A 72,089-nucleotide genomic window follows, 5' to 3' on the forward strand; every position below is an offset into this window, starting at 1 on the left:
GAACTGGTGATATTGATGTTAGCAGTCCAACACATAAACAGCACACCAACAAAAAATCCCCACAAAAATCACTGCTATGGAGTTGATGCTGATTCTTATTGAACCGATAGGGGTTGTAGAACTGCTTCTATGGGTTTTGAGACTGTAACTTCTTATGGGAATAGAAAGCCCATCTTTCTCCCACAGAGAGGCTGGTGGTTTGGAACTACTGAACTTGTAGTTGAGGGACCAATCCATAACCACTATGCCACCAGGGATTCTTTTAATGGTGTGGTGAGGTACAATTTCTTAATATGACTCTTCTCTCCATATCTCTGTAATTCTCACCAAATGATTGAGTAGGACCATGCAAGTAGGGTGCATGAAATACTAATAGAAAGGTATGTGAAATACTAATAAAAAGAATTAGTCTATAGAGTGTGTGAAATACTAATAGAAAGGACTAGTCTATAAGGAGTGTGAAATACCAATGGAAAGAATTAGTCTATTTGAGTTGCCACTCCCCTAGGTGGGAAGAGAAACATCTCAAAGGCAGGAACAGGCAGAACTCCAGGGACGACCAAGGAAGAAGGACCAGCAGTGAGCATGTTTGAAATCCCTGCCCGAGGTGGTGGAGCCGCAGAGGTGATGCCAGGCTGAGACCAGAGGCTGAAGCCGCCAGACCAGGAGCCAGAGCAGAGGAACAGGGTGAGGCGATGAGACTGTGAGGCCCGGAAAAGGAGGGATTCCTGGTTCATGGAGGCGGAAGAGCAGGGACCGTATGGGCAACAAGCTGAGGTTGAGAGAGAAATAGAGAAAGCCAGGGCTTCCAGGGAGGGGAGCTTGGTTGCTGGCTGAGGAAAGATGTAGCTGTCGATCAATGACTAGATCCTTCATCTTGGGTGATCCTGACTTGTGGCGACCTGTTAACTTCCCTAAAGAACCCCCAGAACGGCTGGGAGTTCTGTGCGCCCTTTGCAAGGAATGCTGAAACCCAGCAGCCAGGGGAGTGTGGTGGGGGGAATGGGGGCAGTCAGAACAGGGCATGGGAAGGCTGGGCGGATCCCTGCCTTGTGACAATGGGCCCAGAGGTGTGGAGTTGCCCTTGGGTTCATTGTGTAGCCTCACGAGGTCAAGTGGGTCCTCCACACTGTTTTTGCAAATGGAGAAAAACCTTTTTGAAAGAAAGGATGAGACCTTATTTCCCAAACAGTCCTTATTAAAACTGCCAAACACAGGGCAACCGAAGAGTACTTCCAAGTGCCTTCCGCCCCCCCCCCACACCCACCCAGGAAAAGAACCCCAAAGTGATGTTTTCCACACACCGTCCTACCTCCTGCCCCACACCCCTCAGGAGCATGAAAGAGAAACTGATTCAGAAAGTCCTAGTCAGTGACACCGGAAATGTGCCCCGATTGCATCTGGCAGCCTCCTGCCCTGGAGGTGGGGAGCAGCCCACGTGCCACCCAGAGCTTCTGACGGAAACCAGAGGGGGGAGGGGACATGCGTCCTCAGCCTGAGGCCTGAGTGACAGTCTGTCCCAGACAGAGGGTCTCCTCGCTTTTGCCTGGAGCACACACCGTGTATCTAGACCAAGAAAGCCCAAGTCCATAGCTGGGCTGCAGATGAAAAGGTTGGAGGACTGAGTCCAGACGAAGATTTCTCGAAATAAGGACTGGCCACCTCATCCTGCCCACGCGGGCCCCTGGGATCCCTGTGCAGAGAGCAAGGCGTGTGTGGTCGCCAGCCCCTGGTACATGTGGGGTCTCCCGAGACGAAGCCAACTCCATGACGACAGATTGGCTCGAAAGGCAGAACCAGCTCTTCCCTTTTGCCCTCGAAAGACGAGGGGCCAGTGCTGAGCTCGTGTTCTCGGATGGGGTTACACTTCCCGGCTGGCCCCTTGCCAGGCCAGCCAGTTGTCCAGCCTTATTTTAGAGGCTCCGCTCTGACAGAGTCCTTGGCCCTGTTTGGAAATCTCTTTTCCCTTACGCTCCCAAACCGAATTCATTTGAAACGGGTTAATCGGACATTTTTCTTCCGCAGAGCATGAGTTCATAGGCGACTGGATTCCCTGTCCCTCCTCAGCCGGAGAGGCTGAAGCCCATTCAGAGCCCTGGCCAGATGGGAGGGGTGTGGGTCACTTTTCTGGGGAATGGTTCAAGGACCTTGGCCTGCTTCTTTTGGAGAAAGATTCCAAAGAGTCATCTCAATGAGGTGTTAACACGGGAAAAGTTGCTTTTCTAACGCGTCATAGAAAACTTAAGACAACGTGAAGAGATTTAAGGAGGCATTCTGCCGAACTGCCAAAAGAAATGTTAATGACGAGAATTTTCCCACAGGCTCGATAGCACATGGTGTGAGCTCTAGTCCCGCTAGTCTGTATAAGAAGTCTGTGTCTGCTGGCATCATCAGCTTGAGAGTGCAAAAAAAAATGCTGTTCGACAATGATATAGTGCCTACTGTGTGCACTGGTGGTGCTGTTGGCTAGGTGTTGGGCTGCTAACTGTCAGGTCGGTGGTTCCAAGCCACCAGTCCCTCTTCAGGATACAAATGAGGCTATGGGTTCTAGTGAAGATTTGCAGCCCCAGAAAATCTATATAGATTGACCTTCTCAAGGATTTGGTGACTTGCTTGGATCCATAATCAATGCTCATAAAAGCAGCAATTAAGAGATCAAATTATGCATTGCATTGGGTAAATCTATTGCACAAGACTTCTTCCAAAAGTTGAAAAATGAGATTACTTTGAGGACTGAGGTACACAACAGCCTTCTGAAATAAGCCAGGATGCTTTCAATTGTGTCGTGTGCATGAGAACGTTGGACATTGACTAAAGAAGACCAAAGAATCAGTGCATTTGAGTTATGGTGTGCTGATGGAGAATATTGAGAATACCATAGACTGCCCAAAGAGCAAACCAATCTGTTTTGGAAGACGGGCAACTAGAATGTCCCTTAGAGGCAAGGATGGTGAGACTTGATCTCACGTACTTTGGACATGTTGTCAGTAGAGACTAGTCCCTGGAGAAAGACATCGTGTTTGGTAAAGCGGAGGGGCAGCAGGAAAAGGAGAGGATCTTCAATGAGATAAAATGACACAGGGACTGCAGCAATGGGTAGAACATAACGGTTGTGAGGACAGGGCAGGACCAGGAGGTGCTTTGTTCTGTTGTGCACAGGGCCTCCATGAGGAAGAACCGATCGGAGGGTCCCGAACAACCGCATCAGCTGGAATCGAATCGATGGCAGTGGGTCAATCTGGAATTCTGACTATGTGCAAGACACTATTCTAATTACTTTACCTCCCAAAACCCAAGCCGAGCTCACTGCCAGTGAGTTGATGCTGGCTCATAACAACCCAAGAGGATAGGGTAGAACTGCGCCTGCGAGTTTCTGTACCTCTTCACGGGAGTAGAAAGCCATGGAGTGACTATTGGCTTCAAACTGGTGACCTTGTGGTTAGCAGCCCAACCTGGAACACTATGCTAACAGGCCTCCTAGCACTTTACATATGCTGGATGAATCCCCTGAATATTCACAACAACCTTCTTAAATAAGTACATTATTGCCTTCAACTTATACACAAGCAAACTGAGGCTCTGAGAGGCTTAGTAACTTTCCAAGGGTCACGCATCAAACACAGACAATCTGGGTGCGAAGTCTGTGCTCTTAACTCCTCTACAGAGGCCGCACATACCTTAACATGCTTAGATACAACTGCAAGCCCCTATTTGTCAAACTAGAGACTTTTCTAGCCTCACTCAGACATACCACAGCCTTTCCAGGAGTGTCCATCTATGCTTACAACCTTCTTTGTAGGCTCCAGATACCTACGTGACGTGGCTTCTCCCTCAGCGATGTCCTTGCTCACAGGGATGTCCTGCTCAAACAGCTGTGTTGCTGCCTCACCAGTTATGCCAGTTGTGAAACACCAGTGCCTGTGCCGCAGGGGCTTCCTGCCAATGCGAACCTCGTCGTCAGGTGCCCATGTGTTGCTGGACAATGCTGTGGACAATGGTCCGACTTCTGTGCTACAACTTGTCATTTGCGCACCAAACATCTATACTTTGGAGCAGAGTCCTTCCCACTACTGGCTCTCATTTCCCTGGTTAGAGAGTTTCAAAGACAGTCCAGTGTTGGAATTGACTCATATGGCATGCTATCTCTCTGTCACCCTTACCTGTCTCCCAACCCCTTAGACTACCAAAATAACTGAAAAGCCAAACCCACCTCTTTTCTCTCAATCTCTGTACAGAGTCCTCACGCACCAGGGGGAGAGACACTCAGAAGAGATGACTGATCCCCAGGCCCCTGTTCCCGGCTTGAGGAGAAGCCAGCCACCTTGTGAAAGGCGCTCAAGCTGTGAGGCTGTTGTGGAAAAACTAAGGTCCCCTGCCAATTCCTGGAACTTGCTTGCCACTCAGATGAGTCACCTACCTTCAAAGAAGCGTCTCTAATCCCAGTCCAGCCTCGATAACCGCAGCTCTGGCCAACAGCTGGATTGCGACCTCAGAAGAGCTCCAGAACTGTCCAGTCAAGCTCTTCTTTTTCAAATAAAAAAATACATATACTTTATATACTCGAGAGTAAGCCAACCCAAATAACAGCCGAGGCACCTAATTTTACCACAAAACTGCATTAAAAATGTGCTGAAACTCAGCTTATTTATGAGTATTTATGGTGTGTGTGTGTGTATATATATATAGTGGTAAAATATATACCCCATGGTAGTGACCGTTATAACCATTTTACATGTAAAATTCAGTGGCACAAATTACTTCGATCATGTTGTGCAACCAACACCACTATTTATTTTTAAATGTTTCCATAGCTCTAAGAAATAACGCTCCAGTTTTTCCTCCCCCTAATCCCTGGAAACTCTGGCAATAAACCTGTGTCTCCATGCATTTACCTGCTCTAGATGTGTTATTTAAGTGGAATCATACAATCTTGGTCCTTTTGTCTCTGCCATATTTCTCCCAGCATAACGATTTCAAGGCTCACCCATGTCATCGCATGTATTAGGCCTCCATTTCTCATTATGGCTAATATTCCATTGCATGGATGTGCCACCTTTTGTTTCTTCAGTCATCTGTAGATGGACACTTGAGTTGTTTCTACCTCCTGGCTACGGTGACTTGTGCTGGGATGAATAATATGTGTCTGTTTGTGTCCTTGATTTCAAGCCTCATGGGCACAGGCCTAAGAGTGAAATCACGGAGTCCTATGGTAATTGATGTGTAACATTGTGAGGCCTTGGCAAACTCCTTTCCACAGAGACTGTCCCATTTTGCAAGCTCCCCATCGGCGGATGTTGTTGCTAATTGCCATGGAGTTGGCTCCAGTCCCTGGCAGCCGCATGCATAATGGAACGAAGTATTTCCTGGTCCTGCACCATCTTCATCACTGCTGGAAGGTCTGCGCTCATTTCCCACTGCCAGATTGTACCGTTCTCTGTTGCGATCTGTATGGTTAAGCTCTCTTGCCCACCAGAATGGGATAGATGTTATAGTTTAAGCACATATGATTTGTATCACAGAGATTGATAACTCATGCAAAGGACAGGTGTGATGATGTGAGGAGCAGCCCACAATAAGCTCTGTGGATTGGAACCCTCAGGGACGATTTTCTCGGGAGGTGTTCTTGATTTATAACAAGACCCCCAGGCTAACTCTGCCTACATCCATTGGTTTGCCTGTGGCCTCTGGCCCTTGCCTGCTGCAACGAAGGCCTGGAGCAGTGTGGCAGAGCACAGATGGCTCACACAGCCAAACAGATTAGCAAGCTAGCCCTTGACAAAGAAAGCTTGCTGACCTCACCCTGTAGGAACTTACAGACCTGCAGGGAAGTATCTCTCTCACGCATAGAGATACACTCTCCTCCCAGGAAGACCTGAAGCTCCCACATGCTGTTTCGAGGGCCTGGAGAGTTCTCTCGACCTGCTTCATTCGACTAAACGCTACAAATCTTTCAAAACTCCCTTCAGATGTCATCTCTTTCCGTTCCACCTTCTTCATCTGACAAAACCTCTTCCCTCTTTTAAGACTGGGTCACAGATCACTTCATTCCGTTATTCCTAACAGTTACTGTTTTTAAATACCTCGTTTCATTCTAATCACACTTGATGGGGTTTTGTTTTATTATCCTCTCCCACTGGCACCTGGGCTCTCCAAGCACAATGACGGATTGTGTGTTATTCATTTTATAGCCCTGGATCAGTATACATTATAAACACTTATTGAGTGTCTATCATTGGGCAAGTAGTTTGTTGACACTGGGGTACACCGAGCAAAAGGTTGCCCCGCAGTTGTTCTAGTATAAAAATTAACCTTACTGCTGGCCAGTCATTTCAGACTCAGAGGGTCCCGATAGGACAGAGTAGAGCTGCCAGCCCCAAGCCCCATGCCCGGGGCTTTCAGAAGGCTGTGCTGTGCTCGGTACAAGAGAAGATAACTTCATTTTTTGTGTGTGTGGGAGCTAGTGGGCTTGAATCACTGATTTTTTACTTAACAGCCTAATGTGTAACCCATTATGCCACCAGGAATCCTTTGCTCTTGGACGGAAGCAGGAAAACAAACTGAGAGTAGGAGGACATGTGGTGAAAATGTGTGCAAGATGCAATCCGAACACATTTGCTGTAACTATCTAACATCTGCAACACAAAAAAATCATAGCTTTCCAAAAGTTTTCCTAGCATTTACTACCCATCAGCCATTCGACTAAGTATTTTTGTATTGAAGCCTCACTAAGCTTTACCTGAGCAGCCCTGGTGGAGTAGTGGCTACCCATTGGGATGCTCACGGCAAGGTCAGCAGTTGGACACCACCAGTTGCTCTGCAGAGAAAGACTAAGAATTTCCCCTCCCCTTAGAGTTAGTCATGGAAAGCCACAAGGGCAATTCGACCCCGTCCTATCTGCTCCCTCTGAGTTGGGATCAACCCGTTGGCAGTGAATTTGAATTTGAACTTTTACACAGTCCTTTGAGGTAAGTTGCTAGAAAAGAACATCGGTTTTAGTAAAGAGAGGGGGGAAACCCTCACTGAAATGAAATGACAATAGGAGATTCGATAATGGGTTTCAAATATACCGGAGATCTTATAGAGGACACAGGTGTCAGGGGAAGCCAGCCCCTACCACATCATTACAGGTCCAGTAGGTGCAATTGTACAGTGATAATAAGTAAAGATCATAGTAAAGTTATAGAGAGCATGAGAGATAGAAGAGAAATATTGAAATAAATGGAGTCAGACACAATTCATGGTAGCATGCTCATCTGAGCCCCGCTTGGTGGTCCACGTGGAAGGAGAGAGAGAATCTTTAATGCTAGTTCAGGATTTTATATTCTCTGGGGACATGCAAGCCCCCTAATTACAGGTGAGGACATACGTCGCAGGAAGGGGCTGTGCTATAGCTAATACAGTAATGAGAGGGGTGGTCTAGGGAAATACACGCAATAGGAAGAGGAGGGATTGGGGGTATACATGTGACAAGATGGGCGGATCCTAGATTTAGGATGGCAGCCTAACCTTGGTCATCCTTGGACGGGTTTGACCTCTCTGGTGTCTCCTACAAGGAAACAGACAACTACTCTCCTTATCAGAAGGGAGTGGACCCTACTTGTTGTGGATAAGCAGTGGTGTCTGCTTGGTCTAGATGGCTGATAGCTCTTAGAGAGAATGACCCCTGATCTACTCCTGATGACCTCCAAGTGTATAGTCATTCCCAAGCAGCTAAATTCGGCATATATTTGGGGGAGACAGCTTGGGAGAAATCCTTCTGTTTGCCACGCATAGGAGTGGGCAATGTTTTATTTTCCTACATGTATTACAATGAATTCCATTCTTTGGAGGGTTCTGGAGACCCAGAGAGGCCCGAATAAGTTCTGTAGGATCACAGAGACAATAAATGTCAACTGAGCTTCGGAGCAACTATCTGTTTGACTGATTAATTCCAACTTTCACAAACAATAGAAGTCCAAAGAGTTGGGATAATGTTCTCTTTTCTCTTTAAACATGAAGGGAATGGTTTCTGTCAAGCTGGACACTCCTGCTCCAGAGGCTTTCCGATGCCTTGTGCTGTGCTTGGCATTTTAGTTCTAGGAATCGCCTTCTGGGAGAGTCTGCTGTTTTAAAGATCCCGCAAGCCTTCCCTCCTCATTAAACTACACAGTTTGCCACTTTGAAGTCATTTTGAATCACCAAGCCTCCTCTCTCAGAGTTCTACAGTGGGGAAGACATTCAGTATCAAAGTTGCTTCCCAAACCCACTGTGTGTTGATTTTTCTCTCCCTGACCAGGGTCAGGGAACTATGGATTCTCTAGAACAGGGGTGGTGGATTGGGCCCTGGTCTCTTTCTTCTGCCATCACTCGTGTCCAGCTATGACTCGGTCATGGGGCATCATTCTAACCGTGGTGTTATTCGATTTTAAGGAGATTGTGTGTACAGTGGTTAATAATGCTGGTGTCAAAGGAAAAACAACAAAGTCTTCGCCCTATAGCAGAACTAATTTCATTTCCTTCTGTTTTCCTTTTTGGGACCGAGGACTCTGAAACTCCAAATGTGATTTCTATGAAAAACACAGAACTGGGCAACCAGAACTCCTCATCTGCTCTGCTCAGGACTAGGTTCTGTTTTGTCTCCCAAAGGACTTTGTGCTTTGTGGTGAAGGATGGTGGGGTGGGGCGGGGGTGGGGAGAGAAGTCCCCTGCGGAGGACAGTAATGGTGTTCAAAGTCGGAATGTCCCTGGTTGGAGAGCTCGAGGTTCCTTCCGAAGAGAAGGGGGTAGGATGAAGTGGCGAGGGCTGGAGCCCATGTGCGCTGGGAGAGAAGAAGGTCAGTATACAGGGAGATCTCAAGATTCATGCAAAAATGGAATGGAAAGTTTTCATGATTTTTTTGGGAGGCACTTTTCACTCTTATTCATGCTTTACAGCATATTCATCCTTGCATTTAAGTGGTGTTGGTTGGACCCAGAGGAGCCCTAGTGGCATATTGGTTATATGTTGGCCTGATTCCTGTAAGGTCAGCATTACGAAACCACCAGCTGCTCCTTTGGAGAAAGATGAGGCTTTCTACTCCCATAAAGAGTTAGTCTTAGACATTCACAGGGGCAATTCTACCCTGCACGATAGCATCCCTATGAGTCAGCGTTGACTCAATGGCAGAGACTTTGGTTTGGTTTTTGGATTGCACCCACATAAAGTGCCAGGTCTTGTTGACAAGGAGATTCTGGATTTACAGTGGTGAATAAGACAGACGTGGTTTCTGGAACATCGAGAAGATCAGAAAACAGCCAGCAGGTAATTACAAATCATGGTAAGTGCTGGTAGACAATAAAGAATGGCCTATTAGAATCATGGAGAATTGGGGCTGGGACAGGACATTCATTTTGAATGGCATAATTAATGAGAGCCGCTGAAGAAGTAAAGGATGGAAGTTGGCAGATAAGGAAGCCAAGGGAGAATTCCAGGCCGTGGCATGGCAGGTGGGAAAGCTCTGAGGGCGGCCAGCCACAAATCAAACCACGCCTTTGCCTTCAGGGTGGTTCTGACTCATGGTGACGCCCGAGCTGCAGAGCATCACAGAGTTGCACACACCTTTCTCACCTGTAGTCTTCATGGAAGCAGAGAGCAGTCCTTTCTTCCCTGGTGTGGTTGGGTGGGTTTGGACCATCAATCTTTAGATGAGCAGTCCAGCACAAAGCATTTGGACCACCCGGGGACCTAGAGGTTAGAGTAGGCAAAGGGAAGTAAACTAACCTGCCCTTGGGTGCATGGTGGGGGGGGGGGGCAGGATATGGATTGTTTTCCCAAGATGCATCCCTCTGCTCTAGCTGCCATGGCTTCCATTGCTTCCCTTTATGTCACTCAAGTATGCTCCTCGTGAGAGCATGCGCATGAACATGGAAACCAACTCAGGGGCCACCTTGGGCCCCTAGGCTGGAAGGCGGTACACAATAGCTGGGCTAGTGCATACCAGTACTCAGGAAGACAGCACAAGGCTGGATAATGTGGCCTTCTGCTATATAAGGTCATCACAGTGGGAGCCAAGTTGATGACAACCGAAAACAAAACAACAACAAAACTAATCTGACGTCTCAGGCTCACCTACAGCTCTGAGGAAGAGGAGGAAACCCTCGTCGACAAGGGGGAATATTTTGGGACCCGGGGAGTGTGGTGATGTGAAATTTCCTAATATGGCTCTTCTATTCATGTCTCTAACTCCCAGCAAATGATTAGGTGGAAACATGCAGAAAGTGTGTGTGAAGCATTCGTACAGGGGATGGGTCAGTTTAGTCGCCACTCTCCTGGCTATCCAAAGGAGCCATCCCAGGAGCAGGAACAAAGAGAATCGTGGGGCTATAAGGGAAGAAGAGGCACCAGCCGATCACAGTCATGATCTCTGCTTAAAGTGGCAGAAGCTGAGGCCAGAGGCAGAGCAGAGGAACAGCACAGAGCCCGCGAGACTGTGAGGGAGAGAAGCAGGAGGGCGTCCTGACCCATGGAGGCCAAAGCCAAGGGACCACCTAGCTGAGAGGCTGAGGACTGGAGGGAGTCTTGGCTGCTGGCCCAGGAGGACTTGCTGTGGACCAATGACCATGCTCTTAGTGCTTTCTGGTTCTGGCTTCTGGTTCTAACCTGTTAACTTCTCTGTGGTCCTATGTGGCCACTGCAATGCATTATGGAACCCAGCAGAAAGGCAGAATGCTGTGGGAGGAATGGCTAGTATCAGAATTGGGTTAGGAAGGATGGAGGACAGAGGCACGTCTGGTCTGTGTTGTGGCCCTCAACCTAGGGCTAGTGGGCAGATGTGTTCTCCTTATGTCGTCTTCGGAGCTCAGATAGGGCTGCCTTGCCGTTTTCTCAGGGAGAGTGCCTCTTCTCTTATTTTAGGATCAGCAAGACCTGATAAAGCCTACTGTTTAACATGACACAGATTCTTAAGACACAGCCAATTTACCTGACTTTCAATTCTGGCTTTGTCTCAATTTTATAATTTCTAAAAAGGTTTTTTTAATTAAAGGCATTATTTAATCATTTTGTTATAAGGACTCAATTACTAATATTGGTGGGTGCTTAGAGCAGTGCAGGGCACCGAAACCTTCAACAATGGCTGCTTGTCAGACGTAGGCACACTCATGGCACCTTCATGACAGCAAGAAGATGGAAGCCTCTGAAAGCCCAGCAGTGGAAGAATGGATAAATAAACTGTGGTCCATACACACAAAGGACCACTATACACCGTTAAAGAGTCATGAGGAAACTTGAACCGTGCGTGACATGGCTGGGCGTAGAGGGCATTATGCTGAGCGAAGCTAGTCAAACACGAAGTGATGACTGCTCTATGGAAGCACTGTTTAAAATAATAATCAGGAAAAGGTCTCAAACCAGAAGAAACAGACTTTGATGGTTACCAGGGTGGGAGGGTAAGGAAAGGAAGGGGAAGAAAGAGGCTACAGGGAGACAGGTACTAACTTTGGTCAAGGGGGAAATAGCACATCACAAGCGCTCACTGCCATTGAGCTGTTTCCGACACCTAGCAACACTGTAGGGGCTGTAGGGACAGACCAGAAGCACCTTTGTGGGTGCTTTGTGGGCTTCCAAGACAGTAACTCTTTTATTTTTTTTAACAGTTTTATCAGTACTTCGCATGTCCTACAATTCAATAATTCAATTGATTCTATAACTCTTTATGGAACTAGACAGCCTCATCTTTCTCCCATGGAGCAGCCACTTGTTTCAAACTGCTTACCTTGCAGTTAGCAGCCCCAGCACATAACCCACAACATCACCAGGGCTTCCTTATTTTATAAGAGGGAGAAAAAAAGGGGTGGAGTGGGGGTGGGGGACAGAAAAAGCCACTGTCAGGTTTGGTTAGGTTGTTTAAGGTGTTGAAAACATTGATCTTCTACGTAACCACCCACCTAAGTCACAATGCATTTTTTTTTTTATCAAAAAGAAAAACAATGGGCTCTCTAAACTTTCACCCAAATCACAATAAAATGTTAAAGAAAATAACCGCTGTGACCCCATTGGGTTACGAAAGCGACGTCACTCCTAAGCTGTCCTAGTGCGCTGGTGCCTTCCAGAGTGGTGGGGCGGGATTATCTTCAAGCCTTTAAGACCCCAGTCACTATCTCTTTTGATAGCCGGGCACCATCAGCTTTCTTCACCACATTTACTTGTTCACCCACTTTGGCTCCAGCAGTTGTGTTGGGAGAGTGAGCATCATAGAGTTCCAATTTAATAAAAGAAAGTATTCATGCATTGAGGGAGGGTTTGAGTAGAGGCCCAAGGTCCTTCCGCCACCTTAATACTAAACCTATAAATATAGACACATAGATCTATTTCCCAATCCTCCTATATATATTTGCATGTACATGTCTTTGTCTAGACCTCCATAAATGCCCCTTGACTCTCAGCTCCTTCCTCCATCTCCCTTGACTTTCCTCCTGCCCTGCTACCACGCTTCGTCGCCACCTGGGCTAGAGTATACCTCTTCTCTATGCATCCTTACCATTGATCATTCCCCACCAGGCCTGCCACTCCCTCCTCACTACCATTTTGGATCCCATGTTGTTCCCTTGTCCCTGGGTTTGTTAACACCACTTCCTTACCCCCTCCCCCTCCCCCACCCCAAGTCCCCCTGGAACTGTCGGTCCCGTTGTTTTTCCTCCAGATAGTTCATCCAGCCTGTCCTATTTAGACAGACCTGTGGAGACACTAACATGCACGAAAACAAGACAGAGGAAAACAAAGCAACAGTATATAACCAGACAACAAAACAACAAAAACAAACCACTGACAAAGAACAGAACAAAACAGTTCACAAGAGAAAAGCTTATAGTTCATTCAAGGATCATTTGCTGGCCCTTAGGAGCGTTTTCCAGTCCAGTCTGTTGGGGCACCACGCCCTGGCCCCAAAGTCCACTTTCAGCATTCTCTGGGGACCTTGCCACTCCATTCCCTTGCTGTTCCTCTGCACTCCCCCAGTGATTTGCCTCGGTATGGTGGGATCAGGTTAGGTGTAATTCCCACACTGTGTCTCCGGTGCTGTCCCCTGTATCGCCCTTAGTCACTGAAGGGCATCATTTCTCATAGTGGGGCCAGCCATGTTGTTCTCTCTGTGGACTGGCTGCTCTACTCAGGAACATCATCCTCACGGGCTGGTGGGCCAGGCTGTGTTCCACTCTCTCCTCCTGCCCCTTCATCTGCTCCCGTGTGCTCTGATCAGATATGTCCATCTCCCGGAGCTGCAGAATCAATGTCGTCCTTTGAAACAAATTCTTTTGGGGGAAGGGGCAGGAATCCACTTAATTTTTGGTACTGGGGCCAGCCTCCCACACCTCTCCACTGGTTCCCTACTCCACGCCGGGATATTGCATTCACACCTTGCGGCACTGGGTTGAAGTCTGGTCCCACTTTCACTGTGGAGATATAAATGGATATCAACATGCAGAAAAATGAAGCAAGACCCTCATCTCACTCCATGGACAAGAATAAACTCAAGGTGGATCACAGACCTTGAAGTTAAACCCCAAACTATTAGGGCCATCAATGAGGGAATTGGGACCAACTTGAGAACTTTGGCGCAGGGAATACACAGGCTATCAGAAATAGGGAAGGACACAAACACAGAGGAGGCACAAATTGACAAATGGGATATACTGAAGATAAAACATTTGTGTACATCTAAAGAATTCACCAAGAGAGTAATAAGAGAGTCCACAGACTGAGAAAACATCTTTAGCAATGACACATCAGACAAAGGCCTTATTACTAAAATCTACAATACTCTGCTAGCTTCCAAAAAGAAAAAAAACCAATAGCCCACTTGAAAGGTGGGCAAAGGACTTGAACAGAAATTTCACAGGGACAGAAATCCGAATGGCCAACAAACATATGAAAAATGTTCCCGATCTTTAGCCATAAGAGAAATGCAAATTAAAACAACAATGACACCTGACACCTGACACCCTCAAAGGTAGCCCAATTCAAAAAATCAGAAAGCAACAAGTGTTGGAGGGGCTGTGGGGAGACAGGAACTCTCATCCACTGCTGGTGGGCCTGTAAGTATGTACAGCCACTATGGAAATCAATCTGGCGATACCTAAAACAGATGGAAATAGAGTTACCATATGACCCAGCAATCCCCCTACTAGGCATATACCCAGAAGAGGCAAGGAACAAACCAAGACCAGACATCTGTGCTCCAATGTTCATTGCGGCACAGTTCACAATTGCAAGGAGCTGGAAGCAACCCAAATTTCCATCAACTGACGATTGGATTAAAAAATTATGGTATATACATACAATGGAGTACTACGCATCACTAAAAAGCAGTGATGAACGTATGAGGCACATAGCGGCATGGGAAGAACTGGAGGAAATCATGCTAAGCGAAGTAAGTCAGGCACAAAAGGACAAGTACAACATGAGCCCGCAGAGGTAAGTATTAAAAAAAAATTTTTAATGCAAAAGTGGCATAGGGGAAAAAGCTACTGTATACAAATATTTTGGGGGTGAAGACTGTGTAGTATGGCAGAGACCAGACCAAAACCAGGGATGTACATGGTAGACAATGGTGGAGGAGGAGGGGAAAGGAAAACAAGAGGATGAATATAAGGAAGAAAAGGGGAGTGGGGGCATGGGGCACTAAACCACCCAAGGGGAGGGTATTGTTTATATCTGACTGTACTTCTTCCAAGACAGACATACTCATTCGTCTGGCCGTCTAGAGTCTATTCAGTAGTCTTCGACAACACCTCTTTGCTTTTCCTTCTTTATTGTCTATCTTTTGCATCCACGTGAGGAGACTGGGAACACCAAGCTCTGAGACAGGTGCACTTTAGTCCTTAAAGTGACATCTTTGCGTTTTAACACTTTAAAGAAGTCTGTCCCAACAAATTTACCCGTTCCATGATGTCATTTGGCTTCCTGACTACTGCTTCCACGAGCATTGGTTGAGGGCGGGGGGATCCAGTAAACTCTTGTAGACATCAATATTTTCTCCCTTGATCATGATGTTCCTTCCTGGTCCAATTGTGAGAAGTTTTGTCTTCTTTACGCTGCACCGGAATGCAGAATGAGGACTGTGGTGTTTGACATTCATCTGTCAAGGGCTTCAGGTCCTCCTCACTTTTCTCCATCAGGATGTGCAACCTCCATTTTGCAGGCAATTGATGAGGCTTCCTTCAGTCCTGATGCCACGTTTTTCCTTGTACAGCCCAGTTTCGCAGATGACTTCCTCATCAGAGAGATTGGAGAGCTGTTACAAAAGGACAGAACCCCAAGGCATACCTTTTTTGACGTTAGACCACACACTATGCCCTTGGTCTAAATGCTGGTTCTGAACGAGCCCAGTTAAAGGTCCTGAAGCTCCTCTCCTTCACGTTTCCCCTGGTCTGTTCTCTCCAAAGTCATGGTCCGCAGCACGGTCAATAAAGCACACGGTTCTTGCTCACAGTGACCCTATGGACACAGAATGAAAGGCCTGCTGGTCCTGAGCCATCTTTCCAATTGTCTGCGTATTTAAGCCCATTGTGACAGCCACTGTGTCCACTTACTCTGTGGAGGGCCTTCCTCTTAGTCATTGCCCCTCGCCTTTTCCCAGAATTATGTCATTCCCCAGGGACTGGCCTCTCCTCGTAACTTGTCCAAAGCACGCGAGATAAATCTCATCTTCCTTGGTTCTAAGGACCATTCGGGCTGTACTTCGTCCAAGACAGATGTGTTGGTTCTTTTGGCAGTCCGGGTACTTTTAATATTCTTCATCAATGCCATAGTTCAAATGAATTTGTTCTTTCCTGGTCTTCCTTATTCAATGTCCAACTTTCACATGCATATGAAGCGATTGAGAATGGACCAGAGACTACACAGCACTATGGGGGACAGCACTGGAGACACAGTGTGGGAATTGGACCTGGTCTGAAGCCCCACACAAGGGGAAAACACAAAGAGAAAACATCAGAGTAGCAAGAGGAACAAAGCACTGAAGTCCTCGAGGAATCCCAAAAATAGACATCTGACTCGTGGGACAGGGCTTGGCACCTCATCAGACCCAATCAGAAAACATTCATAAAGCAGACAGACCTGGAATTATTATTAAAGGTTTTTTCCCTTTTTCTTTATGTCTATCTACATAAGCAATTCTGAGGAGAAAACAGTGGGGCCAACGGTCCAGGAGGAACATGGGAGAGGAGGATGCAGGTAAAAGGGAGGGGGGAGACAACAAACTCAGGGACAAGGAAACAACAAGGGATCTAAAATCAATGGGGAGGAGGGCATAGAATGCCTGGTAGGCATAGAATGCCTGGGACTGATTAAGTACAAGGTGGCTGAGAGGAATTAATGAGAGCCAAATGAAGGTCAAATATGATAGTGGGACAGGAGGAAAGTAAATGGCAATAGAAAAAAAGAACTAGGAGGCAAACGACATTTATAGAGGTAAAAATATAGGCTTGTGTATATGTGTGTGTATATATATACATTAATATATAATGATAGGGATAAGTCCATGTACATATATTTATATGTTAAGTATTAAGGTAGCAAACAGACATTGGGCCTCTACTCAAGTTCTCCCTCAATACAAGAACACTTTGTTCTAATAACCCAGTGTTCTGTGGCGCTCACCTTCCCGACAAGATCAGATCACTAAGACAAAATGGGTGCATAAGCAAATGTGGTGAAGAAAGCTGACGGTACCTGGGTATTAGAAGATATAGTGTCTGGGGTCTTAAAGACTTGAAGTTAAGCAAGCAGCCATCTAGCAGGGAAGCAACAGAGCCAACATGGAAGAAGCACACCAGCCTGTATGATCATGAAGTGTTGACAGATTAGGTATCAGGTATCAGAAAACCCCAAACAAACAATCATATCAATGCAAATGAGGTGGGTTGAAGTGGAGATGCAAAGCCCATCTGTAGACAATTGGACATCCCTCACAGAGAGGTCACAAGGAAAGGACAAGTCAGCCAGGCTGCAGGATAGCACCAAAGAAACACACAACAATCCTCTTTTTAATGCTCTGCCCCCATCCCTATCATGACTCCAGGTCTACCGTACAAATCCAGCTAAACCCGAGCATGTACAATGGTAGAGATAAGAGCTCTCAACACACTGAATTCAGGACAGATTACATGTCGCCCTCACCCCACCCCACCCCCACCCCATGCTGCCGAACAATAATGGGAGTAGCAATACCCTGAGGGCAGGTGAAAGGGGGGGAGGGGGGAGAAGGGGAAACTGTTTGCAATGATTAACATATTAACACTATCACCCTCCCCACACCAAGGAGGACGAGCAAAAGAAACGTGGGAGAAGGGAGACAGTGTAAGATGAAAATAATAATCTATAATTTATCAAGGGTTCATGAGGAGAGGGTGAGGGAGGGAGGGAACAAAGAAGGGCTGATACTAAAAGCTCAAGTAGGAAGAACATTTTTGGAAGACAATGATTGCAATATATGTACAAATGTGCTTGATACAATTGATGTATGGATTGTTATAAGAGCCCCCAATAAAATGATTTGTTTAACAAACAAATCAATTAATCAATCAAATAAAATGGATCAGAGAACCTTAGTTCTCAAAGTAACATCCTTGCTTTTCAACACACTAAAGGAGTGTTGTTAGTAGATTTACTCAATGCAAGGTGTTCTTTGATCTTTTGACTGCTGCTTCCATGAGCATTGATTGTGGATGCAAGCAAGATGAAATCCTTGACAACTTCAACTTTTTCTTCATTTATCATGATGTTACCTACTGGTTGGGAGGATTTGGGTTTCCTTACATTGAGTTGCAATCCATTCTGAAGGTTACAATCCTTGATCTTCATCAACAAGTTCCTCAAGTCCTACTAATTTTTAGCAAACAAGGTTGTGTTATCTGCATATGGTCTTCCTTCAAACTGGATGCTGCATTTTTCCCCCTATAATTTTGCTTCTCTGGTTGTTTGCTCAACATTCAGATAAATAAATATGACGGGGGATCCAACCCTGATGCACACCTTTCCTGGTTTCAAACCATGCAGTATTTCCTTGTTCTCTTTGTTCACCTGCTCTTGACCCACATACAAGTTCGGCACGGACACAATAGTTTTCTGGAACTCCCATTGTTCTCCAGGCATCCATAGTTTGGTATAACGCACACAGTTGAGTGCTTTTGGTCAATAAAGCACAAGTAAATATCTTTCTGTATTCTGTTTTCAGTCAAGATCTATCTGATATCAACAACGATAGCTCTTGTTCCATAACCTCTTCTGAATCTGGCCTGAATCTCTGGCAGCTTTCTGGTCCCGTGTCACCTTACAATTGCTTATACATTAAAGCCCATTGTTACAGCCACTATGCCAATTCACCTGTTGAGGGCCGTCCTCTTATTCATTGCTTTTCCAAGAATTATGTCATTTTTCAGGGACTGGAGCTGCACCCACTGTTGGGTGATTTTCAACAAAATTTCACTTGTATGTGATATCAATAAAACCTAGGTAAGCATATTTCTGCTATTCTCTGCTTATAGTTCAAATCCACCTGATATCAGCAACAATATCCCTTGTTTCATGTCTTCTGCTTGAATTTCTATCAGTTCTCTGTCAGTGTACAGCTGTAGCCATTTGTGAACTATCTTCAGCAAAATTTTACTTTTGTAGGATATTAAAAATATTGCTATATAATTTCTGTACTCTGTTGGATCACCTTTTTTTGGGATGGTAAGCTATATGTTTCTCTTGCAGTCAATTGACTAGTAGGTGGCTTACAAATTCCTTTGCATAGGTGAGTGAGCACTTCTAGCATTGCATATGTTTGTGGAAACATCTCATTTGGTATTCCATCAAATTTGGGAAACTTGCTTTTTCCCAATGCTCTCAGAACAGCTTGAGCTTCTTCCTTCAATACCACTGTTTCTTAATCATATGCTATCTCCTGAAATGGTTAAATGTTTGAGAAATTATTTTTTTCTATGTGAAACCTGCAATATTTTATTTTAAAAAATGAAATTTCAGAAAAGATCTAAATCTAACTTTTCCAAAAAACATCCAAGAGTGCAGTGTAAAGCACCTCCTCATTAAATACAAACTTTTGTTTTCTGATGCACTGCATCAACATTTTGCATACACCTTAATTCAGAGGGATTTTTAAATTGGATCCTATTTAAAGCAAAACAAATGAAAAACAAATACAAAACGTTAAGAACTGAAATTGCTACAATTCCAACAATGGAAAAATTTCCTCCAACAAAACAGACTTTGAGAAATATTTTTTAGCCCCCAATAACTGTAGCCCATATGGTCATCTGTGCATTCTTTGCATTGCATCGTTCAATATTTTGCTCGTAGAATCCTTCAGTATTACAACTCGAGGCCTGAAGTTTTTCTTCAGTTCTTTCAGCATGAGAAATGATGAATGTGCTCTTCCCTTTTTGTTTGCAAACTCTATGGCTTGGCACTTTTTATTAGAGTACCTCATTTTCTTTAGTTGACCTTTTATTCAGCTTTTCCATGTCACCATTTTTTCCATTTGCTTAGCTACTCTACATTCAAATTTCAGAATATCTTTAGATATTTACCTGGTCTCTTCTTCCTCTTTGGTCTGTCTCTCTCTTTCTTCATAGATGATGCCCTTGGTGTCATCATAGAACATGTCTGGTTGTGGTTATTTGTATTCAGTGCTTCAAATCTCTTCTTGAGTAGGACTTTAACTTCAGATGATATATACTCAAGGGTTTACTTTGGCTCTCAAACACTTGTTTTAATTTTCTTTAGCTTCCACTAAAATTTATATATGAGCAATTGAGGGTTCATTCTGTAGTCAGTGCCCGGTCTTCTTGTAACTGATGCTACTGAGCGTCCCCATCATCTCTTCCCACGGATGTAATCAAAATGATTCCTGTGTATTCCATCTGGTGAGATTCTCCTGTATATTCAAAGTTTACATGGTTGAAAAACAGTATTTCTAATGAACAGGTCATGCAAAATTCTATGGTCCAATCGCTGGCACTATTTCTATTACTGAGGACATATTTTCCAACTACTCATTCTCTTTATTCCAACTTTCACATTCTAATGGCTAGTAGTTATGAATACACCTTGATTGCATATTTTATCAATTCCAGACTGCAGAAATTGGTTAAAATCTCCAATTTATTCATCCTTGGCATTAGTGTCAGGTGTGTAAATTTGAATAATAGATTTATTGTTCTTTCTTGAAGCTGTGTGGATATCATCCTGTCACCGACAGTGTTGTATTTCAGCCTGAATCTTGAAATGGCCTTTTAGCCAGTGACAGCTACACTGAGCCTCTTCAACTTGTCATCCTCATGCAGTAAGCCACGTGCTCTTCTCATTTGAAAGGACCAGTGCGTCCACTTCCGCTCACTAATCCCTAGAGTATAAATTTTCAAGCATTCCATTTCATTTTTGACAACTTCCAATTTTCCTATTCATACTTTGCACATTCTAATTATTAATAGATCTTTTCAGCTGTTTGTTCTCATTTTGAGTCATGCCACATCAGCAAAGGTCCTGAAAGCTTTACTCCATCCCCATCGAGGTTGATTCTATTTTGAGTGTCATACCTTCCAACATGGGAAACTTATCTTTTAGCACTGTATAAGAAATGTTCCACTGCTACTCATAAGAATTTGACTGGCTAATTGAAAATGTTAAAGTTGTCAAGGATTTTTATCTTGCTTGGATCCACAGTCAATGTTCCTGGAAGCAGCCATGAACATCAAAAGATCAAAGGATGCATTGTCCTGGATAAATCTGCTGCAAAAGACCTCTTCAAGTGTTGAAAAGAAGCAGTTTGCTTTGAGGACTAAAAGAGTGCCTGACCCAAGCCATGCTATATCCAGTGGCCTCATAGGCATGTGAAAGTAGGCATTGAAAAAGGAAGACGATAGAAGGGTCGCTACATTTTAATTTAGGGTGCTGGCAAAGAATATAGAAAGTACCATGGACTGCCAAAAGAACAAACGAATCTGCCTTGGAAGAGGTATAGCCAGATGCTTCTCAGGATGATGAGATCTCACGTACCTTGAACCTTTTGTCAGGAGATTCTAGTCCCTAGGGAATGATATTCTGTTGAGGGGCAGGGAAAAAGAGGAAGGCCTTCAATAAATTAGCAGATGCAGTGACTACAACAATGGGCTCAAGCACAGGACCAGTTGTGAGGATGATGCAGGACCAGAGAGCGTTTCATTCTCTCGTGTACAAGGATGCTAGGTCAGGAGCAACTTGATGACACCCAAGAACAACCATTTTTTTTAAGCAATTGATAGCAAGGTTCTTCTTCATAGTCTGTCAACTCAGCTGAAATCTGGGCCATCCTGCTAGTTTATCCTGCTGGTATTTGAAATAACAATGGCATAGTATTTAGCATCACAACAATACACGAGTCAGCACAGTACAGCAAACTTACTGGTGTGTGGTAGTCATTCAACAACAGCATTTTCATACCAGGTACTTCTCTTAATACAAGCTTCATTTCCTTTGCTCCTTACAGCAACTGCAAGAAGTAGTAATACCCTAATTGTGCAGATGCATAAATTGAGATTTACTTTGACTAACTGTGGTCCGGGTAGACTAGAGAAACAAATCCACAGAAACTCATATGTGTATAAGAAATAGTTTCATATAAAGGGTAAGTGTGTATTGATAAAGCATTCCAATCCAGGCCAGTCCAAGCCCATAAGTCAGACATTAACCCATATGTCTGACACTGATCTACAAAGTCCTCCTCAAATTCACAAACCACATGCAATGAAGCCGAATGCAAGACAATCACAGTCCAGTGGGTGGAAAGTCTTTGAATCCAGTGGCGTTGTAAGCATCTCAGCAGTGGCAGGGGTCTCCACGGGGCTTCTCCAGCACCCAGGGCTGCATCAGGGTACGTCCAGTCCATGTGGCTTCTCCTCAGGGCTGTCTCGCAGGAAGTGAGCCTGAGGCAGAGAACTAGCCAAGGCAGCTGTACGCCGGTCCAACCATCAGAGAGCAAGAGACCAGAGAACCAGAAACAGGCTTTCTGTCAGGCATTTTGACCTTCTGTCAGCCATTTTCCTTAAGCAACATGGTTTCTGAGAAATGCAAATGAGGATTTCTATCCCATATTTTTGTGTAAATAGAATAATTTAGATAAGGATTTAGACAAGCTAGATTAGGATTGAACTTGACCTCTTTTTAACTTGACTGTTTTAAGACTTTAGTATCTGATTCTATTTTTGTTTATACAGATTTCTTCTGCTTATTAAGGATATAGTGATTTATAGAAATGTTTATTTGGGAAGTAGAAAATAGAAAGCTTGTAAACCTACTTGCTGTCAGTCATTAAATTTTGATCTTTCCATGGGTTTAGGACACACCTGCAAAGAAGGCTCCAAAGAGATTAGCCCCACCCAGTGCTCTGGAGTGCTCAGGACATTAGAAGGTGAAGAGTCATGCCTAGGGGCTGTTGACAGAGTGACAAAAGGGGAACTTTTGGATTTAAAGTTTGAACTGTAGTGGTCTTTGTCCGAATTTGGTGGCACTATGTCCGCCCATCTCTGCCTTCTGCACGGTCTTTGGTGGTTTCCACCAAGACGCCTTCCACTCATGGACTCGGTCACCTTGAGAGGGGGCAGAGACGGAGTTGGGGGACAGTGTACATACATCCTGGCGACCTGAGAATCGAAGATGCCGGGCATCAGGGACTGGTTTAGGAGCATCCGGGCTGTCATGTGCCATTGGGTAGCCGCCAGGGTCTCGGTGCCCTTGGTGGGTAAGTGCGGTCTCAGCAGCCGGGTCTATTTGTTCCTCTGGTCTGAAGCTTTCCCTACTGCTTTCAGGTCTGGACCCCAATCACGGCCACCTTTGACTTCCCTGTGGGTCCAGGAATGGGATTTCTTTATTTGGTCAATTTAAATTTCTTATATCAATATTCTACACGACCGGAAATAGGAGCCTTTGATGGGAGGCCAGCCGTCTACTTCTTCCTGCTCCTCTTTAATGGACCTGCATCGCGCTCACCAGCTCAGCAACAATGCAGCTGGTGATGATGCGTCTGATCACGCCAGTGCTGTGTGTCTGGCCAGCTGAACAGAGACACGACCGTGTCCTTTCGGGTTGGCACTCGCTTTCAGGCCTGCTATCTGCCCCGGGTCATCCTGGGTGTCAATGACAGCATTGGAGGCTCGGGGATCAATGAGCTCATGGGAAATCTCGCTGGACATCTGTACTTCTTAATGTTCAGATACCCAATGGATTCGGAGCAAGGAATTTTCTCTCCACACCTCAGTGTTTGTGCCGCTGGCTGCCCAGCAGGAGAGGAGGGTCTCAGGATTTGCAGCTGACCTGGACCGTGGTGGCAGCAGACACAAATGGACCAGGGCTTCTGGCTTGGGGGCCTCCGCCTGTCCACCAGCTGCTTCCCTCCACTGTGGATGCCCTCACCCCACTGAGTTCGGCCTAATGCTGTTGGGCCGGACCCACACTAAATGTAGTCTTTCAATTCAAGACACAAATTTTAAAATCCTGAAGGGAAAAAAATATAAGTGTTCCTCAAAAAACAAAACGATCTCACTGACTGACTGATTTAACACCAGGAAGCTAGTAAAATCTCTCTGCCAACTTCTGAGAGTCTGAGTTCCGAGGCCAAGAATCTGTACTACAATCGGGACCCCTAAACCCGCCTTTCCAATTCTGCTGAAGGTGACTTCTTCACTGCTCCTCAGGCAGCCCTGGCCCGCGGAGTCTCCAAGCCTCTCTTTGGCTTCAAGTCCGGGAATATGAGAATGCCCGTTTGGGAATTTATGCATCTACACTACTACACAGCTCAGCAGTGTACAGTGTCCTGAGGAAAGCACGTTGTTGTTTCAACTACCTTTGGTTGCTGCTGCTGTTTGGGTAAGTAAACAGCTCGGTTCCTGGTGGTTTTCTGACCCACTCATTCTCTAGCAAGCACCCTGGGGCTGAATATATCCTTCAGATGTTTTAAATTACAGAATAATTTTTTAAAATCTACAATATCAAAGCAAAACATATTTATTAAATGCTCTGAGCACCCAAAATCTTTTCTCAAACCTGGCACAAATCGTTTGGCAGTGAAATCTAACCTAATCGATGCGAAGTTATTTATAGATGTTATTTAAGCCATCTTTGTAAACGTCTATACATATTATTAGTGACTAAAATCTGAGCATTAGGCTATCATTAACCATTCATAAATCCATTATGAATTTAGTTTCCACATAAATTCAGCATCCATTGAATTCTTTCTGACCATTGACTAAAACCCCAAACTATACTCACCGCCATCCATTTGATGGTGCCGCAGAGTGACCTGTAGGACAGGGTAGAACTGTCCCGGTGAGTTTCAGAGACTATAACTCTTTACAGGAGTAGAAAGCCTCTTCTTTCTCCAGTAGAGCAACAGCTGGCTTTGAACTGCTGACCTTGCAGTTAGCAGGCCAACATGTAACTATTAGGTCACCAAGTCTCCTCATTTGAGACCTAGAAAGAGAAAATTTACTAAAAACATGCATCCAATGTTTTAAGCACTGGGTTTAATACTTTATATGCTATTAAATGCTCCCAGAAAACCCATTCCTATATTTGGTTTACCGATGAGGACAGAATCAGAGGAGAAGAAATGTGCATCAGATAACAGAGCTTGTTTATTGTGGAGATAAGGCTCGAACCTTGATTTCCTAAGTGCCATCCAGAGCCCTCTCCATCTATCATCCCCAACAGTGATGTTCTGGGACATGAGGGTAGAGCTAGGTAGGTACCAAGGTCTAGGTACCATATCATTGATGGATCAAGCCAGGGTCCTCACTAGGCTCTGCACATTTTACCTGCCTCCTGCTTCCCCAGGCAGAGTTCAACCTTAGACTCTTCTCTGGTAACCAGAAAAGGACTCCAATCGTCACAGAAGACAGTGTGTCCCACTGATTAGTGCCTCACCATCAACCTGGGGTTAAGAACATCAAGCTCTGCAGTGCTGCTAAGTTGCGACAGGTGGACTCCTTTGGAATGCCTTCATAGGGGGCATGCTATTTCTACCGTCTCTCCTAAGAGGCATTCCAGAACAGGACTTCATCCTCAGGCTAGAGATAGCCTTCCCAAGGCTCTGGTGACTTTAAATACCACTAAGCCAAAGCATCCTTTGAGATCTCAGTTAACAAGTCATAGTAGGAATAGCATCTAGTACTCCTTGGATAACACATGTCAGAGACCCCTCTCAGAATGACTTAGTAGGAAGGGGACTTAACTGGAAAGCCAGTCCAGGTGCCGAGGTGACGGCAGGCATCCCATGACGCAGAAAGTCAAATATACCAGGACTTAGCTTCTCTTTCATACCTCAATGCTGTTTACTCTGTGCTGAGTTCACTCTCAGTCTGACTTGAATCAATCATGATCACCAGAGGAAGGCATAGTCACATGAAACTCCTTTTTTTTTTTGCATGGGGGTGGGGGGAGAAGAGAAGTTATAGACCACTACGTGAGAACTGGGGGCTGTCAGTGAAGTAGAATGAGGGGATGCTGTCAGCAAACCTCAGCAACAAACCATTGACCTCTTGTTGTGTGCCAGGCTCTGTACTCAGCCCTCTACATGCATGATCTTATTTAATCTCCATAAACAACACTAAGAAACATGCATGATGATTGTTACTATTGTTCACATCTTTTTTAAAAGATTGAAGAGACTGAAGCCCAGAGAGGCAAAGTCCCACAGCTAGCAAGGGATAAAGCCAGTGTTTGAACCCGCATCCTCCTGAAGTCAGAGCCGTCTTGTTCTGTTTTGTGAGGCTGCCATCCTCTGAATCACTTAGGCAGGAACCAGCAGTCTTTCTCAACATCTCTTCTTTTATAATCAATATTCAACTAGTCATCGAATTCCGCTGACCCTACTTTCACAGTGTCTAACCTATCCTTTCCCATCATTTGTTCCCATGGTCACAGCCCTCGGTGAAGCCTTGATCATGTCTCCCTGGACCACTGCAATGGCTTATTCTTAGCTCCGAAACCACACACTGGTAGCTTGATGGCCATTTTAACCCCAAGCATTAATATTCAAAGTCCATTACTGTTGTCAGTTGCCATAGAGTGAGCTGTAACTAATGGCGACCTATGTCTAACAGAACGGGACACTGCCCAGTCCTGCACCGTGCTCACAATCTGTAGGACGCTTGAGCCCACTGTTGTCGCCCCTGTGTCAGTCCATGTCATGGAGGAGTTGCCCCTTGTTTTCTCAGACCCTCTACTCACCAAACATTTAATCACATGAAATAGCTATGTGATCTGGCTTTCTTGGAGACATGGGAAACGCTGACAACACTGAGTCCACATTTTACATGGCGATGAGGGTTGAAATTGGGCCCGCTGAAAAGAAGGCATCCACGCCCCAGTCAGCTCAGTTCCTGCGGCTTCTTTCATCCACCTGGCCTCACTCACTAAGTTCCTGGCCCGCCCCCTGTAGGTGTTTAAGTTTGCGAGCCTAGTAACTACACCTCGAGATTTACTCTCCACACTAGAGTTATTTTTCTAAATGACGATCTGATTATTCAACTTTCACATTTAAAAAAAAGTTAATAAGTTCCCCCATTGTCTGTCCACACACTCCAAGTCTGGCTCCAATCTGCTCTCCCAGGCTTATCTCCTGCTGAACAAATGCTCACGCCCTCTACTTAAGCCACTCCCTTGTGCAATACTCCCAGCATTCCCTCTTCCATGGGTGTTTGCTCAAATCTCACTCTGGGTCTCTGAGGTCCTGCATATCAACTCTGAGGTGCTGCACCATTTTTTCGGGTCAAGAGTCTACAGCAAACACACGCCAAATCACCAGGCACTTCGCGTGTAACTCGAAGGCAGTGCCTGCTTCCTTTGCACTGTGCACCCTCCTCGCCCTTCTTTGTAGTCGTTCCACTCCATTGACATAAGCTCGCTGCCCCGACATTTGTCTCACCATTCCAGTCACTGTTCTCACTCTGATCTCGCGCAGACATCTGTTAAAAGCGCCTAATTCTCAACGCAGACATTTTTTATATGAGTTTAACTGAACTATTGCTTAATGAAAGAAAGACACAGTGGGGAGGTATTTTTTAGTAATTACGTTGTAAAGATTGTCTTAGCGTAGTAGTTTCAGGAGTTCATCCAGCCTGCATAGCTCCAGAGAACCTGGAGTTTATGAAAATTTAAAATCCTGTTCTACATTTCCCTCCATTTGATCAGGATTCTTTGGTCGAGTCTTTGATCAAAGTGTTTGGGAATGGTACTTGGGCACTATTAAGTTCCGGTTTCATGGCAAAAGAGTTAGTTATTTATGGAGACAATTAGTCACATCTTCCATATCCTCTTTTTATTCCTGACTCTCCTTCTTCCTTTGTTCCTCCAAGCAAATAAAGGCAAAGTGACATGTCCTGGATGGCTGCTTGCGAGCTTTAGTGACCCCAGGTACCTCCTCCTCATTAGCTGGACGGTGGTATAGGAGCACTAAGCACATCCCTAGGCCCGTGAACTAGAATGTCTGGTGAAATCATGACTCTAAACTTCCAAACCAAGGAACCAGATCCCGCGAGGTTTCTGGCTGTCCCTAAGCAGTCTCAGCAGCCACTTTTACTCTCCTCCTTTCACACTGCTTTGCCAACTCAAATGGACACAGGCGTACAACTCTTTTTGTAGGTGCACAGCTTTTTAATGACCACATCAACTTCTGCCTCCTCTGTGAACCCTTCTCGAACCTCCTCCATCAAAGGAATATGCCCTGGCTCTGTACACTACCAGCACGTTTTCCAGCCTCTCCTATGAACAGCACACAGAACCATCATACATTATTCTTTCTCACAATAATGAGATGCCAAAGGAAATCAATAAGCACTACTTAATATTCATGGAGCATTCTTACATGCTGGCCACCACCCACCTGTCAGTTTGTCTTACTGTGGTGGCTTGCATGGTACTAGCAGCGATGCCATTGGCATTTTAAAGACCAGCTGGCTTGTCCAGGTGCACAGGGGTTGGCAGAGTTTCCAAACTAGAACAGGATCAGAAAAATGACCTAGCAATTTACTTTGAAAAGTTACCCTTATTGTCCACACGGGGCTGGAAGCTGAACCTCCTCAGGCTCAAAATACAGGATGGCTGTGGAAACGATGGACCAGAGCCTACCAGAGACTGTGACGTTGGCACAAGCCTGGGCAGCATTTGGTTCTGTCACAGGTGGGTCTCCATGAGTTGGGGCTTGGTTGACAGTGACTAACAATAGGACTTTCAGCTGGGCCGGGTTCTGCACGTCAGACTCTCACAACAGCACCCCCACCCACTCCTTTGATTTATCTGGTGAAAAGATATCCATAAGAGACATTTCCCAATGCACATATCACGTAGTGCCATTGTGCAGATTCACTGGGTTGTGCAAACATCATGATTCTTCTTTCCCAAATTATTCCACTGACGTGAACACATCCTCATTGTCCCCTGAGCAGGAGCTCCTCCCAACCCCTCCCTCCTTCCCACCCCAGTAACCACTAATGAGCGTGCACCACAGCCTTTGCATGCCCCACTGGACCACTGAGGTATATGAGGCACAGATAGGTTAGATTCTTTGCCTAGGCTCACACAGCTGACCAGCAGCAGAGTCCGGCTGGACCGCAGACCGTCAGGGTGCAGCGTCCAGGGTGCACACCTTTGAAAGACGTGCTCTGTGCCAGGTGCTGTAGCAGCTGCTGCAAATGTCAGGGTGAAAACCAGCACGTTCCGGGCCCTCAAGGAACTCACAAGCTAATGGAGGGAGACTGGCGTGCTACCTGTAAGAGGAGAGCATGCGGCAGGTGCCCTGAGAGAAGTGGAGGGTGAATCTGGAAAGGGTGGAGATCCAGCCCCCCAAAGGGCAGGGAAGACTGTACAGGAAGTGAGCGTTGCATTGGGTCTCGATGGGATGTACAAAAGAACCACACAGGGTATGATGGTATTTATGTGAAATGTCCAGAATTAGCAGACCCACAGGGACAGAGAGCAGATGGTGGGGGCTGGTGGAGGGGAAGAGGGGTTGAGAGACATTACTCCTTAGTGGGTACAGAGCTTCTTTTTCAGGATAAAAAAAGGTTCTAGAATGAGATACTGGTAATGGTTGAGGCAGAGAGCTGCCAACAGTGGCTAGAGCCAGGGGTTCAAATATCAGAACCGCTGTGAAGGTGGCACAGGGCCGAGTGGGGCTTCGTTCTGTCGGAACCACCTCAAGGACGCCTAAGAGCCACAACCTTAACAACAGTGGCTGTACAAGATAACGAATGCTCTGCGAACCACTTTAAAAAAGGCAAAATCGTGAAATACCTATGCATAGATGGATGAGGTGTGATTATCCGGCAATAAAGCAGAGCTGGTGAAGGCGTTTCAGGTTGAGAGCAAGCTGGGAAGACAGCAGACTAGTGCAGGACAGGTGACATTAGAGGGGCTGTGGGGACAGGGCCTAGGTTGTGGAGCCGTGATCGAAGGCTCCGGAGGCAGACAGGGACAGCAGAGTGGGCTTTCAGGCCATTCCGAGGAGCGCGCACTGCCTCCTGCCAGGAAAGGCGCCCTAAGGAAGAGTCTCGGCAGGGTGTGCTTTTTTTTTTTTTAACCAACAGATAAATCAATTTATTAAAATAGTTGATTTAAGCATCTGCGATGGTGACTTCAACCTCTACTCCAGGCTCAATACTGATGGAAGTGATCTGCTTCACAATCTCAGACGGGCTGTGCAAGTCAATGAGACGCTTGTGGATCCGCATCTGGAATGGATCCCAGGTCTTAGAGCCTTCCCCACAGGGAGTTTTCCTGGTCGTGATTCTCAGAGTCTTGGTGGGCATCCTAACTGCTCCCTTCACGTTCAGGTTCTTCTCCTTAGCCCCTCTGATCAAGTCAGCACACACTTTCTCCAAGGATTCCACGTTGCGGCTGGTCAGAGTAATTCTAATTCGGTGAATGGCCACCTCTGGTTCCACAGGTGTCTTTCCGGTGTCCTTAAATACCATGGCGGCGGGGCGCTTCCTGACCGACTTGTTCCTCCACGAGAGCGAACAGCGGTGAGTCAGGAATGGGAGCGGGGTTCCTCCTCGGGTGTGCTTTTAAAGAAAGATCAATCAGATTCCTTTCGTGGAGGAATGGAGTTCTGGGTAGTAACAGGCAAACAATATGGAGCTTATGGAAACTGTCCAGGTGAGAGTCACCACAGAACTTACATATGACCTTTACCACATGCTGGAGAGCAGGACCAACTTTCTTTGTGACTCTCACCTGTTCAAGTAGAGATTCCTTCCAAGAACTCGAGGGAGTCTCCATTGTGTGCCAGGCCCATTAGCCGCTGATTCAGAAGAATGAGACGGGAAAAGCTCTTTCCCTCTTAGAGGTATGGTCAGCCCAGGGAGGCAGAGAGTAAATAAAACACACACAATTGAGGAATGGTAACTGGGAAGAGGTGCTATGTGTGGACAAGGTGTCAGTCAGGGCGCCGTGATTAGGACATTGCCTGCAGTCAGACAACCCCAGGTTCAAATCCTGGTCCTTCCTCCACCACTTGGCTGAGATGCCGTGAGCAAATTCCCAAGCTCATTGAGCCTTGTTGCCTGGTAGGGATAGGTGACCGTCAACAGATGGTTGAGCTCAATGAGAACTAATGCGGTTGGGAGTGCTTACGGACAGTCAGCCCAAAGTAACGAGGGGCCAGTTGACAGTTGGCACTTGCTCATCGTTGTGGTGGGCTGTGTGGAGGTGGCCCCTGACTCATGGTAACCCATGCACAGTGGAACAAAATGATCCGGGTCTCAGGCCACCCTTCGACCCTTCGATTTGACTGTTGTGAGTCACAGGGTTTTTTGTATTTGATTTGCCCAAGTAGAAAATAGCCAGGCCATTCTTCTTATTCCATCTTAGTCTGCAAGCTTTGCTGAAATTACGCGCTCAGCTTCCTGATAGCATGCAAACTTCCCTTGACAGCTGGGTGGTGGGGGGGCATGAGGCGCCCAGGGAAGGGATCACCCCACATGTCCTGTGTCGGGGAGGAAGACAGGCTTTCTACTCCCATGAAGAGTTACAGTCTTGGAAACCCACAGGGGCAGTGTTACCCTGTCCTGTAGGGTTGCCATGAGTCAGCGATGGTCAACGGCAGGGAGTGAGTGCTGAGTCAGAAAAAGATCTGTGCCGGGGCAATGGTTCGCTCAGCTGCGATGCAAATGTCACCAGTTTGAACTGACCAGCCACTCCGCAGGAGAAAGTGGTGTCCACCTGCTTCCAAGAGATCCCAGTCTTGGAGGGCGGGGGGTAGGTGGGTGCTGTTCTGTCTTATGGGGTCCGTATGAGTTCGATTTGTCTTGACAGTAATGAACTTGGGTTTGCTTTTTGATGTTATGAGTCAGAGTTGACACAATGACAACTAAAGGTTTAGACCAATGTAAGTGGAAAAGTGACCTTTGAAGAAGCCTATTAAGTAATTATCTTTACAAATAAAAGACAACTCAGCTTTTTGTTGTGAATTGGGTGAAGGTTTACAGGGTGCATCAGTTTTTCATTCCACAAGTTCTACCCATTTAGTTCCATTTCACTGGTCACAATTTGTGCAGTGTAACATCACTTTGACCACTCCCTCCCCATGTCTCCCTCTCCCCTCCCTTGTTCTCTCCTAATCATCTGGACTTTGACCTTGAGTAAATGCTGCCCTTTTGATCTCAAACGGTAAGCTGTGCGCATCTCCTAGTGCAGGCGTCCTCAAAACTACGGCCCGCGGGCCACATGCGGCCCACCGAGGACATTTATCCGGCCCGCCGGGTGCTTTTGCCCCATTTGTTTTTTTACTGCAAAATAAGATATGTGCAGTGTGCATAGGAATTTGTTCCTAGTTTGTTTTTTTTTAACTGGCCCTCCAACGGGTCTGAAGGACAGTGAACTGTTTAAAAGTTTGACGACCCCTGTGACCTAGTGGTATAGTTCCGTTTACAGACCTGCCTATTGTTCCACGGAACATTGAGCCATGGAGGTGAGTTCATTTCCAGACTCAAACGGTGACTGGGGGCCTAGGGCCTTCAGGTGACCCTCCAGGTCTGGAAATATTCATTTTGCTCACTCAGCATTGTAGAAAGCACTGCTCCTGCCCCAGCCCCTCTTCCCTCTCCTCCCCTCCCCTCCTCTGAGCCCCTACCAGCTCTACCAACCTTTGACTGGACAAGGAGAAAGTAGTCCAGGACTTTGTTATTCCCCAAGGGAATGGCATTCCTGGACATATTACCAAAAATCCTATTTTGACCATCAGAGGACAATGGGGCCACACTGCATATAACTCCAGTGGAATCTATACACACCAGTGTCTCTGTCTCACATGATTCCGGTCTAGTGAGAAGCTTCCTTACACATGAATGTCTTCATTCAACCACCATGAGTTGAATGATTAGTACTTGGCAGTCATAGTACTGGCTGCAGTGGTGTAGTGGTTACACAATGGGCTGTGGTGTGAAAGATTGGCAGTTCAAAACCAGCAACTGCTCCAAGGGAGAAAGACAGGCTTTTTACTCCCATAAACAGTTATAGCCTCGGAAACTCCCAGGGGGGCAGTTCCACCCTGTCCTGTAAGGGTCACTATGAGTTGGCATTGGCATCCACTCAATGGCAGTGAGTTTGGGTTTGGTACTAGATGCGAAGGAGTCTTGGTGGTGTAGTGGGTTACAAACTCAGCAGCTAAGCGCAGGTCTGCACAAGCCCCTCTTGGGAGAAAGAAGAGACTTTCTGCCCATAAAGATTTGTAGCTTCAGAAACTCCAAGGAGCAGTTGTTCTCTGTCTTATAGGGTCTCTGTGAGTCAGAATTGACTTAACACTAGTGAGTTTGGCTTGTGGTTGGTGTTGGATGTTGAGGTTATATTAAAGAAAGGACGAAAACATCAAAGCATCCAAATCTCAAGGAGACATAGATGAAAGAATCAGAGGCATCTGGAGTTTAGGAAGTAGAATCAGATTTGCACAGGCCGTTGGGTTGGGGCTGAGAGTAAAGGGAGGCCCGTGCCTGGGAATGCCTTCCTAGCCTGTCAGAAAAAGAGCAGACTCTGGTGTCCAGCCCTTGACCTCTGCATGCTGATAGAAACTGTACTTGCTGCACCCCACTATGTCCCTGGTACAGAGTGTCAGGTACTTCTGTTACTTAATTTAATCCCCCGTGCTCGTGACAATTTTCTGAGGGGTGTATGAAACAAGTCAGTACACACAGAGCACAATTGGTTGGAGGAGTGTCTGACTTAAGGTAACACGCCTCATGGAGATTACCTGCTATTGTTTTCATTACCCTCAGTCAACAGCGGGTGAAATGGAATTGTGCTGATGCCAAGTCAAAGGTCCATAGGCTCCGAGCTTTTGTCCTACATGAATTCCCACAGAGGCCCAAAAGGATGTTTGGGTTTCCTTCATCGGCAGAGTGGATGAAGGAAAAGCAGTGGGCTCACACAATGGATTGCTATTATTGTCGCTGTCAGGTGCCATCGCTGGTTCCGACTCATAACAACCCTATGTCGAACGAAACGAAACGAAACACTGTCCAGCCCAGCGCCACCCTCAACATTGTTCTCATGTTTGAGCCCATTGTAGGCACTGTGCCAGCCCATCCTGCTGAGGGACTTCCTCTTTGTTTTTGCTGCCCCTCTACTTTACCACGCACGATGTCCTCTTCCAGGGCCCGGTCTCTTCTTTTTCAACACGGCCCAAGTCCTTGAGATGAAGTTCCCCCATTCTTGCCTCTGAGGAGCACTCAAGTTGTACTTCTTCCAAGAGAGATGTGTTTGTTTTTGTGGGCAGTCCATGGTGCTTTGAATATTCCTCGCTAGCACTGTAATTCAATGGAATCTATGTTGCCATACGGATCAAGTGATTAGCAACATACAGGTTGAGATACCAGCATACTTGTCATTGGCACCTTCTGCAGGGGCTTCCCAGCTCCAGCACATGTCCCAGCAGATGCAGTCAAGCGAATCACTTAGCATCTGACTGTCCCTCCTTCCTTCTGGTGCCTTCCTCAACTCTGGAGGCTCGAAAGGTAAAATCTGCTTCTCTCAGCTTCCTTTACAGCCAAGGTTCTGGATAAGAGTAACCAGTCACTGGTGTAAGTAACTCTGAGTATCTCATGTGTCAGCGTAGACCTGTGCTCCACACACCTTTTAACACATGGTTCAAGAGGCAGTGTGCTGTCCCTACACCTTTGATTGACAGCACGTGTGTTACCCATTTGCATCCCCCAGGGATTCCGTGGCTAGTATTAGAGCCTGCCCATCAGAAGCATCCACAGGGGCTCAAAATTAAAACCAAGGTGAGTTGATGGGAAAGAAGGTGGAGTTGATTGAGTCACCTGCTTGCCGGCGGAGGTCCAGCAGATTCCAAAGCAACACAGATGATGGTAACTCCCTGATTCTGGATTGTGGCTCAGGCAGCAGGAGCTCAGAGTCAGTAGTTGAGAGACCAGCTTGACCGGCTGGTCTAAGTGTTGGTTTTGCGTACCAGTTCTGGAAGGCTGCTTAGAAACTGCTCCTCTGGCTCCTCTGTCATTTTTGGAAAGCCTTTTTTTGGTGTGTGTGTGTGTGTGTGTGTGTTAAATCATTTCCTGTTTAACATGGCTAGACTTTGCTTCCCCCGTCCGCCTCTACTTCCTTCTTCTCCTCCTCCTTCTTCCCCCAAGAAGGTGGAAGTACAGATTTCAGTGTGAAATCTCCCGATTTGTAAATATGGGCTTAGGTAAGTTACCGACCTTTCAGCTTCAGCTTTCTCACCTATAGAAGGTGCCGTATGAGACCTTTACCCACCGTGTAGTGGTACAATGGGGATGCTTCTGTGAAAATATCATTTGCAAAATGCCTGTGACAGAACTCTGTGTCCTGTAAAAAGTAGGGGTCTTTATAGAGAAATTGGGTTGCGAATGATAAACTATCTAGTATGGTCTGGTCAGTTTTATTGGCACGGCATCCATATATCACACAATTCATTCATTCAATAATATCAAGAATAGTTGTCAAATCATTGCCACAATCAATTTTAGAACATTTTCTTCTTCCCTGCACTCATTCTATTTGTGTAATTACTTTTTTCAATTGTGGGGAAAAGATACACAACAAAACATTTTTTAATCCAACAACTTCTACATGTAACATTCAGTGCCATTGATTATACTCCGTGTGCTGAGCAGCTTAACTCTGACCCATCATGCTACACCATCTTCATAGCAAACCCGTGGGCAATGGAAGGAAATTGCCCAGCCCAAGTCTGCCCTCATATTGCTTGGAGGTAAGACCACTGTGATTGGTAAGGTTTTCATTGGCTGGCATTTGGCCATAGACATAGCCCACCAGATCTTTCTTCCTGGCCTTCGTCTGGAAACTCAGCTGAACGTGTTCAGCATCATAGCAACATGCAAGCCTCCACTGACAAATGCGTGTCGGCGCCTGGGTGGTCCGCTGGCCAGGAATGGAAACTGGTCTCCTACTTGGAAAGTGAGAATTCTACCACTGCCCGCACCCGTAGCTCATCCCACTGCCAGTGAGTGGATTTTGACTGATAATGACCCTACAAAACTGCTCCTTGAGGCTTTTGAGACTAAATCTTTTCAGATTATGAGACACAATCGTTATGATGCAGACAGCTTCATCTTTCTCCCATGGAGTGAGTGGATGATGGGTTTGAAACTTGTGGTTAGCAGATCAATGCTTAACTTCACCAGCAGAACTTCTTCTCCAACTTATGGTAGGTGTTTAATGTGCTTGTTGATTGTGACATTGCTTGGAAAAAAACCTCATTAGGTGAGTGATTTCAACAGGCTGGAATTACACAACTGGGTGCCTGCTCCTTAATAGGAGTCTGGTTATTTTCCCCTCCATAATATAAGAAATGAAGCTGTATCTGTCAATTCAGTGGGTGTGTCTGGGTGGCCTGGAGGTTGTTCTGCCCCCCACGTTTTCCCTCCCACCAGTCATCCTTTCTCCTGCTGCCAGATCATCACTTTGCTCTCCTTCGAAGAAAAGACTACCACTCCAGGTTTCTGGGGACTACCAAGTGAGATAGGAGTGGATTGGGGCAGGAGATGCCTTCTGAAATCCTTCAGGAAGTGTCAATAGGTCCAAGAGAAAGAAGGCAGGGAGGAATGTTGGGTACCCCTAGGGCTGCTGGTTTGTTGAAACTTGTAGGGGTCTGGTACTATCTTTGAAAGAGTCTGGTCCTGTAGGCCCAGCCCCACTACAAGACACAACGTCCATCACTGACCCATAGCACTCTGGGGGACAACACTGGAGACACTGTGGGAATTGTGTCAGATCTAACCCCACCCCACCGGGGCAAAACACTAAGGGCATGCAGCAGAGCAGCAAGGGGAGCAAAGCAACAAAGTCTCTGAGGAATACCAAAAATAGACTTTGGGGTCAGGGCATGGCACCCCATCAGACTCAACTGGAAAACACTTATAAAGGTCAACAAACAGACCTGGAACTATTTATAAGCTTTTCTTTTTATGCTGTTGGTGTTTTGTTTTCTTTTGTTGTTATGTTTTGCTTTGTCTTGTTTTTGTGTTTATTATTGTCGCTGAATGTCTATCTAGATAAGATAGGCAGGATAAACAATCCAGAGGAGCAAACAATGGGACCAATGTTTCCAGGGGACATGGCAGAGGGGGAGGCAGGGTACAGGAAGAGGCATGCCAACAAACCCAGGGACAAGGGAACAACAAGTGATCTAAAATTGATGATCAGGAGGGCATAGGAAGCCTCGTGGGGCTTGATCAAGGGCAGCGTAGCTGAGAGGAATCACCAAAACATGAGTGAAGGTCAAACATGATAATGGGACAAGAAGAAAGTAAAAAGAAATAGAGGAAAGAACTAGGAGGCAAAGGATATTTATAGAGGCCCGAATACAGGAATGTACATATCTAAATACATTTATATATAATGATAGGGAAATAGATCTATGTACATATATTTATTTGTTAAGTATTAAGGCAGCAGACAGACATTGGGCCTCCACTCGCGTACTCCCTCAATGCAAGAAGACTTTATTCTAATAACTCGGCATTCTGTGATGCTTGTCTTCCTGGACACAATCACTGAAGACAAAATGGGTGCATAAGCAAATGTGAAAAAGCTGATGGTGCCTGACTACCAAGAGATACGGTGTGTTAGACAGGGTTCTCTAGAGAAACAAAACCAGGACACTTATGAATATATAGCTAGAGATATAGAGATAGAGATTTAGCTAGATATTGAGGGGAGAGGAGAGAGAGAGAGAGAGAGAGAGAGAGAGAGAGAGAGAGAGAGAGAGAGGCTGGTCCTGTGCCGAGTCAGTATAGGGAGATGAATTGGAGCTAAAGAAGAGCAGGTGGAATCGGTGGAAACAGTGGCTGTTGTAGACGACTCATTAGTTTTTTGTGTGGTAAGATATAGTTCATGGTAAGAAGCGTAGCCTGTGGAATCATTGTAAACCATTTGTACTCTATATTCTACTTCAGCGAGCACTGGCAGGTTCTTAAAAGCTCCGGAGTGGCCGTCTAAGGTGGAACTCTCAGTCCCTCAGAATGGAGGAAAGGAGAATAAAGGAATCATGGATGCCTGGAAACAGTTACTCCAATGGACGACCACAGCAAATGAATGTCAGCCCTCTCGGCAATGAGATCAGAAGAATGAGGTGGCACCTAACCACCACTACCAACGGCTCTGAAAGGGATCGCCTTAGGAAGTCCTAGATGGATTGGGAGAAAAATGTGGAACAAAAGTTGAAATCATAAAAAAAAAAAATCAGATTTCTGCTTGGAAAGAGACTGGTGGAACCCCCAAAACTACACCCCTTAGTCACTCTTCAGGTCTGGACATGCACTCCTTCCTCCCCATGGCGCAATTGTTAGTCAACCAATGGACAGGTCTATCATAGCACTTAGGGAGGTATGTAGACCCGAGAACACTCAGTCTTTGGATATCTGCAGGGCAGCATTTGTCTGAGCACAACATTCTGAAGGGTGAGGAAAGAAGGAACAGAAATGAGCAACACAGCAAGGAAGTGGCATAAATGAGGTCCCCTTGTGGGGACAGCAAACAATGACAGGAGACAAAGTGTGCCTGAATCGTTGAATTGAAGACTGCTCTGTGCTGTCCACTGTCACCCAGTTCACAAGAAAAGTTTTTTTTAAAGAAAGAAAAGCATTTGTAGAATCATTTCAATAACATTATAGTGAGTACTGTAAGCACAAGGAGCCTGGGTGGCAAAGTAGATGAGACACCGATTGGCTAAGTGCAAGGTTGGAGGTTCAAACTAACAAGCCGCTCCACAGGAGTAAGATGAGGCCATCTGCTTTTATAAAGAGGCAGTTCCTCTCTGCTCAGTAGGGTCACTGTGAATTGGAATCAAGTGCTTAGCAGTGGGTTTGGTTCGGAACTATAAGCATTAGGAGGGAAAGGAGAGTAGTTCTGGGTTTGTTTTTCATCCCTCCCAGAGCCCAGTGGTGGGGACAATTCATGGTGACTGACACACGACTCATGATTTATTGTTAATGTAGACCGGGCATCATGAGCCATTCAGCAAACATTAATTGCACACCCACTATGATCCTGCCAGCCACCCTCCTGGAATCTCAGGCCACTAAGATAAATACAGTAGTCATTCAGCCCAGGGAGCTTCCATCGAGAGGGAGAAGCAGACATGGCATTCAGCTATCATTGCACCATGGTGACACTGGGGTATACATTGGGCTGATGACCACGAGGTCAGAGGTTCAAGCTAAGCAGTGGCTCCACAGGAGAAAAGTGAGGCTATTATTCCTGTAGAGACTGACAAGTCTTGCAGACCCCACACAGGACGGCTATGAATTGGAATTGACTGCATAGCAGTGGGTCTTACAGAGCACCTGCTGTGCTCATGGACTTCCTGGGCTGTGCAAACAGTTAACATGTTTGCCTGCTAATCTGAAAGTCGGAGGTTTGAGTCCACCAAAGGTACCTCAGAAGAAAAGCCTAGTGATCTTGTGTGTGTGTGTTGGTGGGGAGGAGGGGAGAGGTGTCCGTCCATTGAAAACTCTGTGCAGTTCTGCTCTCACACATGAGGTTACCATGAGTTGGAATCAACTTGACAGCAACTGATATTATGTCTGCAGAGCCCTGGTGGTATAGTGGCTACACACTGAGCTGCTAACCAGAAGGTTGGCAGTTCGAAACCACCAGAAGCTCCAAGGAAGGAGGGATGGGGGGAAATGAGGAGCTGAGGCCAGGGGCTTAAGTGGAGAGCAAATGTTTTGAGATTGGTGAAGGCAATGAATGTACAAATGTGCTTTCCACAATTGATGTATGTATGGATTATGATAAGAGTTGTATGATCCCCTAATAAAATGATTTTTTTAAAAAACTCTTATGACCTACTGACTCAGAAATGCTGAGGATGGGGCCCAGGATCTGTTTTAAACAAGTCCCCTGTAGCAGTCTGATGTTCCTAAGTTTTGAAGAACAATAGCCAAGAAATTATTTTTATTCTATAGAAGAGAACAGCTTCATTGTTCTGTCTAGAACCTCAGCTTTTAGATATTGGGGAAAATCGCAGCTCCTCCTTATGCATCCGCAAAACTAGACATCGAAAGCATACGCAAATGGGTTATAAATCCATTTATTACATAACCAGAGTTAAAAACATAGAATCTGAATTGTGAAATAATGAATAATTATATGATGTCATCTGTTTGTAGAATCTTATGTTTGTAAATCATTTTTATGTTAAATCATTTAAATAAAAGCATGTATTTATAGTTAAAGTAAAAGGAAAAAAAAAAGAAGCCCCAAGGGAGAAGGCTGAGGCTTTCTACTCCTGTAAAGCGTTACACTTCTGGAAACTCACAGGAGCACTTTGACTCTGTCCTGTAGGATTACCATGAGTCACAATCGACTCGATGACAGGGAGGGAGTGAGTGTCCATGCACCTACCAGGGCTAGAACAGCAAGACCTGGTCCTGCCCTTAAAGATCTTAAAGGCTGCTGCGTGCAGGGGACAGGAAAGAGCCTGTGAGACAAGCAGGCGATTATAGTACCACATGCTTCAAGGTAGGGCGGGCAGGTGCGCAAGGTGCTATGGAAGACCTAGGAAGCCTTGAGGCTGAAGGTGGGTGTCTAGGGTGGGGTACTGGGTAACAGCGGAGGTAACAGGAGTGATCAGCAAAGAGGCAGTGTGCTTGTGTGTGTGCATGCGTGTGTGTGTGCATGTAGGTGGTTTTGCTGCTGGGGTGGGAAGAGGTTCCTCCAACAAAGAAAGTTACACTGGCAGCAGAGGGCCTGGGGGTTGCAGAGAGTGGGGCGAGTTTGATATTGCTGGAGGGCAGGGGGCAAGGCAGGGAGGGACTGGCGAGCAGTGAACTTTGAAGCAAGTTGGGACTAGACCTTGCTCAAACTTGTTTGTCAGGCTAAGTAGAGAAGCGGGATTTCATTCTGAAGCCAGTGGGAAACCAGAGAGGTACGTGGAAATTTAGATTGAATGCATCAATTCTATTGATACCCACTGAATGCTGCATAATGTATATGGGGTGTCTGAGTCGGATTCAATTTGATGACAGCACGTTCGTGGGTGTATACTGGGCTAGATTCTGGGAACTCAGTGGTGTGTAAAGTAGTTTTATTTTGGTCTGCATGGTGTTCACGACCTAATCTGAGAGGAAAAAACCAAACCAAACCCACTGCCATCGAATTGATTCTCACTCATGGCAATGCTCTCTGTAAGGTTTTAGAGGCTGCACATCGTTTGGGAGCAGACAGCCTCATCTTTCTCTGGAGGAGCAGCTGCCGGATTTGAACCACCCACTCTGCTGTTAGCATCCCAACTTCTAACCCATAGTGCCACCAGGGCCCTTCGGTCTGAAAGAGCTAAATTAATTTTTACTGGGAGAATATCTATGGCTAATGGTGATGCCATTAAAAATAATCACACACTAAGAAGTCATGCAATGTAACCATATAGCTGGGAAGCCTGGTAAGTGTGAGGAGGGAGCCTCCAGCTGAGCTGGCTGAGACTCCTCCCTGCAGGCATCTGGTGAGTGTGCACTGCACGGCTGTGGCAGTGCGTTCTTTGGGGTAGCTCATGTCATTTTCACCCAACTGTGATCTCTTTGCAGCCCTGGTAGCATAGTACTTGAGCGTTGGGCTGCTACTGCAAGTTCAGCAGTTCAAAACCACCAGCCTCTCCGTGGGAGAAAGATGAGGCTTTCTATTCCCATACACAGTTACAGTCTCAGAAACCTACAGGGGCAGTTCTACCCTATCCTGTAGGGTGATTAGGAGTCAGTGTGGACTCAAGGACAGCGAGTTTTGGGTTTTATTATCTCTCGATAGCGATGTGCATGAGTCTGACCCCAATACTTGGACTACTCATGGTGGCTGGGGTGAGGGATGCTGCATTTTCCCGATGGTGTTGATTTTTGCCTTTGGATATTAGCCTCATTCTGTAGCAGACAGAATCGGCCCCGCCCCGCAAAGAGGCCCATGTTCGAATCCATGAAACCTGTGAATTTTGCAAGGCAAAAGGGATTTTGCAGAAACAATGAAAGACGTTGAGGTGGAAAAATTGTTCTAGCTTCTCCTGGTGGACCTAGGATAATTACCAGGGCCATAATCAGAGGAAGACAGGAGGACCAGACAGAGAGTGCATGGGCGATGGAAGAAGAGGTTGCGGTGGTGTGGTCTGAAAAGGAAGGAAGGACCCATTAGCTAAAAGAGCTGGGAAAGGTGAGGACATGGACCGTCCTCTAGAGCCCCAGGCCGCAGGACTCCTGACCTTTAGAAAGCTAAGACAATACATCGGTGTTGGACGCCAGTGTGCTCGCGGCCATTTGTTACAGCGACCACACGAAACTAAGATGGGAACATTTTCTGGGCAACTATCCCACCATGCATTTCAAAAAGCCCACAACAGACAGTCTACCATGTATAAATGAACGCAAATCAAATTTAGAAGCAGCATTCACCACTGCTTCCCATACAGGGAATCGGGGTTCAATCCTTGGCCAATGCCTCATGCCAACCCTCCTCCGCCAGTAAAGGCTTTGATGTTGCCAAGACGCGGAACACGTTTCCGTGGAGCTTGCAGACTAGGACTCGATTGGCAGTCTGATTCTAAAAAAATGTTAGTCAATGAAACTCCATGAATCACACCAGCCTGATATCCCTGAATGGGGGCTGACTGGCAGCGGCTCATCACAGGTGGAGGATCTCATTTAGGAGTAAGGCGTCTGAAAGCAAAGAGAAGGTAGTAGGGCAAGAGAAAGAGGTATCTGAGCAAAGGGACGGAATGAAACTCAGTCACGGGGGTGGGCCAAACAGGACACATATGCAGCTAAGACTAGTTTTGCTCAAACCATCCGTGGGTCCAAGTGTGAAATCGGGCTGGGGGTTTGGGCTGGAGTCTGATCTGGACCTAGAGGCTGATCGCTAGACTTACAAGCCTCGCTGAGCTGGCAGCAAAGAGCCATGGAAGGGTGCCGAGGAGAGGTGACAAAACCAAGCTTCGTTGGATGAAGAATCCGCTCGGTGGCTGGGAGGGGTGGGAGGACAGAGGCAAGGAAACCAGTTTTGAGGCGTTTGCTGCAGCCTGCCTGACAGACACAGTGCAAGTCTGAACGGAGCCGGTGGTGGTGAGAAGGGACAAAGCGCCTCGCTTGTTCTGAGCAAGGCTGAGCGAGATGTTCTCCCACGAGCACTTCTGAAAGGGCGGCCCCCATCAAGATGCCCAGACTCAGGGGCCCTCCAAACCCTTTCAGGGACCCACAGGCTCTCCTTCTCATCCCTTTCTGCCTGAGCCGACTGGAGAGTTAATCCGGAGTGACCGCTCTCTCCAGGGTTTCTGAGGCGGAATACCTTTGGGAGCAGAAAGGTCCATCTTTCTCCCTTTGTGTGGTTCCTGCACTGGAACAGCTAACTTGGCGCTTGGCGCCCCAGCGCTTACTCGACAGCGCCACCAGGGCTCCTGTTCAGATGAAAGACGCATGACCCCTGACAGCTCTATGGACTCAAAGGATGCACTTCTCTCCTAGTAAGCAGATATTAACGAGATTTGGGGGCGGGGTAAGTATTTTCTCTTCTGAAAATATTCTCTCTTAGAAAATTGCTTTGTGCTTCCACACAATGATTTGTTGTTGCTATTTTAAAAACAAGTTAATATTGGAAATATTTGTCACCATGAACTTCTAATATGGTGAATCTGGATAGGCATTACCAACAAAAACAACAGGTCTTGAGGGAGTGTTGTTGGGATTTGTTAATAATGTAAATAAAGGGGTCTGAAAACCCCAAAGTTTGTGATTTGCTGTTGTGCATCTCTATTTACCTGGGATACACATTTTAGACTTTAGTAAGAGGTCAAACTTTTAAATCGAGGCAGATGTGACTCTTGCCAGTTGACAGATGAGGCTCAGGGGGGTTATGGGATGTGCATAAGTTCACAGCGCTTCTAGGAAAGGAAGAAGGGCTGAAACCCACGCTTGCTCCCAGCTCCTGGGCTTTTCCCACTTCTCCCTGTGCTGGACAAAGGATTCCCTGCTTGTGCTCGGGGCTCCCTCTACAGGCCAAGACTAGATTTTACATGCGTCTTCTCTTCCAACTAACTTCAGCTGGAAGAAGCTGAAGCCACAAGCACTTGCCGATGCCTTCAAGCGGCCAAGTCGAAAGCTCCATTTTCACATAAGCAGGAGCAGTTGCAAAGCAGCACGCTGCAGGGACAAAGCGACAGGAGCATCCTGTATCTTGATTCGGGATTCATCCACAACTGGTAGGGCAAGTGGTAGGGGAGGATGACCACGTGTCCTCTCTGGGTTTCAGTTACTCAGGAGGAACGGGCGTAGGTGATTTCAGCCACAAAGATCCTTCCAGCTAGCAGTCCATGATTCTAGGTTGCCAATTTTCCTCACAACACATCGGTGAGAATCACAATACACCAGGAAGCAGACGTGACCCTCCAGGGTACCATCTCTCTGCTCTCCCGGCACTCAAGGGTTTGGGTCAACTTGAATCTGACTTCAGGATGATTCTTTGTAGAGTCCACGGATTCTGTCATTTAGCAAGTTCAGCTTTAAAATTCTTCTCTACAGTTCACTCATTCGTTTAAGCTGGTTTTGGCTGAGCTGTGTATTAGGCTTTGGGTCAATTGCTAAAAGGAGAATCTAACACATTTCTCCAAGTCTTTCTATACACATCTCTCCCTTACCAATACTATCATTGCCCTCCCACACCACCAGCACCAAACACAAGCTAGTTCTAGGACACCAATTAGATAGAACCTTCAGTGCCAACGCTGATGGTTCTCTATACCTCTGTGCTCCATTCAATTCTCCGATTCTCTTCCCACTGATAAGCTTTCTCTCTGTTTTAGCCTCCTTGTTAAAACCAGGCTGCCTCTAGCCCTCAAGGTTTCTTTTCACATGTCTGAGTTCAACAAGGCTCTGGTCTCAATTCCTAATTCCTGGGAGCAAGTATCTTTTTGGCCCATCTACTTCTGAGTGGATCAATGAGGTCGGTACGAGTTGGCATCACCTTGATGAAAGCGAGCTTGGCAGTGAGACACAATCCTCTAGGATCAGGAAGGAAGGCTCAAGTTACAAGGTGGTAAAGGCCCATCTCTTTGGATCTGGGCAGAGGGATGTTCCTGAGAACAGGGACAGGAGTCAGTTTGTGAGCCAGGAAAACACCCACAACAGTATCCACGCCAAGATTCAAGACAGAACAATTAGAAATGGGACAGTTAGAGAGAGGAGTCAGGGAGGGGGGTTGGAAAAGAAGTCTTCAGACAGAAAGAAAGCCAAGAGAGAGAAGTCAGGAAGATAAGCATTTATTTAAAGGAAGAGGGGCCCACAAGGGGTTAAAGAATAAAAGATGGGGGACTATTGATTATAAAGTCTGTTAAAACTTTTTAAAAAAACACTTTAAGGTGCAAGCTGGTGAGGGAATCAGATTTCCAGAGATTAAAGAACGGTTGTGGTTATATTTTTATAGATAAACAAAAGTGTTTCATTTGAGTGGTGCTGTCAACTTTGGAAACAATTCACTGTTTCTGTGTTGAGTTAACATTATTCAGAATTTAATATACATTGGCTTCAAAGGAGTTCGGCTCAGTGGGTTGCTGAGAATTGGGTTGCTAACTGTAAGGTTGATAGTTCAAACTCACCAGCTGCTCTGCGGGAGAAAAATGGAGCAGTCAACTTCTATAAAGGTTTATAGCCTCAGAGCCCCTGTAAGCAGTTCTGTTCAGGTCTAGAGGGGTTTCTATGAGTTGGAACTGACTCACAGTGGGATTGGCCTAGAAACAGTAAGTTTATTTTTTCATTTTAAAAAATGAATTAATACACTGTGTTATCTATCTGGTCTTATCTACATGGTCTTGATTATAAAAATGAATACATACACTCTAAGTGCATCTCTTTTCAAGGGACTGGGATCCCAAAGATCAATAAACACACAGAAATGTGCTCAATTTTATTTGCAGCAACTTGAATACAATGAAAATTACAATGAAATACAACTTGCTAGGTTGGAATTAAAAAGGAAAAAAATCTTAAGATTCCAAGAACTGGCAAAATATGGATGAATAGTGATCATTCTAAAAATTTGTTAGTGGGAGAATAAATTGGCAGGGCACCTTTGACCTATGCCCCTCCCACCCCACCCCACTTCCCTGCCCAATTAGTCAATGAGATGGTCTGCTTTGGAAAGCAGTTGGGAATTGAAAAAAGTGAAGTAAAAGTTACATATATCTTAAGACACAGCAATTCTACCCTAAGGAATATAGCCACAGAAATGTATACATCTGTGCACCATGATGCAAACCCAAGAATGTGTCTACTTCTTATTCATAAGAGCCCCAAACTCTGAACAACTCAAATGTTCACAAAGCATAAAATGGATGGGTAAGCCCCTATGCATTCATCATGGAATACAACACAGCAGAAGTGGAACAAACACAGCTACACACAACATGCGCACGCCTCAAAAACTTGGTGCTGAAGGAAAGAGGTCAGACACCGATGTCCAGGTGAGGTGAGATTCCCATCACACAACAGCCAAACACAGTCGGAGGTAAGTTGTGTGGTATGGAAGTGGCTACTGTCAAAGTGGAGACATAATGGAAAGCCAGTGAAGGGGTTTTACTGACGCTGGGATGGTAGCTGGTGTTGGGACGGAGATGGGTGCCGACGGTGCTCTGTTGCTTGGTCTGGGGAGTTGTCACATGCATCTCTGTTTTATAATTGTCCTTCGTGGTACTTTTCTGACTTTATGTTGCATTTTAACATTAAAGAGCAGTAAAGGAGATGAAGAGTCCAGCGGGAAACTTCTGAGAAAAGACAGTGTATCAAACTCACGCATTTTATTTTGCTAACTCCCCAAACTCACAGAGGTCACGGGTGTGGCTGCGCACGTGCACACGTGCACACATGGATGATGAGTGATGCAGGAGCAACAGCCCCAGTTCAGCAGACACCTACATGGATAATAGGGGAAGCAGGGAACCAACTTGATTTTCATGGCAAAATCTTCACCAGGTTCTAGGAACATGTGGCACCTGGGATCTCTGGGAATCGGGGTAGTTAATTAAGGCCACAGCATTTGTTCATAACTGTTCATGATGTAGTCAAACCCCGGGGTCGCCTTCCTCCCTTACGCTGTACTGCTCCTCGCTGTCTCAAGAGCCTCAAAACCTCACCCGGCATAGCCGAGGATGGGACCCAATAACACACAGAGCAGGGTTCATCGTATGAGTGCTGAGGTCTCATTCGGCTTCCTCCCCCGGGCCTCAGGAAGCCAGCCACTCGGTCTCTCCCGGGTCTCACAGTGGGAATTCTCGGTACCACTTAAACGGGCTTGCTCACATGAAAAGGCCCACAGACACTTCGATACAGATTACACCTCAATGTACAGGAAACCCATGCACCAGTCAGTAACCTCGTGCTAAATGGAGGAAAGGTTGACATTGTCAAGGATTTTGTCTTGCTTATCCCCAGCCAGTGCTCGTGGAAGCAGCAGTCAAGAGATCAGAGGATGCACCGCACTGGGTAAGTCTGTTGCACAAGACGGCTTTAAAGTGTTGACAAGCAAGGCGACCACTGTGAGGACCCAAAGTGGCCCCTCACTCAGGCCATGGTCTTTTCCGCGGCCTGAAACGTATGTGAAAATTGCACGTTGAATAAGGGTGACCGAGAAGAACGGATGCATTTGAATCAGGGCGCCGCTGGTGAATACTGAAAGTTCCACAGCTGCCAAGAGGACAAACACAGCGGCTTTGGAAGGCGCACAGCCAGCATGCGCCTTAGAGGCAGCAGCTCACGTGACAAGGAGCGGGCAGTGAGAAAGAAGGTCCTTACCAAGACGACCGGACACAGAGGCGACAGCAATGGGCTCAAATAGAAGAACCGCCACGAGGACAGGCGGTGTTCCGTTCTCGTGTGCGTGGGGTTGACATGAGGCAGGATCTTCTGGATGGCACCTAGCACCACCACCGCCACACCAAAGACTCTGACATCAGAAGTTTCCCAACAAATGGCCAAGGCTGTCCCTTTAAGTCAATAGCCACCTAGAACTTCGCATTGGCTTTTCATTCCCTCAATCTCTCTCTTGTTTTCTCTAAGTGTATGCTCTCTCTTAAAAATCTCTTGAAGATGGATATAAAAATAAACAGAAGTAGAGAGACTAGAATAGGGAAGGCCATCCATTCATTGTCTGGCTCCAACAATGACCAACTCTTGGCCACACTTGATTTCTATATGTTCTCCTCTCCTCTACGTCCCAGGCTTCTTATCATTGCACCAGTAAATCCTTCACTACGACTCTCTAAAAGACCAAGAATATTTGTTCAGAATACAACTACCATGGTAAGTGACCTAGAAAATAATTCCATAATAGTGTTAAATTTTCCTCTAATTCTTCCCGCTAGCTTCAATTGGGGCCCAAACAAACTTTACAACTTGATTATAGACCTCTTGATTAACTTCTTTCTTTTTTTGTATGTGCCTTTATATAGGTGTGTATATATATGTATGTATATTTATTTATTAAATACTTCTATTAGGGGCTCTTACATCTCTTATCACAATCCATACATTCATCCAGTGTGTAGAGCACATTTGCACATATGCTGCCATCATCATTTTTAAAGCATTGTCTTCCCACTTGAGCCCCTGATATCAACTCCCCATTTCTTCCCTCCCCTGCCCACCCTCTCTCACAAACCGTTAATAAGTTATGGATTATTATTTTCATATCTTACATCATCCTTTGTCGCCCCTCACCCACTTTTCTGTTATTTGTCCCCCTGAGAGGGGGCTATAGATTGATCCTTGTGATCGAGTCCCCCTTGCTCCCCCACCCTCTCCTAATCCTTCTGGTATCTCTGCTCTCATTGTTGGCCCTAAAGGGTTTATCTATCCTGGATTCCCTGTGTTGCGGGCTCTTGTCTGTAGCAGTGTGCATGTTCTGGTCAAATATGATTTATAGAACTGAGGTCATGATAGTGGGGGGAAGGAAGCACCAAATTATGTTTCCCTTCTATCTTATCTAGTTAGACAGGCAGATACAATAAGAAGCACAAAAACCTGGCAGAGCCAAATAAAACAAGAAAGGACGTCAAGACCAACAAGCAACAACAAAAAGAAAGCCACTGACAAAAATGGACAGGCCTATAAATAGCTCAAGTTCTGTTTGCTGGCCTTTCTAAGTGTTTTCCAATCCAGTCTGATGGGGTGCCACACTCTGTTTCCAAAGTCTACATTTGGTATTCCCCAGGGATTTCATCACTTTGCTCCCCTTGCTGCTCTGTGGCATGCCCGTAGTGCTTCGCCCCAGCGTGATGGGTTCCCTGGTACATGCCGGTATGTTGTATTCACATCTTGGTGCATCGGGTTGAAACCTGGTCTCTCTCTCTCTCTTCCTCTTCTGTGGAGATATAAACAATACCCTCCCCTTGGGTGGGTTAGTGCCCTGATCCCCCACTACCCATGTCTTTTTTTTCCCTCTTTCTTTGCCCCTCTTATTTAGTTGGCTGCCGTATGTATCGCTGGATTGGGTTTGGCCCCTGCCATAGTTGTTGGACGTCACCCTGGGGATGATGTAGGTATATAGGAGCTTTCCCCTATGTCCCGTTTTTGTTTAAAACTTACCTCAGCAGACTCATGTAGTACTTGTTCTTTTGTGCTTGCCTTACTTCACGTAGCATTATTTCCTCCAGTTCTTCCCATGCGGCAATGTGCTTCATGCATTCATCACTGCTTTTTAGGGATGCACAGTACTTCATCGTAGGTATGCACCACAGTTTTAAAATCCACTCATCTGTTGATGGAACTCCTTGCGATTGTGAACTGTGCTGTGATGAACATTGGAGCACAGATGTTTGGCCGTGGTTTGTTTCTTGCCTCTTCGTGGTATATGTCCAATAGGGGGATTGATGGGTCATATGGTAGCTCAATTCCCATCTGTTTTAGATATCACCAAATAAATTTCCATAATGGCAGTATGTACAGGTCCACCAGGAGTGGACAGAGTTTCTATCTCCCTACAGGCCCTCCAACACTTGTTACTTTCTGATTTTTTTTAATTGGGCTATCTTTGAGGGTGTCAGGTGGTATTTCATAGTTGCTTTAGTTTGCATTTCTCTTATGACTAATGAGTGGGAACATTTTCTCATATGTTTATTGGCCATTTGGATTCCTGCCCCTGTGAAACTTCTGTTCAGGTCCTTTGCTCACTTCCTTAGTGGGCAGTTAATTTTTTTCTTATTGTAAGCTTGCAACGTATTAAAGATTTTAGTAATAAGGCCCTTGTCTGATGCGTCCTTGCTAAAGATGTTTCTCCCAGTCTGTGAGCTCTCTTATTATTCTTTCAGTGAATTCTTTTGATGTTCACAGGTATTTATCTTCAGTATATTCCACCTGTCAATTTATGACTGCTCTGTATTTGAATCCTCTGTATTCTCTATTTCTGGTAGCTTGTGTATTCCCTGTGCCAAGGTTCTCAGGTTTGTCCCATTTCCATCATTGATGGCCCTAAAAGTTTGGGGTTTTACTTAAAGGTCTGTGATCCACCTTGAGCTTATTCTTATGCATGGAGTGAGGTAAGAGTTTTGCTTCATTTTTCTGCAGGTAGATATCTGTTTATTCCAGCACCACTCATTGAAGAGGGCATCTGCTTCCCATTTGATATTTTTGGGCCCTTATCAAAGATCAGTTGCCTGTATGCTGATGTTTTTATTTCTGGGTTTTCAACTCTTTTCCATTGGTCTGAATATCTGTTGCTATATCAGTACCACTTTTTGACCACTGTGGATATATAATATGTACTAAAGTCAAGTAGAGCAAGCCCTCCCACTTTGTCCTTCTTATTGAGGAATTCTCTGCTGATTCTGGGCTTCTTCCTTCTCCATATAAAGTTGGTAACCAGTTTTTCCAATTCTTTGAAGAAGGATGATAGTATTCGTATCAGGATAGCATTAAATTTATATAGTGCCTTGGGCAGAACTGACATCTTTACTATTGAGTCTTCCAATCCGTGAGTATGGGATATTCTTCCATTTGTTCAGGTCACTCTTGGTTTCTTGTAATTGTTTTCTGTAGTTTTCCTCATAAAAATCTTTTGTTTTTTATTTTTAGTCAGGTATATCCCTAGATATTTCAATTTGTGCTTGGCTATTGTAAAGTGTACTACCTTTTTAATTGCCTTTTCTGTGATCTTGTCTGATGTGAACAGCAGTTCAATTGACTTCTGTTTGTTGATCTTGTATCCTGCCACTCTGCCATATTCCTCTATCACTTCCAAGACTCCACTTGTGGAGTTTGGGAGATTTTTGATATATAAAATCATATTGTCTGTGAACAACAATAGTTTTGCCTCTTCCTTCCCCAGACGAATACCTTTGATATGTTTTCTTTGTCTTATGTTGTTACCTAGGACCTCCAGTACGATGTTAAATAGGAGAGGGGACAAGGGCCACCCTTGTCTGGTCCCTGATTAGTTTCTAATCTTTAAGTCCTCCTATTTATTTTTTAACTGAAAAAAGGGGGGGATGAAAGAAGTGGTATTATTCTGTAGAGCTTTTTTTCCCGGACTAATTTCACAGATTGTATACTTGTATAATTTTAACAAATTTCCCCGTTAAATGTTGGTTAGCTCTAGAGACTGTACCCACTGAATCTGGCAGGAAGCAGTGGTGTTGAAAGCCCAAGGACGACCTGACTTTCCCTGACAAGACGATTGTTCTCTATGCCTAGTTGCATAGACTTTCCTCTTTTATTCTAAAATCTAACTGTCTTACACAACTGCTCAATATGTAGTTTTAAGTGTTTTTTAAATGTCAAGAATAATCTTTAATTTTAGTTTTTAGTATTACCTGTTATTAATTTGTTGATTTAGTTTTCTTCTTTGGGGCCTCTTGTACATGGATTGATTGTACGTGTGCCAAGTCCCTTCAAATCCCTTTTATCTCTTTTCCCTCCTCTTTCTTCTTTATAATGTTTATCATTTTCTACATTCTTTTTATCTCAGGTCATTTTCTACCGGGATCATTCACTCTTGTATTCCTTCTTGCTTCACCTTCATTACTGAAATGATCTTTGTCTTTTTACGATTATTTTCTGACTTCCCTTCGAATCCTCCTTTTTATGAGGCACCACATCTTTGAGTTTTCTCACTCTGTTGCCTGTTCTTCATTCATCAATTCTGTTGTTCTCGTAACTTCTTTCATCTCGTAGGTTATCACTTTCCTCTCTTTGGTGGCCTGTCTATGCCTTGTCGGCAGTGATCCTCTTTCTTATCCTGCTCCTGATGCTCTTATAGGAGCTGTCTTCCACTTGACTACAATCCTTTCCTGTTACCCCGTTTGTCTTTTGTTTTTCAGTGAACGAGGGAAGGGTCCAAAAGAGACTTGCTAGTTTCACAGCTTGCTCTTCGACGGCTTTCAGGAAGTCATTTTAACAAATGCAATCCCGTCTTCTCAGAGTTTCGCTTCCCTTGCTCCCCTCGTCACCTTTTATTTTAATATCTCATTTCACCACCACTGTTACTACACTGCTCAGCTTGGATTTGACTCCCAGCACCTTTTCCTCAGAGTGGGGCTTTGTCCTGAAAGGATGCTTTTGCTTGTTATTTCGAGACTCCATACAGTCGAGACTTCTGGGCCACTAGCCTCCTCTCACTCACCTGCCACAAGCCCAGCGTTGTGCTAGTCCTCCAGATGGCCCTCTGGCCTTGCCAATGAACTCATTTGATGATCTGGAAGCCCTCCAGCTATCAGGAGGGCACAGTTGCTAATATCATGGGGTCATGTGATTATCTGGGGATTGTCCGGACTCGCTCACATTGCAGAGTTCAAGGAAATTGCGGCTGAATTTTGCTGTTAGTGTTGATCATGGTGTTTTGCATTTGCTAACCTGATTGTGATTGTTTTCAGGGGGGATCCCAGAAGACTAAAAATTGTACCATCACCTGGCTGCAAAACAGGGTAAATTTATAAAAAATCATTAAATTGTGCACCTAAAATGAATACATAAATCACACTTCAGAAAAACTAAAGGAAAAAAAAAAACCTGTCCCATCCCCATTCACATCTTCCCAGAATTCTCCCAGCCCCAAACTGTAAGTCAACAATGAAGTCAAGTCAATGGACATGAAAGAAAAGTGGCAGGTAAAGGGGAATTAAAAGTCAAGAGTGAACCTTTTTCTTTTGGATGAAATATTGAGCATTGCATTGCGGTGGGCCGACTTCCCCTGAAGACAGTGTCCTGGATGCCGCACTGTGGCAGCCACATCCTCCTGTACGGAGGCATTCGTTTTCCCAGTTGCCAGAGTGTTGCCTTCTGACAGCGCACAGCTGAATTCCTCATGGAAACACCCTTAGTCGTGCGTCCAAAAGCGACCCCATCAGAGGGCAGGTCGATGCAGGAGTGCAAATCCACCAGCTCCTTGTCCTATTTCAAATAACACTGCAGGGCCCCTCCAGGTCCGGAACTCCTAGGAGACCATCTGATGCCTTGAATGTTAGTGAGTCTGTTTAACTTCTCCCTTCGCTCACTCCTCAGGGATGGATGTTCCTCAGAGGTCTCTGCTATGAAGTCCTCGCATACAAGCCTCCGTTTCAGAATCTCTTCTCAGAGGCTGGGTCTAGGGTAGACAAGACAAGAGGAGGAAAAGATTGAGTCGGGTGTAAAGAAGCTGGAGAGCAAGAGAGGAATCCCGAGGGACTTGTAGTATTTCCAGCGCTTTGGCTGCTCAGCATCTCCAGGTCTTTCTGTGTTGGGATACATACGCCCGGTATGTCGGCGTTGCTGGAGAGAAGAGGTCATCTCCCACTATGTTCGATGATGTTGTGACCTAGGCTTGACCAACTAGATACAGCCCCAGGGACTTTGGATTTGGAGAAAATGACACAAGGAAGGAAGTACAGTGAAGGATCCATTTAGACAGCAGCAGTGCCGTCTATCCAAATGCCCCATGAATCCAGGGCCAGGCAGCAACTAGCATCTAACGCAGCGGCCCTCAACCTGTGGGTCGCAACCTCTTTGGGGGTTAAACGACCCTTTCACAGGGGTCGGAAAACACATACTTCAGATGGTCTTAGGAACTGAGACACCGCTCCTCTATCTGTCTCCAGGCGTGTTCACCCACATGCAGACAAGCTGATCTGGTGAGCAAGAAGCTATCTCAACCTTTGCACCGATGTTGGCTTTTTATGCATACTGTCGCAACATGCGGCAATATAGTTTACTGTTCTTATACTAAGAGTGTTACCCATGCTACACCATGCTTCAAGACAAAATTTCATTTCTGCGTAATTAGAAATAAATCTTTCACAATATATAATTATATATATTGTAATTTATTGGTTTTGTGATTAATCACTATGCTATCATTACGTTCAATTTGTAACAATGAAAATACATCCTGCATATCAGATATTTACATTACGATTCATCACAGTAGCAGGCTTACAGTTAGGAAGCAGCAATGAAAATAATGTTATGGTTGGGGGTCACCACCACCTGAGGAACTGTATGAAAGGGTCGCAGCATAGGCAGGGTGAGAACCACTGCCCTAAAGTCAGCTGTGGGGTGAGGGCCGCGGGGCCTGCAGGGCCCACCGTGAGGGCAGGGCTGTCTCACTGACTTCTCTCTCTGGCCTGATTTGGTTGAAGCTTTTGCCATCTTTTTTTTTTCTGAGCCTGCTTCTTTACAATTCCCACTCCCTTATGTTCTCCTAAGGAGTTCTTCAGCTGGCAACTTAGTGGTTTGCAACGGAGACCACCGATTGGAACGGGAGTCCGTGATACTTGGTTAGACAGAAAGGCAGTCCAGGGTGGAGAGAATGCGCACTTGCTTTGGCATCAGCATCTGGCGTTAGAGGCCCAGTGTTAGCACTAGGAACTAACACTCGGAGCCACCAAACAGCTCAGCATCTCTGATGACCCTGTTCCTGCTGTATGTGAAGATAATAATGCCAATTGTAACTACTCCACCCTCTTGACGTCATGGTGAGATCAGATGAGACATTACACGGGAATGTGCTGCAGATTTACGTAATTTCTAATGTTTGTTTTTCTATCTCTTTGGAAGGGTAGGCCTAATTAATGTCCCAATTGCCTGATTTAATTATGGTGTCTTTAGCATCTTTGCAAATTTTCGTCAAAATCATTTTGTATCATTAGTTACTTCCCAATAATAGTGCTAAACATAGACTGAGTTCCCCCAAGGTAAGCATATTTTTACTCTCTGTTAAAAATTTTTTTTAATTAAAGAGTAACTGAAAACCTTGGAATCAGCAGAATGAAGAGAAAATGAAGACAAACATTACTGTTAGAACACTGAAAGAGTTGCTACTTTGGTAAGTAAATGGCACACAATGCAGAGATGTCCCGAGACAGGTACTTATCTAGAAGATCGTTACTATTCAGTCTTTTTTAAAAATGAGAAAAATGTCTTCCAATCATCCCTACATTTTCTCATTTTTTTCATTCTGGACTTTGAACCAGTCATTCAGATTTGACCCTTTCTGAGAATTTCTTTCTTTCTTTTTTCCATTATGTAATCATAAAAGCTTGGCTTGAACAAGAAACTATAGCCATCATATATACAAACCATATGATATAACTTCAAAACACATTCATCAAATTCTTCTAAAAATGGAGACAAACAGATCATAATGTGATCTAACTAGGGGAAATCAACACAACACTTTCAAGCAAAGATTGATCAACTAGAAAGAAAATCAACAAAGATACAAAAGAACTAAACAACATGCTCAATCAACTCGATCTCTTAGACACACACAGAACACTTTATCCATCAAAAGCACAGTTCACCTTCTTATCTAGTGCTCATGGCACCCACTCCAGGACAGATCACAGGCTAGGCCACAAAGCATGGGTGAGCATTCTGATTTCCACCTAGATCTGCTCTATCAGAATCTATATTTTAACAAGATCCCCAGATGATTCTTAAGTAGACATAAGATCTGTAAGACTTACCTGGAGATCTTGTTAAAATGTAGATTCTGATTCATTATATCTGTGGTAGGATTGGAAAGAACCAGTAGGTAGTTAAACTGGAATGAACCAGGTCAAAACCCATGTCTCATTGCTACTCTGAATACTTACTTGTTCCAGATTTGCTTTACAAAAAAAAAAAAAAGGTAAATTCATGGATGCTGTTATGTTGTTAGGAGCTGTTGAGTAGGTCTGACTCATGACAATCCTAGTTGCAACAGAAGAAAACACTGCACAGCCCCCTATCATCCACATAATCGTAGCTATGTATGAGCTCAGCATTGCTGCCACTGTGTCAAGCCATCCTGTTGAGGGCCTCCCTCCTTTTTGATAGACAGGAAGAGTCAATATTATTAAGATATCAACATTTGTCAACTTGACCTATAGATTCAATGAAATATCAATCAAATTCCCAGCAAGTTACCTTGTGGATATCAACAAACGTATGCTAAAGTTTACATCTAAAGGCAAAGTATCCAGAACAGTGGAGGCCCTATATTCATTTTCAGGGTCTACAAATGGATCAACTCTTCAGTGAGTCCCCTCTGTACCTGCTCCAGGGATGTGGATAACCTGGCTATGAGCCAGTAAAGTCAATTATGGCAGACATAGGTTAAAATGTAATCACTTATCCTTTGATCTCCTTTGATCCCCTTTAAAGTTGTTTCAGTGCTTAATATTCTCTGCTTTATATGGAGATTTTGTCTAATTATTGTTGTTTATTTCTGGTTTTTTTGTATTGTATGATTTTCTGCTCATAAAATCCAGGATAGGAAAATCTATAGAGACACCCAACTAGATTAATAATTACTTAGGGCCATGGTAGAGCAAGATGGGGAAATGGGGCATTAACAAAAATGAACATGAGAAAAACTGTTCTAAACTTGATTGTGATGCCTATTGCAGAACTCTTCTTAAGCTCATTCTTAGTAGGATACATGCAGGATATGCCAATAAAGCTATCTCAAGAACTGAGAACAGAAAAGGAGGTCAATAATGGCTTTATAAAACATGAAGAGTATAATCAGTGGCACTGAATTATACATGGAGAACTTGCTGAATTGGAGAATGTTTTTGCCACAATTTAAAAAATTAATTACATGGAAAAATTTTAAAAAGAAAACAAACAAATCAAAAAATGAACAAAAGGTATGACTAGACACCAGCACAGAGAAGATCCACAGATGGCAAATAAGCATATGAAAAGATATTGAAATCGAATAGATATTTCTATTTCTATTCAAGTAACTAAAATCTGAAACCATTAACACCATCAAATGCTAATGGGAACATAGAGCAAAGGAGCTCTTGACCATGGCTGGTGAGAATGGAAAATAGCACAGCTACATTGGAAGACAGTTTGGTAACTCCTTTCAAAATTAAACATGGAATTACCATGTGACCCAGCAATTGCAGTCCTAGGTTTTTACTCAAACAAGTTGAAATCTTACAGCCATACAAAAATATGCATAAGGGAACAAGTGATCCCAAGGGCTCAGGTAGAAAGCAAATGTTTTGAGAATGATGATGGCAACAAATATTCAAATGTGCTTGACATAATGGATGTGTGTATGGATTGTGATAAGAGTTGTACGAGCCCCAATAAAATGATTAAATAAACAAAATAAAAATATACGTAGAAATGTTATTCATAATTGTAAAACACTGGAAGCAACCAAGATGTCCTTCAATAAGTGAATGGATAAGCAAAGAGGTATATCTACAATGGATGTGGTAGTTACACAATTTCATGTCAACTTGATAGATAAGAATGAAGGGGTGGAGTCTAGCCAGTCCATCAGGCCACAGCCTGATTGTTCCCTCCTTGTGGGTGTGGCCTTCTCAATTGAATTCTGGGAACTTCTCTCTCTTGATTCTGCCATCAGAAGAGGCAGGCCACTCTCTCTCTATATGTATATGTTTCACCTTCTTGTTGACAAGTCACATGGAGCCACACTGATGGCAGACTGCACTGAGATGCTTCCTGGATCCTTAAGACTTTTCACCCACTGGCCTGTGATCATCCTGTATTCAGCATTATTGCATGTGCTACGTGAGTCTGAAGAAGAATTTATGGACTAGTATTAGATTTATGGGCTAATATCAGACCTATGGACTTGATCTGGACAGGGCTGGAATATTTTCTCAATATAAAATTGCTTTTTGATAGAAAACACTTTCTATCATTTTATTTGGAGCTTATACACCTCTTATCATTATCCACACAAAAATCGATTGTGTCAAGTACTCCTGTACATTGTCTCCCTCATTATTCTCAAAACATTTGCTTTTTACTTGAGCCCCCGGCATCTGCTCTTCATTTTCCTCCTCCCTTCCCGCTGTTCCCTCTCCCAAGAACTCTTGATAATTTATAAATTATTATTATTTTGTCATATCTTACACCATCTGACATCCACTTTCTTGTTGTCCATCCCCCAGAGAGGGGGTTATATGTAGATCCTTGTAATCTGTTCCTCCATTCTCCCCCACCTTCTCTCCACCCTCCCAGCATCGCCATTTTCACCACTGGTCCTGAGGGATTCATCTGTCCCGTATTCCCTGTGTTTCCGGTTCCTATCTGTATCAATGTACACCCTCCGGTCCAGCTGGATTTGTAAGGTAGAAGGGGATCATGATAGTGGAGGGGGGAGGAAGCATTTAAGAACTAGAGGAAAGTTGTGTGTAAAACACTTTTTTACACACATGATTGTCTCTGGATTTGTTTCTCTGGTCTACCCAGACTAACACAGTAGAGTAGTATTTAATAAGAACAAGCCATCTAGCCATGCAAGCACATGGATGGAGAAACCTTAAATGTATGTTTTTAAGGGAGAGAAGCCCTTCTGAAAAGGTTCCACGCTGCATGATTTCAGCTTCACAACACCCTGGAAAAGGCACAAGAACAGAGAGAGTACACAACTCCAGGTTTCCAAGGACTCGGGAGAGGGAAGGAGGAGTGAATAGGTGACCCACAGGGCTTGCTAAGAGCAGTGAAACTGTCCTGCATGACACTGGTATGACAGATGCATGGCAGTGTGCATTTGTCAAAACATATAGGCTTTCATGACACCCAGAGTAAAGCCTGAAGTAAACTATGGACCTTAGTTGAAATCATGTATCCATATTGGTCCATCAATTGGAACAAACGGGCTACAGTCATGCAAGGTGTTGATAAAAGGAGCAACTGTGTGTGGGGGTGGGGGTGGAGTGGCCTATGGGAACCCTTGTGTTCTTTATGGACACTTTCTTCTAAACCTGAAACCATTCTGAAAATAAGCCTGGACAGCCCAGGGGTGGGCTGGATGTGGACACGGCCTCCCCATGGGGGCCACATTTGGATCCTACTTCCCATCAGCTCCCGTTGTGGCCACAGTTGTGGGAAGAATGTGTGTGTCTTCAGAACCTTGTTCCATTGTGACAGACCCAGGTGCCCGCCGCCTCTCACAGACACTAGCCTGGATGAAGGGACAGGGGCGAGGACACTGGGCTGAGTGGGGTCAGCTGCCCAGCTGCTGGGCACTGTGGGGACACAGAGCCAGGTCTCTTCCGATTGGTTTTTAATGTCATCAAATCCACGTGCTGTGGATGTTTTCCTTTAACCTTGGGCATTTTGTTTCTCTTTCTGAGAACATAACTTGAAACACTACAGAGCCAATAATCATATGAAAAGTGTATTCTGTAAATGCTGTACAGTCTTAGACATGTTCACAATGTACTTTTGCTGCCTTCTAGATAATTTATTTTGCAGCACATTACTGCACAGTTGTAAATAACTTATGTACTATAACATCCCTTTCAGTTATGTGTTAAAAACTAATTTAATTAATTAAAATGCATTATATATACATGGTTACTATTCATTAAAAATCATACTGATGTGGATCTATATATTCATATATGTGCTTACTATTCATTAAAAAAATCATACTGATGTGGATCTAAACAGTTAGCCTTTCAATTTTCAAGGCCACTCTTCCCCCAGCTAGAGAAGCACTAGCTGACAGGTGTGATTGACAGTCCCCTGCATGAATGAGCAGTCACTTTCTCAGAGCCAAAATTATACTGCTCACCACTATTTTCCCTTCCCATCATCCTAGTAGAGCCAGGGATCCCTTGTGGTGCATGAATTGTTTCATATGGACCTTCCAACCATAGTCTTTGTAATTTCCACCAAAACACTGGGCGGGACCACGCAAATAAGGTGGATGCAACCCAAATAAGAGGATTGGTCCATTCTGTCTTTCCAAAATGTTTAAAATTAGCCAACTTAGAAGCAGAAACAGGGAAATCTCATTACTATTGAGAAAGAAGAGCTAAGGACGGAGTGCATCCTCTGGACTCTGAGTTTCCTGCAGCTGACCCTCTTCAATCCACGAGACAGAGGACCCTGAGACAGAGATGTGGAGGAGAAAGGGTAGCAGCAAATGCAGCAACACCAACAGCATTAAACAGAGTAGTGGGATGTTGGGCCATCAAAGAAGGCAGCTGAGTGCATTCAGCCAGGAAGCTCATTTGTGGGGGAGGGTGCCTGTCTGCTGGACAGTTTTGTTTGCTGCCTCATGGATCGAGAGCTGAGCATCTTTGGGCTGAGTCTTATGGTGGAGTAGTGTGCCTGCTGGGCATTTATCAGCAGCACCAAAGGAGCTTTGCAACCTTGGGTGAAGCAGGCCAGAGGCCAATGGGACTGAGGAGGAGGAAAGAGGTGTGCCTGAGGTCACAGCTGGGAAGAGTCACTCCTGATGGAGAAAACTGTGTCTTAAGCATTTGTGATCCAGAATTGTAACCTGCTAACTTCCCTAATAACTTTCCTACAAATCGGCATTGACTTGATGGCAGTGAGTTTTGAGTACATTTCCATGCAATAAAAGACTTGAAACTTTCTGGGATTTAAAAGCTAGAGCCACGTGTAGCAAGTGAAGGGGATTGTGACCAAGAATCTCTTGTAAGAGTTGGTTCAGTCATTAAAAAAAATAGGGCAGATGTACTTCAGATAAGAGAGCGAGAGTAAGTTGGACGTGGGTAAACCAGACTGCCTGTACAGGCCACAGTGGACACGGAGTAGGTTGGCAGCTGAAAAATGACTCATTCATTAGCTGTGTGCTCAACACAGTCACAGCGCACTTTCATAAAAAGACTCTTTGGAGGACACCCCCACCCTCCGAAATAAGACATCTTACACACGGTGACCCAACATTGTGTAGAACGCACTGCTGACTGGGCTGTTTCAGTCATTTGGTGCTTGGGACACACACCTTTCGTGTCCTGCCCGGGGAGGTTGGCTTGGGTGAGACCAGGAGGAACCGCAAGCATGGAGAGCTGTACATGCCCAGCAGCTGCTGGCTCTGCAGATGGCTTTGATCCGCCACACACGGGACAAGTGGGCGCTCTTTGAAAAACCCCCGTTCATGACTTGTACTGGTGGCGCAATGCCACTTCACAGAGGCCATGAACAAAGGAACTTGGCAGGACATGTAGATCGTACACTACCCACCCCTAGCTCACTCCACCCAAGGCGTGCTCAACTCCACTCCACACCTGCCCCCAAACCGGTTCCTCTTCTTCCATTCTCCGTTCCGTGAATTGCATCACGGTGGCTTAGTCACCACACCAACAGCCTGGCTGTCCTCAAGCCTCCCCTTGCCTCCTGAAGTCATTCATGAGGTCTGGCCCACAGGGAGATGGTCTGGTGTTCACCTGCCCTGCCTCCTCTCACCCTTACCTTGGCAATAACCCCCTAAGGGAGCACTTGCTTCCAGCACATTGACCGCACCCCTTTCCCTGCTGTGCTCCAGAGCAAACACTCTGAAACTCATGTCTGATCAAGCAGGCTTTAGCTAGGCAGCCACACCCCCACGACACATTTGTGGATGTTATTACTGAAGAAAGAAGGAGTGGGGTGGGGGAACAGGTCCTTGGAAACCTGGCCATCTTTGCCACCTGCATAATGAGCCAGAGACCAAGCGACACAGTGTATGTGGATCTTCCCTTTCATCACCACCATCCTCTTAGAGAGAACATCATTGGTAGGCACTGTGAGGTTGATTCCAACTCCTTCCGGCTGCCGTGGCAGAGTGGAACCTCCCCAGAGGGTTTTCTAGGCTCGACTCTACAGGAGCAGGTCCGTCTCCAGTGGAGTTCCTGGGTGGATTCAAACCACCGGATAGCAGCTGAGTGGCTGTGTCAACCGAGCTCCTGCAAACGTCTTACTTCCTATTCAACAGATGAGGAAACAGAGGCTCCGCGAGACTAAGCAACTTGCCAAACATCACAGAGTAGGTGATGAAGCCTTGCCGCTGTCTCCGGTAGGCATCCTGTCTAACATCTCTCACCACAGTAGGGGTGAGTAGCAGAGGTTCCTGCCCTTCAGAAACACTTGGACTAGTAGGTGGTTGTTGTTCGGTGCTGTGGAGTCAACTCTGACCCCATGTACAACCCAGTCCTGTGCCATCTTCCCGATTGCTCTTATGCTTGAGCACATCGTTGCCCACACGGTGTTAATCCATCTTGTCAAGCATCCTCCTCTCTGTCACGGCCCCTCGATTGCACCAAGCATGACGTCCTTCTCCAGGGACTGGTCTCTCCTGCCAACACGTCCAAAGTCTATGAGAAGAAGACTCACCATCCTTGCCTCTAAGGAGCATTCTGGCTGTATTTCTTGAAATACAGATTTGTTTGTTCTTTTGGCAGTCCACAGTGCTTACAATAATCTTCATTCCCACGATCTGAATGCAGTGTGAACTGCTTAGCAGTGCTGCTGTGGGGGAAAGGCCTGGTCATTTGCTTCTGTGAAGATTACAGTCCAGAGAACTGTGGAGCTCAGTTCTACCCTATACCATAAGGAATCGCCAAGAGTCTACTGGACAATGACAGGTTGGCTTCCTTCAGCAATCTAAATGTATTTGTTCTGTAGGAGAGTCACAATTTTACTCACAGTGGAATATGTAAGCTAGTAGAGGAGATCTCAAAAAACAAAACCCCTAAACTCACCTCCATTGCGTTAATTCTGACACATGATGACTTTATAGGGTAGAGTGCAGCTGCCCTGGTGGGTTCCGGAGACTATACATCTTTAGGGGAGTGGAAATCCTCATCCTTCTTCCAAGGAGCAGCAGCTGGTTTCAAATTGCAGACCTTGCAATTAGCAGCCCAGCACATAACCCAGTATACTACCATGGCTCCTAGTTTGACTCTCCTACTGAACAAAAACATTAAAAACAAAAAACGAAGCTAAAACCAGCAGCCTCACCTGTAGTCATCCAGTGGACTCCCAACAACTGCATATGCTACAGAGCAGAACAAAGCTTGACTGTTCTCTTGACCTCCAGGTGCAGATTGCCAGCCCCCTTTTCATGTGCAAGCCATTGTGCCACTCAGGGACCTTCTGAAGAAATGTTGTTGGATACAGAAGAGGATGTGGAATGGAGGGTACCATTGCTGATATCAGATGGATCTTAGCTAAGAGTATCAGAAATATAGACAGCTGTGTTTTATTAGCTAAGCAAAGGCATTTGACTGTGTGAACCATAATACATTATGGGTAACATTGAGAAGAATGCACATTCCACAGCGGCTAGTTGTGTTCATATGGAACTTGGATACGGACCAAACAGAACAAGATGATATTTCACAGCTTAAGATCAGGAAAGATGTGCAAGGGTTCTTTCAGGATACATGTCCAATCTGGATGCTGAGCAATAGCCCACGACGCTGGGATGTATGAGGAAGAACAACAGCAGGATTGGAGAAACCTGGGATATGTAGATGATATAACTGTGTTTGCTGATAATTGAGAGGACTTGAAGCACGGATGAAAATCGAAGACTACAGCTTTCAGTATGGGTTACACCTAGTGTAAAGAAAACAAAATTACTCAACTTGACCAATGAGCCCCATTATGATAAATGAGGAAAGATTGAAGTTTCAAGGATTTCATTTTACTTGGCTCCCAAACCAACACTTATAGAAACAGCAATCGAGCAAAGTATTGCCTTGGTCAGGTCTGCTGAAAAGACCTCTTTAAAGTAAAGCGGGGGAAAGATGGCCCTTTGAGGACTGAAGTGTGCCTGACCCAAGTCACGGTGTTTTCACTTGCCCCCGTGGATGGGAAAGCTGGACACTGAATAACCAATTCCAAAGGAGAATCGGTGCCTTTGGATTATTGTGCTGACAAAGAATATTGGATGTCTGAGGTACAACAGAGAAACAAACAGATCTGTGTTGGATGCTCCTTACAAGTGACAAGGATGAGAGACTCTGTCTGCTAGAATTTGGCCCTGTTATCAGAGAAACCATAAACTTCATGCTTGGTAAAGCAGAAGGGCAACGAACTGGAGGACAACCCACAACCGAGCGGCTGTGACAGTGAGATGAAATCCAGCAACAATTTTGAAGGTGGTGCAGGACTGGGTAATACAAAGTTCTAACTCAGTAATACGCATGGTCACTATGAGTCGGACCTGACTCAGTGGCACCTAACAAAAAACAATTATAATCTTCATAACCTTCGGGCCTAAATGCATATATTACACTATTAGAAATTTCTGTACAATTCTGTATTCAGTGGATGCGCCACGTGTCTATCAGTCTGTTGCGCTGTGGTGGCTTGCGTGTTGCTATAATACTAGTAATTCTGTCACTGGTATTTAAAGTACTAGCAGGGTCACCCAAACTGAACACCTTTCAGCTGAGCTTTCACACCAAGAACAGACTGAAGAAGGAACAGGCTGTCCATTCTGAAACACTGCCTGTGAAAACGTCACGAATAGCAGTGGAACATTGTCAGATATAGGGCCAGAAGATGAGTCTCTCAGGTTGGAAGGCAGTAAAAATGTGACTGAGAAAGAGCTTCCTTGTCAAAGTAGAATCAACCATAATAATGCTTATAGAGTAATGATTTTAGGACCTTTATTTGCTAACGGGGCCTGGTGCAAAATGAGAATAAGCAACTGCAAACATCTATTAATAATTGCTAATGTGCGCTGTGTGAGTCTAGGAAAATTGGAAGTTGTCAAAAATGAAATGGAACATATAACGATGGATGTGCTGGGACTTATTGAACTGAAATTGATGGGCATTTGCTATTTTGAGTTAGGCAGTTGTACAGTTACTATGTGCGAATGAAAAATTCAAGAGGAATGATGTCATATTCATTGTCAAAAAAGACACTCGGCCTGATCAGGGCACATGGGAGCAAATGAGGGGGGAGGAAGAGAGAGTGGAGCACACTCTGGCCCACCAAACCTTGAGGATGATATCTTTGCTCAGAGCATCCAATCCACAGAGAGGACCATATGGCTGGCTCCATTACGAGACACAACATCCCTCACTGACCCATAGCCCTACAGGGGACAACGCTGGAGACATAGTGTGAGAATTGTGCCCAATCTGACCCCACCACACCGAGGCAAAAGACTAAGGGCGTACAACAGAACAGCAAGGGGAGCAGAGCAATGAAGTCCTGGGGGAATACCAAAAATAGACTTTGTGGCCAGGGCATGGCACCCCATCAGACTCAACCAGAAAACACTCCTAAGGTCAACAAACAGACCTTGAACTATTTACAAGCTTTTCTTTTTCTGTCATTGGTTTGTTGTTTTGTTTTCTTTTGTTGTTTTGTTTTGCTCTCTCTTGTTTTTGTGCATATTATTATCTCTGCAGGTCTATCTAGTTAAGCTAGGCGAGATAAACAATCTGGAGGAGAAAACAATGGGACTGATGGTTCAGGGGGGATATGGGAGAGGGAGAGGTGGGGGAAAGGAAGTGGTGTTAACAAACCCAGGGACAAGGGAATAACAAGTGATCCAAAAATCGGTGGCAAGGAGGTTGTAAGAGGCCTGGCAGGACTTGATCAAGGGCAATGTAACCAAGAAGAATTACTGAAACCCAAAGGAAGGCTGAGCATGATAGTGGGACAAGAGGAAAGTTAAAGGAAATAGAGGAAAGAGCTAGGAGGCAAAGGATATTTATAGAGGTCTAAATAGAGGCATGTACATATGTAAATATGTTTATATATGATGATAGGGAAATAGATCTATGTGCATATATTTATAGGTTTAGTATTAAGCTCGAAGATGGACACTGGGTTTCCACTCAAGTACTCCCTCAATGCAAGAACACTTTGTTCTATTGAACTGGCATTCCATGATGCTCACCTTGCCAACACAATCGCTGAAGACAAAGTGGGTGCATAAGCAAATGTGGTGAAGAAAGCTACCATTAGATATAGCATCTGGGGTCTTAAAGGTTTGAAGATAAACTAGTGATCATCTAGTTCAGAAGCAACAAAGCCCACATGGAAGAAGAACACCAGCCTGTGTGATCATGAGGTGTCAATAAGATCAGGTATCAGGCATCAAAGAACAAAAAAATCATATCATTATGAATGATGAGGAGTGCGGAGTGGGGGACCCAAGACCCATCTGTAGGCAATTGGACATCGCCTTAGAGAAGGGTCGAGGGGAGGAGATGAACCAGTCAGGGTGCAGTGTAGCAATGATGAAACATACAACTTTCCTCTAGTTCTTTAATGCTTCCCCCCACCCCCAACTATCATGATCCCAATTCTACCTTACAAGTCTGCCTAGACCAGAGGATGTACACTGGTACAGATAGGAACTGGAAACACAAGGAATCCAGAAAAGATGAATCTCTCAGGAGAGTGGTGAGAGTGGTGATACCAGACGGGTGGAGGGAAGGTGGGGTAAAAAGGGGGAACCGATCACAAGGATCTACATATAACCTCCTCCCTGGGGGACAGATAACAGAAAAGTGGGTGAAGGGAGACGTCAGACAGTGTAAGACATGACAAAATAATAATAATTTATAAATTATCAAGGGTTCATGAGGGAGGAAGGGTGGGGAGGGAGGAGGAAAATGAGAAGCTGATATCAAGGGCTCAAGTAATGATGATGGCAACCAATGTACAAATGTGCTTGACATAATGGATGTATATGGATTGTGATAAGAGTTGTATGAGCTCCCAATAAAATTTTCTTTTAAATTTCTGTAAAGGGCCAGATAGCAAATACTTAGGTGTGGGAGTGTTTTATAGACATGTATAAACAAATGAGCAAAACCTGGATTCCAGTAAAACTTTAATTATAAAAACAAAAAATGACACTTCAAGATCTATCTTGAAGTACATGCTGTCTCTGATAGGATAATAACTATAAACATTCAAGGAAGTTCAGTTAATAAAATTATTAATCAAATTTATATAACCACTAAAGCTGGTGCGAAAGAAATGGAAGAATTCTACCAATATCTTCTGTCTGAACGTGATATCTTTGCTCTTTAACTCTTTAAAGAGCTCTGTGTGGCAGGTTTGCCTAATGCAGTGTGTCATTCGGTTTCTTGACTGCTGCTTCCATGAGCATTGATTGGGAATCTAAGGAACATGAAATTCTCGACACCTTCAATCTTTCCTCACTGACCATGACGTTGTCTCTTGGTTATGCTGGGAGGAGTGTCATTTTTGTCGTTATTTGGACTAAGTATAATACAATCACCAGAGCTGTATTCCAACCAGCGATGTTCTTCCCCAGATCAGTCATAGCCTGTTAGAGTGGTGCCTGGTACATGCCACATGGGTTCAGGCATAGGAACAATTGTCAGGATGGTGCAGGACCAGATAGTGTTTTGTTTGTTTTTTAATCATTTTATTGGGGGTGCTTACAGTTCTTATAACAATCCATACATCAGTTGTATCAATCACATTTGTAGATATGTTGCCATCATAATTTTCAAAGCATTTTCTTTCTATTTGAGCCCTTGGTGTCAGCTCCTCTTTTTTCCCCTCCCTCCTCCACCCTTTCACCCTCGTGAACCCTTGATAAATTATAAATTATTATTATTTTCATATCTTACACCATCTTCTGTCTCCCCTCACCAATGTTTCTGTTGTTTGCCCCCCTCAGGGATAGAGAGTTATAAGGGGATCATTGCGATTGGTTCCCCCTTTCTCTCGCTCCCCCTTCTCCCCTCCCCCTTACCCCTACCTTCCTGATATCACTACTTCTATTACTATCCTGGATTCCGCGTGTCAAGAGCTCTTCTTTTTAAGTGTTTTTTTCTTTTTAAAAAATTGTTTTATTAGGGGCTCATACAACTCTTATCACAATCCATACATACATCAATTGTGTAAAGCAAATTTGTCTATTCATTGCCCTCATCATTCTCAAAACATTTGCTCTCCACTTAAGCCCTTGGCATCAGCTCCTATCTGTACCAATATACGTGCTCTGGTCTAGATGGATTTGTGAGGTAGAACTGGGGTCATGATAGTGGGGGGTGGTGAAGAAGCATTAAAGAACTAGAGGAATATTGTGTTGGTGCTATACTGCACTCTGGCTGACTCACCCCTTCCTTGTGACCCTTCTGTGAAGGGATGTCCTATTGTTTACAGATGGGCTTTGCATCTCCACTCTGACCATTCTCATTTGCATCTATATGATTGTTTTTGGATCTTCTGATGCCTGATACCTGATCCCATGGACATCTCGTGATCACACAGGTTGGTGTGCTTCTTCTATGTGGGTTTTGTTGCTCCCCTGTTAGATGGCTGCTTATTTTATTTCAAGCCTTTAAGACCCCAGACACTATGTCTTCTAATAGCCAGGCACCATTAGCTTTCTTCACACTTGCTTATTAACCCATTTTATCTTCAGCAATTTTGTTAGACAGGTTGGCATCACAGAATGCCGGATTATTAGAACAAAGTGTTCTTGCCTTGAGGGAGGGCTTGAGTAGTGGTCCAATGTCCATCTGTTACCTTAATACTTAATGTATAAATATATGTATATAGACCTATATCCCTATCATTACATAGTAATTTATTTATGCCTATATATATGCCTATGTTTATACCTCTACATTTCTTTTGCCTCCTAGTTCTTTCCTCTATTTCCTTTTACTTTCCTCCTGTCCCACTGTCATGTTTGACTTTCATTCAGCTCTCAGTAACTCCTCTTGGTTACATTACACTTGATCCAACCCTACCAGGCCTTCTATTCTCTCCTCTTAGATCTCTCGAGTTTGTTGACTCCCCACTCCATTTCCCCCCCGCCCTCTTCCTCTCCTATGTCCCTCAGAATCATTGGTCCTGTTGTTTTCTCCTTGGGATTGTTTATCCTGCCTATCTTATGTAGCAGTGGTTCTTAACCTTCCTAATGCCGCAACCCTTTAATACAGTTCCTCACGTTGTAGTGAACCCCAACCATAAAATTATTTCGGTGCTACTTCATAACTGTAATTTTCTGCTGTTATGAATCAGGAAACCCCTGTGAAAGGTTCATTCGACTCCCAAAGGAGTTGTGACCCATAGGGTGAGAACCACTGTTACATAGATAGACAAAGAAAGAAAGAAAAGTCTATAAATAGTTTCAGGTCTGTCTACTGACCTTTATGAATGTTTTACAATCAGGTATGACGAGGTGCCTAGCACTGTCCGCGAATTCTATCTTTGGGATTCCTAGGGGACTTCATTGCTTTGCTCCCCTTGTGGTTCTGTTGTGTTCCCTTTGTGTTTCACCCCGGTGTGGGCGGGTCAGACTGGACACAGTTCCCACACTCTGTCTCCAGTTCTGTCCCCCGTAGTTGTGGGTCAGTGAAGGGATATCTTGTCTTGTGGTGGGGCAAGCCGTACAGTCTTTTCTGTGCATTGGCTGCTCTGAGCAGGAATGTCATCCTCAATGCTTGGTGGGCCAGGACGCGGTCCACTCTCTCTCTCTTTCCCTCTTAGTTTGCTCCTGTGTAGTCTGGGCCGGCCCACCACTCTCCCCAGGCTGTATCGTCAGTGCTGTCCTCTGTAGTGCATTCTTCTGGGGAGGAGTCAATGTAGCTGGGATTGGGGCCAGCCCCGCAGACCTCTGGCAGTGTTTTGTTCTGTTGTGCATAGGGTCACTATGAGTTGGAACACAGTTAATGGCACCCAACAACAACAACAACAAAAGTATATGGAAATGAAACAGCCAGAATGGAAATAATGAGAATATTCAATCATTGGGAAGAGTATAACAAATGTCACTGAAGAATTTGTGTAGAAATGAATGAACGAGAAAATAAACTTCTATGTAAACTTTCTTTGAAAACATAATAATATGTCATTGAAAAGTTTATACATTAATTAAATGGGGGGGGGTTGCATAGCTCATAGTAATTCTCTCTAGAAGGCAGAGCTTTCTCTGACTCTCTCATACATCGGTGACCCGATATGTGTCATGGCCAGGAGAGTTTTTATCTGATTTTTCAGAAATAAATCACCAACACTCTTTCTTCCAAGGTATCTCTGGGTGAAATCAAACTCCCAGCCTTTCAACTGAGTGCAGTAACCATTTGTACCTCCCTGAGAATTGCCATAAATGTGCCAATAACACAAGTGGTACCATTGCGATGGAAAGGAAATTGTTTTAGGTAAATTGTTATTTCTTTCCATGTTGCTGAAGTGTAAGGAACACCCCCCTGGAAGGACATTTTCCGATCATGAGATGTTTCGTATTAAGGGATGCGCCAATGGCGAGAAACTGGAAAGCTAAATTATGGAAGGGAAATCGCCATCAATGCGGTGAGTTCTCTCCCCAGGGAGCCATGGTGTTTTAAGCAGTTAATCATGAAAAGAGGGAATTCTCAGCATACAGACCCCATAACTGGGGTAGGAATATACAACAGAGTCAACCATCTGGTTCCTAGCAAAGATGAAAGAGAGGACCAGCCACAGGCCCCATATCACACATGGAATATGTGTGTGAGTACATATGTGTAAGTGCATGTATGTATCCAAGTCATGCACAATGCAGTGCATGATTTAATATGGCTGTTCAAGCCATCACTTTTGTGACTTCCATGCAATGACCTTCATTTTCCTGATGGGTCTGAGTAAGAAGGTGCGAGAAACTACTGATTATGCTGTATAATTTATTGGATCTCATGACCAGCAAGGAAAAGCCAGGTGTGGAGGGTCTCCTTTGGACCCTGAGATCCCCCCAAATTGATCCTCTTGATCCAGGAGACAGCTTTGGCACCAGAGAATCCACAGAGGAACAGTTACAGCAGAATCAGGAGCCAGAGTTTGAGACAGAATGCTGGTCACCACAGCAAGTGACACTGCATGCTTTTGGACTCAGGAGGCTGACTTGTGGCATCAGGTACCCTTGGGCATTAAATGAGAGCGCTGGGACCCACGGAGCTGGAGCTGAGTGCCTTTGAGTTGAGGCTTCCAGCAGTGGCATGCCCTTTGGGCATTTATCGGCAGCCCCAAGAGAGCTTTGTAACATTGCCTGAGCAGGACAGAGTCAGGTCAACAGCCAGGCCAACAGGGTCAGAGAGAGGCCTGCCCAGAGGCACAAAAGAGAAGAAACTTTCCTGACTGAGCAACTGTATCCTGAGCATTTCTCACCCGAATTGGAACCTGTTAATGTCTCTGTATGACTTCCGTTTGAACATGGCATTGAATTGTTGAATCCAGCTGAAAAGGACAGAGAGCCGTGGGAGATAGCCATGTGTGCTGAGGAGCAGGGGTGGGGGGTAGGGGGTGGGGGGGCCAGAGAGCCTGTTTTCACATTATCAATGATGAAGCCAAGCAATTTAACTACTCCTGGATTGAGGGTTTTCATTTCTTCCAACCAGATGGCTTCTTCTCAAAATGTTGTTTATTAATAATAAAATGTAATTGTTATTTTCTTGGGGATTTTTTTTAAGTGAAGCAATCACTTGTATGTTTGAAGTGCATCAACAAAGAAGCCTCTTATTTTGGTGTGTAGGTGACTCTGCCTGCATTGTCATCAGCATGGCTTTTAAGTGAAAAGCCCCTTCCAAATTCACAAGGAAGAACTGCACTAAACTCCCCATGCGACTGAATGACTCACACTGCCAGATGGCTCACGGGAAGCGTGGTACAAAAATGAGTGGACAAAGGAGTATGCATGTTCATGTGATTTAATGTTTCACTTCAAGAGTTTCTGCAAAGATGTGGGAAACCAGAGAGGATCACATTATCAGAAGTCATGAGTTGGTATGGTTCAGGCAACACAACTAAATAAAAAATTGAAACAGGACAAGATAGTGGGGAAGCCAGGCAGATGCAGGTTCCAATACCTGCTGTCTGAATCACTGTGTGTCTTGAGTGAGTTTCTTAAGTTGTCTTTTTCCTTTTAAAGTACATATATTTTTATCATGTTTTAGCTGAAAGATTGCCCCATGAGTCAGATTTCCATTCTGTAATTTGTGCACAAATTGCTCTGTGACTTTGATTGCTAATCCCACAATGTGTCAGCACTTCCCCCCCCCCTCCTTCAACCCTACCTGGCCCCTGGTCCTTGTCCATCTTTGCTTTCTCATCTCTGCTTTTGGGAAACTGTTGATGGTTGGTTATTCCAAGGAGCACATTCCTCAGTGGATGACTGTGTAATTTTAAACTTATTCTATTATTTGACGGAAGGAGCCCCAGGGGGATGATGGCTTAAGCTTCAGCTGACCGCAAGGTTGGCAGTTCAAACCCATCAGCTGCTGCCCAGGAGAAAACTGAGACTGTCTGCTCCTACAAAGATCTTCAGTCTTGGAAACCCTCTCGGGTTTCTATGAATCAGACCTGACTCACTGCAGTGCGTGGAATCTTGGCTGAAGGGTGAG

At 45.0% G+C, this 72,089-nt stretch overlaps 1 protein-coding gene and 1 pseudogene across 1 annotated transcript; one reads left to right on the forward strand and one right to left on the reverse strand.

Annotated features, from left to right (window-relative positions):
- Window positions 1-22,651: 22,651 nt before the first annotated feature.
- LOC142431057 (derlin-1 pseudogene) lies at window positions 22,652-23,548 on the forward strand (annotated as a pseudogene).
- Window positions 23,549-29,607: 6,059 nt separating this feature from the next.
- On the reverse strand, window positions 29,608-29,967 carry LOC142436154 (small ribosomal subunit protein uS10-like). The gene has a single exon (XM_075540025.1). It carries the CDS (start codon window positions 29,965-29,967, stop codon window positions 29,608-29,610), a length of 360 nt encoding a protein of 119 aa, XP_075396140.1.
- Window positions 29,968-72,089: the final 42,122 nt, after the last annotated feature.

This window comes from Tenrec ecaudatus, chromosome 1, assembly GCF_050624435.1.
Source record: "Tenrec ecaudatus isolate mTenEca1 chromosome 1, mTenEca1.hap1, whole genome shotgun sequence".
Lineage (NCBI taxonomy): Eukaryota > Metazoa > Chordata > Mammalia > Afrosoricida > Tenrecidae > Tenrec > Tenrec ecaudatus.

Bases quoted from the DNA above. Each gene is read 5' to 3' on its own strand.
- LOC142436154 (XM_075540025.1), bottom strand. From the start codon at position 29,967: ATGGTATTTAAGGACACCGGAAAGACACCTGTGGAACCAGAGGTGGCC.